Source organism: Dermacentor silvarum, chromosome 5 (genome assembly GCF_013339745.2).
Source record: "Dermacentor silvarum isolate Dsil-2018 chromosome 5, BIME_Dsil_1.4, whole genome shotgun sequence".
NCBI classification, from domain to species: domain Eukaryota; kingdom Metazoa; phylum Arthropoda; class Arachnida; order Ixodida; family Ixodidae; genus Dermacentor; species Dermacentor silvarum.
In genome coordinates this window covers 24764470-24836558 of record NC_051158.1, presented here as the reverse complement: position 1 = coordinate 24836558, position 72089 = coordinate 24764470, and the positions used below count along the sequence as shown (strand labels likewise).

At 48.0% G+C, this 72089-nt stretch overlaps 2 protein-coding genes across 2 annotated transcripts; both read left to right on the top strand.

Moving 5' to 3' along the window:
- Nucleotides 1–12619: 12619 nt before the first annotated feature.
- Nucleotides 12620–18007, top strand: LOC119452331 (uncharacterized). The gene is made up of 4 exons (XM_037714552.2): nucleotides 12620–12743; nucleotides 14988–15212; nucleotides 16133–16234; nucleotides 17789–18007. Exons 1-4 carry the CDS (start codon nucleotides 12741–12743, stop codon nucleotides 17891–17893), a joined length of 435 nt encoding a protein of 144 aa, XP_037570480.1. The 5' UTR covers nucleotides 12620–12740; the 3' UTR covers nucleotides 17894–18007.
- A 24670-nt stretch (nucleotides 18008–42677) lies between these two features.
- LOC125945562 (uncharacterized) lies at nucleotides 42678–67588 on the top strand. Its single transcript, XM_049667545.1, has 6 exons — nucleotides 42678–42832; nucleotides 46548–46675; nucleotides 49232–49358; nucleotides 56004–56186; nucleotides 57835–57963; nucleotides 67278–67588. Exons 1-6 carry the CDS (start codon nucleotides 42695–42697, stop codon nucleotides 67473–67475), a joined length of 903 nt encoding a protein of 300 aa, XP_049523502.1. The 5' UTR covers nucleotides 42678–42694; the 3' UTR covers nucleotides 67476–67588.
- Nucleotides 67589–72089: the final 4501 nt, after the last annotated feature.

Below are 72089 nucleotides of genomic sequence, written 5' to 3'. Positions count from 1 at the left end.
TAAATTAAGTTTTACGGCTCCGTGTCGTGTCTGCAGTCTTAGCAGCCTGAAAACAAACAGCCGATCTCAATAATTACGACGAAACATACCTAATGATTTGACCTCAGCTTGAGATGAGACTTAGCGATGGCTGATTTTGCCGCTTGTTTCTTTCTTGACAGGGCGGAGCGCCAGTAACAAGCACAAATTAGAATCGAAGCGGGTGGTCGGTACTGTACTGGCACTGCCATGTTGTGACGGTTAGGGTGACTGCCAGTCTCGGTACACGACGTGCATGCGCAAACGTCCAAACATGTCACGCATCGCTGTACCGTATCAAGCAGCGAGCAAAAATAAAAATCTCTAGTGCAGCCAATAATGAGCCAGTTACGCCCGGAACTATATACCGCTGCGCAAGGATACTGCCTGTGTACGCCTCATACCTTCGGTAGTGCTGCAACCGGCTTTTGAGATGTAGTAGGAGGTGTTGGCCCAACCCGGGTTATCTCAGCGTTTCTGGCCCCGGCTGGCAAATACCGAAAGGGTGCCAAGCACGGAGAGCCGCATTATCGAGTGCTACGTTTACTAGATAAATGGGGCTAATGCTAATGGCGGACTTATGTTTCTTCGCTCTTGCAGACAGTAGATTGAAAGGCATGTGCTGAGGAGCAAATTTCTTAAGAATTTCGCAGAGGCTTTCAAAAGTTTGTTACATTCAAAAACTATTTATTCGAAAACAGCTTATATGTAGCCATATTCACTTTGAAGGTTGTGTAATGTGGCGTGTGCGAGCCGATCTGTTAAGGTAGCTCCAGTCCCAATAATCCACCGTCGTAAGGGGTACCTGAGAAACGTTGCAGAAAATTAATGATGGCATCAATGACGACGCGTGTGTGCTTACTGGACCCCACGTATCAAGTACAATATAATAAAAATGCCGGCTGTCCCGTAATGGAGAGTAGACGTAAGCTTGAAATCGCTAACGGCAAAGCACATTGGTTGGAGATGATACTAGCCACAACCTTAAAATGGCTTTAGTGCATGTTCGCAAGAGCACACCACACAACCATATGCGGCGCGCCGGACGCTGCCGGCCGGGTCGCTGAGCGTGGCGCCATCTCTCGAAACAGGTGGCGTAAAACTCGCCTCGCGGAACTGGCGGACCGCTGGCGTTGGAAAGAGCACAGCAACCCTGTCACAGCGCCAAAAGATGCCAATCAAGTAATCAAGTGGATGGTGCTCTGTATCTGCATTTTGAACGTCGCTATAGAAATGACTTCAGCGTACTATAGGTTGCAGTTGAGTGAAATTGTGAACAAACATTACGGAGAACTCGGAATCAATATGTTACAGCGAAGCAGTATACCTCTACCAGCCAAGGAAATTTTCGTGCCGTCGTAAGCAAAAAAAATCACAGCATATCCACGGGGTGAATGATGATGAGTGGGCGAAGCTCCAGAGGGAATCATCGGATCTCCCGCTTAAGGGGACGCCAGCACAAACGTGTTAGAAACGTGCAGTACTCTCTAGTAAGGGGGAGCGGCCACAGCGTCTTACGCAGCCATTTACACATGCCGGAACGTGCACCGCGTTTGCCGACGCCATCACATGACTGCTGAGAGAGTATACCCCCCGTATTCATAAACGCTCCTCGACTTGAACTTGACTTGCCACCGCCTTGGGCACCGCGTTCGAAACGCGTTGAAGGTAAGGCGGAGAGGCCACAGCGTCTTACACCAGCTTCTTAAACGGGCCGTGACGCGCTAGCACAAACACGTTAGAAACGCGGCCTTTCGTTAATGTTGGGTATTTATTTCCATCGTGGTGCATGTGTCTATGTGCGCTTCGTGGCGTAGTGGTTAGCGCCGCGCGTTCGGAAGCGAGCGGTCCCTGGTTCGATTCCGCGCTACGGATACAACTTTCGGAATTTTTTAGGGGCGAAGCTCCTTATAGCAGCACCCGTTCGTCCCCGTCGTAGTAGGTAGCCACGTCTAGTTTTATGAATTGCTCAATAGATGGCGTTGTGTGTCCGTATATGTATGTATACCCATATATACATATATATGTATACGTATAGTATAACCGGAAGCCGACTTCCGCTTCCGGTTTCACTTCCGGTTCCGTTTCCACTTCCGGTTCCGGAAGCCAGCTTCCGGAGAACGCTTCCGGCGTTTTATGAAAAACGCCGGAAGCGCACATAGACACACGCACCACGATGGCAATAAATACCCAACATTAACGAAAGGCCGCGTTTCTAACGCCTTTGTGCTAGCGCGTTACGGCCCGTGTAAGAAGCTGGTGTAAGACGCTGTGGCCTCTCCGCCTTACCTTCAACGCGTTTCGAACGCGCTGCCCAAGGCGGTGGCAAGTCAAGTTCAAGTCGAGGAGCGTTTATGAATACGGGGGTATACTCTCTCAGCAGTCATGTGATGGCGTCGGCAAACGCGGTGCACGTTCCGGCATGTGTAAATGGCTGCGTAAGACGCTGTGGCCGCTCCCCCTACTAGGAGACTGACGTTCTAACGCGTTTTCAGGTCCCCTAAGCGGGGATCGGCCCTCCGAGCTCGCATCTCATCATACACCGTGGGTATGCTGTGATGTTTTTAAAAACGAAGCGTTCTCACGGAAGAGGTTCCGGACGTGAGTGGAAACGGAAGCGGAACGGAAGTGGACGAGCGGACGGCTTCGGTAACTCACATAATTACAGCGGTATACATACATACGACACACACGCCATCTATTGAGAATCATAAATAGACTGGCTTATACGACGGGACGACGGTGCGCATATAAGGGCTATCCCTAAAAAATCACAGGCCTGCAAGGCACACGCAGCACAGTCACAGCGTAAGCTCAAGAGTAGCTCCAGTTTCGGCACCACGCACAACATGGTCTTCGCGGCAAAGTCTCTTCGCCTCGTTTTGACGAGAACGATCTGAACTGTCCGCCCGGCGTCGACGGCGAGCTGCGGCTTGCAATGCTCTCTGCACAGCAGTCTGCTGAGCCCGATGATGCCTGGTTGTAGCCGCGCACGTAGCTATACGTTAGCAGACGCCTTAACTAGATGGCGCCACCATACTGGCGAAGGATCGGGATCGCGTTGACTGAGCGCCTCGTCTGAATCGCATCTCGTCGTCTGCGCCTGCGCGCCTGCCTAGGGTGCGTTTATAGGGCATTTTTCCGCTACTTGATAGCGCTCCCGCCACCTGACCTGCGCGGGAGTCAGATACTTCTGTAGAGTATCCCACTCCCGCGCAGCGGGGGCAGGTTCGATCCCGGCGGGAACCGGGTATTTTTTCGCATTTCCGGCGATAGCAGTTACGGTCACCGGACACTGTCGGCGAAGGCGGCGGCGGACACCATCGCGAACCGAAACGGCTATTGGAATGAGCCCATAACAGCTTACGCATGTAAAAACGCCATGTGTCGTGAGGAGGGACATGGAAGCAAAGCGGGTTCGCGCGCGCTCTTCCGGGCTTCCTTCGCATCTACCTTCGAAATCAGGCATACAGCATACAGCTCAGCACTCGTTTTGAAAGAAACACTACAAAACAAGCATCAAAACCACATGATGGATGACAAGGTGCGTGTGAACAATGGGAACACCCTCTGGCGCGTTCCGGTAAAGATTAGGTTTGCAGCTGCTTCGAAAGGGGTTGAGGTCATTCAAAACCTTCTTGAAACCAGTGTGTCTGGTTTTACTCTTTGTAGAGCCACGCGTGGTGAATTCAAGTGACGTCACAATGGGTAATCGTTGTGGGTGTCGTTTACAGCGTTCCTTCTCCCACGTGTGCTTCCCGGTAAAGATTACGGTTGCGTAAGCTGCTCCTAGTGGAAAAGTACCCAACAGCATAGAAATCACGTAGTGACGTCACCATGGTCTAGCAACTCATTCAGTTCATTCCAGGCTACCATGGGTATAGACCACGGAAAGTAAAGACGCCAGAAGAAAAGCGTGAATATAATGTCGTTGTGAAGTAATAAAGGGTGCGGTTAAGTACATTTTACTTGTCTCTGGTTACGCTCTTTGTAGAGCCACGTGTGTGAATTCAAGTGACGTCACAATGGGTAAGCGTTGTGGGTGTCGTTTGCAGCTTTGCTGTCCAACCACCTTCACAGTGTGGATTGGAGCCCCAGTTTTTTGTAACTTGTTCGGGCAGTAACTAGCGTATGTAATGTAGTCCTGTGCAAAGGTATGGGAGCCAGAGACCGCATTTTCTTAACTTTTGACTGGTTGCCTAGATGATCTCTTTTTGTTGTCGCAACGATGCCCGGATGTTCTCATGTGAGTGCCCGGATAACGGCTCTGACTTTGGTTCAAGGTCACTCGTAGGTCGCTGACAACGGAAGCTAAAAGCATTTCATGCTTAATATATGCTTTCATCTACTGCACTTCCATTGCTGTTGATTGTTCACAGCCATTCCATACTACAGCACATTCACCCTGATTGAAGCCTAAATAAAGAAATAAATATACCTTGAATGACAGAACGATGGGGTAGAGATTCACCGTATGTAAATGTAGGTGTGCAAACAGAGACATAAGTAGAAGAAGGACAAGAACAACGGCGTTTTTGTTCTCCTTCTCGTTCTTTTTTTGCCATGTCTGCAAGCCTGCCTTTACGTGTCATGATCACACGTATGTTACATTTCTCCATTCCACGACTTTCAGCATAAGCGCATTCCACCGGAACAACCTAATACCCCTGTTTCACGGTTCCAAGTAACTGATCGTGAAAATAAATTTGGCCAAAGATAGCAGCATGGCTGGATATTTATTATTGATGTCACCAACCTATTATGCTACGAGGGTAATCGATCGAAAGATGCGAATAATCCCAGTTGTGCTCATATTGGTACGTATTCTTTCAAAACTCTAGCTGGATTTACTTTGCACAGATATATTGATTACCACCGGGGAAATGAAGCTTTACTGGCAAGAGGAAGTTAGTTTTTTCCGAATTTCAGCTCTGTAACTCAATGTGACGGCGAGAAATAGATTGTCTTGTCAGGCTAAGGTGGGTGCTGATGGGCAAACGGCAAACTTAGGTGAAGGAAGCTGTTAACTCGGCCCCCTACGCCTGCAAAACGAACTAGGTTAGTGACAGGGGTGTTGGTAGAACTGCAGTCGACATTCTTATGATCCTCTGGCGGTTGACAATCCGGCCAAATATATACACATGGGTCACTCATTTGCGGTGTCTGTCTCTCTGTAGACACAGCGTTCACGACGTTAAGTATTTGTCGTCATGGCCGTACAACGACCGTACAACGATGAGCAGGGTTAGGATGAACACGCGAGCGCCTGGTGGGCATTATGATGATGATGATTATTATTATGACTATGATGATTATGATATGTATTAGCATCACTTTTGAAACGGGGCGGACACGGAGAGTCATCTAGCCTGCTTGATTTAATCAGGTTTTACATCTATCGCTATCTAGCCTTTCGCCTATGTGACCTCGATCGAAACTTTCGTATTTAAAACCTGCCTCGTTATCCTGTACAATAACCTACGCTTGCCATGACTCCGGCTCTATGAATATCTTCCCTGCTTTTTTCCACCAGTACTCTAATCGTCTCTTATCTGTGCTGCTGACCAGTTATGCCCGCCACCTTCTTTGAATCCCAAATCTTCTGGAAGGTGGACACTTCCTACGGTTTTCACTGGATGAACATCTTGAACTTCCGTTTCGATGTGCCAAGTCGCTTCCGGGATTTTTTTAGAGCACAAACATGCCTCTTTCTGTGGCGCATCTTTGTTCCTGTATTTTTTTGTCTTCAGACAGCCAGCTCGGGCCTCGAATAGCAAGACACTCCCCTTTGCGTTATCATGCAGACTTTCACTCCTGATTTCTTTCTTGCCGTGTTTGCACACACCTCCGTGGTCTTTTTCACTTGCATCATTTTTATCCAATTTACCGTATGTGCTTCTCTCACTTTCCTTTTTATCACTTCTCTATTTAAACTCTCAATTACCCTGCACTTGGTTGCCAATTTTCCTGACTGTGTCCGCCATTTTGTGTCCACGCTTTTCGGGCACGGTTACTTGTGCACTTTACTTGCTCATGTATTTTATCCATGCTCCTGGGCCTTTTTTTTTTCAAAACTAATTTTGTTCTGCGCTTCTCTGAGTTCAAAAGAGGCCCAACCTCTGTCACCCTGCACTGCCTCATTACGTGGTTTGACTGTGGGCCCCCAAAACCAATCGGTCCACCGCCATCTGGCTAACCTCCAACTCTGACATCGTTTATGATTTATAGCACATAAATAGGTTTGAAAACATTAGTGATGGCACTAATACTCCTTTCCATTCTTCGCAGCACCTCATATTCATTGTAACCAAAAAGTGTCCTACGTTTCATTATTGCTGTATTCCGCTACCCTTTCATCTTCCGATTATCTTGCAGGACGCTTGAGTAGGTGTTTCCATCGTTAATGCATACACCCAGGTACTTGTATTGCTTAACTATGGGTATGACTTCCTGCTGAATTGATACCACATCATCCCTCGTCTCCTCATTAGATAATAATTCCTGATTTCTCTGTGCTAAACTTAAGGCCTAGATTTGCACTGCATTGACACTTATTTTCGCAAGTCTCTGTAGATCCATTGCATTGTCCGCTAGCAGCGCACTATGTCGTCCGCGTAGATAAGCCCAGGGACCTTCTGTTGCACCTTTTTTCTCATAGCGGATTATGATAGACCAAAACCTGAACTACTGCTCTACAGTCGTCTTTGTATGCCCGTAGAAAACAGCGTGAACAACAGCGGAGAGACAGGAAATCCCTGCTTCAATCCTCCGTGAATGCATCTTGATTGAATTACATTGCAAATGCAACTTGATTGCATTTCCGGCCTTCCCATACGCTTTGTACTCGGTTGTCTCTGTATATATTTCTGAACAGACCCACGAAATCGTCGTCGCTTTTTCAGTCGCCAAACCCCGAATATTATTTCAAAGCACTTCTCTCTCTGACTCTATGCCATGAAATATAGCAATTTTAAACATCACATACACACACACTAAGAGCCCAGTATTTAAAAAAAGGAGTGCTCAAATTTATTTTTATTGAGAGCCGAAACTCTTGCTTGGCACGTATGCTAATTGAAGTTCCCATTTGCCCATTTCCATTCCCTTCCTTGCTTGCTTTCCTCTTCTGTGCAGATTTTACTTGCCTGCCTCTACATGAACCTTCACACGTATCGTGCGACAGCAAGCTTTTGTGGGAAACCGGTGCTCGGCAGAGCAACGTTTTTGTCAACAATGATGTGTTTCATGCAGAAGTGACATTCTTGTTCCATTCAATGAGGGCACATTGACATGACAACGGCATACAATAAAGGTATTCTAAAGCGAAACTTTCTTTGCGAGCCGCCACGCGCTCATTTTCCTGACTGTGGCTGCCACGTGCTGCTGGTGTCTCGCCGAATAGCTCACACTCGGCTACGGCACGGCGGCGCCATCTAGGAGCGACGGCTCACACCCCCTCTCCCGCAGCAGTGGAAGGTAGAGAGGGGGGAAGCCGGCCTGCGCACGCGGGTCGTTGGCGGTTGTTGGAGAGGGCGAGGGGGCCGGAGGCTGACAGTCGCGATGAGACGGGGGAGGGGGGGGGGGGGGCACCGGAGGAGATGGCCTCACGTTGTGCATGCGTTGCGCCGCCTGGCAACCTCGTGGACGGGCTTTACGTGGACGGTCGCATCAGCGCCTCCAAGGGGCGGCCGGGTGCCCCAAACAAATGGCGCAGAAAACCAGCTTTCCTCTCTTGAACTCATATAAGGCTGGTTGAGTTGCAGGGTTCATTGTATTGGAGAGCTTCTCGTTCGGGGCATCCTTGAGCCAGATGAGAAAGTTCGCGTGAACACTGCCTCGTAAGCTTCAACGTGAGTCGGCCTAGTTGGAACAGATTCATTTAAAAATAATTTTATGCGCGCAAACAAACAAGGATGAAGAAAAGGAGCCACACAATAGGAGCGCTCGTCCTTTTGTTGCTCTTTTTCTTTGCCTTGCTTGTTTGCGCGCAAAAAGTTTTTTTTTTAATGTTCCATAAGCTTCGCTGCATGAATATTCCCAGATACCAGGTTGGATTTTCTGCAATTTTTTATTTACAAAATAATTGCGACATGCGGCATTCAATTGATTGGTCGAAGCGAAATCCGCTAGTAGACCAATCAGGCTGTGCTGCACTATTGCCTTGGTACTCATCTGGAAAACTAGCGGCACGTTACTCTTTCAGACAACAAACTTTTTTTCGGAAATCTGTTTTCGACCTTCTCGAGGAAAATATGCACGTCCTTGTATGTGGGTTTTCAATATGGCACGTAATTAGTTGGTAGTGAGCGCTTGTGTGAAAAAAAAAATAGGGGGGGGAGGTGGAGTGTGCTGTCCTGCGGAGTTTCTGTGCCTGTGAATGCACATGTGTATGTGTTCTCTTGCACTCTGAAGCAAGTTGCCAAGATACATTACCAACAAGGCCCGCTACAAGTTCTTCTAAGTGTGCAAATTTCCATTCGGTAGAAGCACCGCTTGAAACCGACAGTTAGCCCACCCTGTTCCTTCTGGTGGTAGTTACTCTGACAGTCTGACACCTGCCCTGTTAGCGATCAAGTGCCCCGCAAGGATGCGATTCTCATATATGTTGCGATACGTTCCTGAAGTCACTATAGTGTGCTTCTTGCATGAGAAGGACCATCCAAACATTAATTTAAGTAATTATCTATGTCGCAAAAACAGGCTCTTCACCGAAAAAAAAAAGTATCACGGCTCAAGTCGCGGCCTTTCCACTTCCGTCATTTTTTTTTTTTTTTGAAAAGTCAAGGTAACCCACACAAAAGCAAAACCTGAAAAAGGCATTAATGAAGGAGCGAACTATTCAAGGACCATGCAGTTTTGTGACTGAATATTGTTCTAGGGTAAATATACATGGGCGAAAGTGTCTTCTTCCGAATGTTTAGTCTGAAACAGAAACGACTAGAACTTGTGTTTCTGGATGTGGTTGCTTTATTTTTAACTAGAGCAAACTAGCCCAACTTTTCACTATTACCATTACTATATAACAAAGATGAGTCGCAGCAAGTCGTTGTCAAGTCAAGACTCAGGTTCCTTGTGACTGCTCCTGAAGGTGGTTGTTGTTGTGGCAGTGGTTGTACCAGTTGCCGCTCCATCAAAGTTATTCAGTCGCTGTTGTGTATTGTTTATGATTAAGGATGCCTAAATGTAAAATGTAAAAGCAGCATATGTACGATGCCAACTGCAATGTTTCACTTTGGACACTGCATCGAAAAAGACCGCGGCAGCAGGAAGTGGGGCTTTTGCTATTCCTGAGAATTGCGTAACTGGAAGCAAAGCATTTCATTGGGACTCGGCAAGCGATACCGGCACAACGACGTCACAGCTTTCCAACCAAGACGATAGTGAGTTATGGAGTGGGATAACTCTTACTCTGAGAACTGTTTAAACCTAAATTCAGACGGACTCTACGCTGGCACCTTCAACGTAGAAATTTACAAATCTCAAGTTATAATTTCCGTACTATTTATGTCCTAAGAGCAACCAATCAGAGAGGCCAGTTCGCGCTGACAAGAATGTCTCGTTGCAACAATGTCGCAGCTTTGTTTTGTGAACGTACCCATGTCACACATCCCCATACATCCATACATATGGTGATGCGAAACTGGATTACTGACGTCCTTGGTTCTTAGTAAACAGAACTGCAGCATTTGTGAATACAGGTGGGCGCGTCTCCGAAATTGCAAGACAGTTCCAATTGCATATTGCATCACAGATATACCAAGGCTTTTTGCACGACTGCATGCAACATCTTCCGATTATGAGAATTCAACAAGAACGACGCGCACGAAGAAGCACGCGGTTGTTTTAATTCATGGTTTTTTTTTTTTCGGGCCAAAACCATGATATGATTACGGGGCACGACGTAGTAAGGGACACCGGGTCAATTTTGACCACCTGTAGCTCTTTAACGTGCACCCGATGCAAGGCACATGGCATACGGTTGTGTTGGATCCCGCAATGCACGTGTAAGAACAACAACACTTCACTGTTATATTTGTATTGAATGCACTTCATAATGACAGATAGGTAATCGAAGTACGTATAAGTAGACTAGATTGGTTCCTCTCGACGCGCTTATATCCTTACATGAAAGCCATGTTGATTATAAAGTGATGATTCACTTCGCGTTGGTATAGCACAGCACACCTGAGCAGCATATATATGAGCACAGCCTCCCCTGAGATATCCACACGCCGGCAGACAATGACAAGCTGGGTGACTGGCATAAGGCATATTGCTGATCACCTTCTGACACATTCGCCCCTATGTCACGTTATACGTTAGGAATAGTGGCCCTTAAGGATACTGTGTCGAACACGAACCAAGTTGAAGCATTTATAGGGTGATTTTCGTGCTGATGAATTATCTTAGGTATAAAATTAGTGTGCAAAAGGTCTATATACGCATGATCAGGACGGGCAATATTTAACTGTCACTCCAGTTTTTTGCGCGTTGCATTTTTACAGAAATCTCTCATGTTGAGCCATCCTTCCCGACTCAGGATTACTTTACAATTTGTGGAATGCTACTACTCTACTAAGCATCGTATCCACACAATTTCTTATTATTTAATTCATTAGGTTTCTGCAGGGATAAAATATTCGCTACACTAGCTCGTTACTTAATTTATTGCGAGGTCGGCTGCTAGATTATGATTATAGTGCAACGCTATAGTATACTAAAAACCCGCTATTATGCACACACTGTCATTTTAAACTGCGCCGAGTGACACCAATCATGGTGACAGCCAACTTGAACGCACTCAGACAGGCCATTTCCACTAGAATGCCATACCAGATCTTGCATACCCGAAATTATTCATCCCTGTCTTTCGTCCCGCGTAAGTTTTCAGACGCTGAATGCCAACGGCGATAGCATCAAATAACACGTAATATATTACACCGAGAGCCTAGTCTCATCTCCAGTGCAAACGCCTTTACAGACAAATGCTTGGCAACTCTAAAATACTTCGTTATACCGGTCACTTCGTTATAAAGATTGCGCACCGTGGCACTCACGAGATAGCTCTGTAAGCAACAAGAGAAAACGTTTATTTAAAAATAATTTCAAGAGAGGGTTGGTGACATAAGTCGTAAATGCTTTTGTGCACACTTTGTCAGCAAGAACGTGTGAGTGCAGCCGACCATGTAGCACTGCGGTTCACGGCATGCATTCCGCGGCGAAACGCAGGAGCTGCGCAAGTTAAAGGTGCTGCCCATCGCCGAATACCACTGTCACCTCCCTTGCCGGGGAAATTCTTGATTCGTTTACAGGCTTTTGAACACTGTAGCCCTTCATTGACATGCGCGTGCTTTCCACCGTAGATGATTTTGAAGACGTCGTCGGACGTCCCTTACGAGCACCTCATCACGTCTTCATCAACTGCGACGTATTCTTCAGCCGTTGCTGGGTTGCAAGCAGCGTACGCGCACGCGTTCAGCGATTCCCGGAGCAGTGCAGCAGGACTGTATAACACTCGCTGTCGTCGGCACGTTCTTCAAGTGCTTTGCTAGCGTTTCCGTAGGAGCTAGCGCAGACCGCGCCTGAGTAACGTCTACGTGGCGTTCGTTCTAAAGCAACAAGTTAGTCGTTGGGATGTCTGAATTTCTTCGTTATAGAGGCAAATCTGTTATAGTGGTGTTCGGTGCAGAGGCGTTTACAGTACATTTGAAATACAGGAGTTCGGTGGGGACGTGAGGGATCCTTCCTTACTTAGGTCATTTCTTTGTGGAGGCGTTCGAGTGAATAGTGAAAGGGCCAGTGTACGAATGCGTGCGATTGTAGGTTTCACCTTCCCCCTCTCCCCTTACACCCCGAGCCCTGCCTTTTCACCCCTCCAAAGTTCTCTCAGAGTTAAGCCCGAAAAAGGCCGCATGCAACCAACCTACAGCTTAATTCAGCTTTCATCATAATCATCATCATCATCATCATCATCATCATCAGCCTATATTTTAAGTCCACTGCAGGACGAAGGCCTCTCCCTGCGATCTCCAATTACCCCTGTCTTGCGCTAGCCGATTCCAACTTGCGCCTGCAAATTTCCTGACTTCATCGCCCCATCTGGTTTTCTGCCGACCTCGACTGCGCTTCCCTTCTCTTGGTATCCATTCTGTAACCCTAAATGGTCCATCTTTTTCAGCTTATTCAGCTTTATTTCAATTATTCAGCTTTATTTAGAAGCAAATGTTCATGCAAAGTTAATGTTCCAGACACTAGCCTTGCGTTGTCTTTTTTTTTTTTTTTCCTTGAACTGTAATTTTTTTCTTTTTTGGTCACGAGACACGTTCCTTTCTCGCGGCATTTCATCTTTAGCGACAAACAGTGTGCAAGGCTCCGAACGTGAGACCCAGAAGTTCAAGGTCTGGTGCGTCACGGTTATCGCGCAACGCCTTCTCTGTACCATGGCACTCTATCGTTTAAAATCTTTTTCTATTTTCTTGTTCTTTAACCTTGTGAATGAAAGTAAGACGCGACGCCATGGCATATCTTGGGAACGCACTCGAATATGACACCGCTGCTCAGATGTAGTATCAGGCTGTTGACAACGGCTCCCTCCTCCCCCAACGCCGCTTCTTTCACGTCAGCTCTCTTCTGTGGGCGAGCCATTTGAGTCTGTGGCGCTTGCTGTGTATATAGGCTTGATTAGAACTGCGTCGCTGTCGGCCCACGCTCCTGGAGTTCCCATGGTAGGTTGTACTCGATGGCATAGCGATGCGATCGCGATTCGATGCACTTTATAGCAAACATTTTTCGCTCTCATTTGCCATCTCTGCCTGATTCTCACGACGCTGTGATAGTGCACATAAATCATCGACTGTGGCCGTACTCGTGGGCCTGTTTCAGTTTTTATAGAGATCCCAGTGCCGTCGCAACGTCTCCCTCACGCCGCTTGGTCTACTGTATCTGGAATTATTACGTTCCTACAGAGGTACGAGTTTGCAGTGTTGTCTATCTCGTATTATCTAACCAACTCCGAGTTTGTGTGCAAAATGCCTAGCGTAAAACAAAGAAGGCTCATGCAAAGGATAAAGAAAAAAATAATATTCCCGCATGACGTCATTGGCACTATAAAATGACCCAAGTAATCCTGAAAACGAAGTCCCCTCTTTGGGAATCAGGCATACATCTTTTTTTTTTTCTTGGGGGGGGGGGGGGGGGGGTTATAACGATTCCTACTTCAACGCGTTTCGCATAAAGACAACTTGTGAAGCGCAACCCTTCGCCAAAACGCGGCGTCATTGCTATCGTCATTACTGTCGTAATGAATGAAACCGTAACTAGGCTGATCTCAGGAGCAGCAACTGAAGTGGGAGGTAAGGCACCAAGGCAACCAGTAGGTGAAGCACTCCCAAGTAACAAAGAACCTAATAAAGAAACGGCAAAACATGAAAGTGTCAAACTCAAGCGATCAGATGGAATTCGCTGAACTGCCGAAACTGATCACCAAGAAGAAAGTAGGGGATATCCGAAATTATAACGTACAAATGATTGAGGAAGCAGTAAAATATGGACGCAGCATGAAATCAGTGAGAAGAAAACTTGGCATAGGACAAGGCAAAATGTATGCACTGAAAGATAAGCAGGGTAATATCATCAGCAATTTCGATGACAGAGTAAAAGCAGCGGAAGAATTGTATACTGACCTGTACAGTGTCCAGAGCAGCCAAGCTACTTGCATTCGAAGTAGTTATGAACAGGATACAGAGGCTCCTTCTATAACTAGCGATGAAGTTAGAAGATGAAGTTAGAAGTTTTAAAGACACAAAAGTGCCAGCAGTATATTCATGTTGTGGGTGCAACCATTGCAGCTACGACAAGCTTTCACTTGGGCCACATTTTACTGAAGACTGTGTCATACTTCAAGAAAATTTTCTCGTTTGTTTTTTTCCACAGAATGTGTCTTCAATTGGCAGATGGGAAAAGGCTGGGATCGTGCGCGAGAGCGATGAAATAATTGACAATCACTGAAGTATCCTTCTGTGATTTGAATGCGAAAGCATTAGGACTTGTGTCTAAGTTATCACCTTAAATTAAAACTACACCTTAATCCATCTCAATTGACTTTGCTCTAACTTGTATCAACCTTACTCCACTTTGCTCTAATTGTACCAACCTTAATCCGCCTAAATCCACTTTAATCCACCCTAATCTAATTTTGGGAGTGGGCCACGGCGTCCGTCCAACGCCGTGGCTGTTCACCGTGGGATTTCGCAGTGCGAGCTGCAACAGGCCCCGCACCGGAACGTGACGTCTTCACTTGGTCACTTGGTTATTGGTACCACCGAATTATAAAAACGGACGTCGGATTTTTCGTTTCGTGAGGCTTATAATGCTATCCCGTTAAAAGAAGTCCTGAGAAAAAGAACAACGCGTAGAGACGGGCTGCACGAGCTTACTCTGACTTACAACTACGCGGAAGCCGAAAGCCTGCAAAATGATAACTATTACTAAGGAGCGTTTCGAACTTGCTAATTATACATTAAGGTCCATTATGTGTCAACGTGATGGGGCTATGCGCGATTCCACATCCTGTTGGGCAACCCGTCAAATGGCCTATAGCCTAAAGACAAGAGTATGTGAGAAACGTGCTTACTACGCTTTGTAAAGGTGTCGGATTAACGTTACTAAACGAGCCTTTGTTTTGTACGTTGGAGCACAGAATCTGTTATCCGGCAGTGTCATTGTCGTGTTCCATGGCGGAGATAACACAGACTACTATCTCCTTAACTGAACGGCCCCTTGTTGTCATAATGTGCACGTCGAACCTGTATTTTTCAAATAACCAGATCACTTGCCCATTTGGTGAGTGGCTTCGAATTGTCCGCTCGCGTTCTGCCCGAAAAAATGCTGATTTTTAAGACGCGTTTACGCCCGAACAGCAAAAATGCGCAGCCTCAAACCTTGCTGACTTCACCCCATAAAACGTGCAGGCCTCCAGGACTTATTGGAAGATCGCCGCTGGCGGGATCGGGGTCTTGTTTATCGTCATCTTGCAATGTTTCATAGCTGACCCCGTGCGGCCGGGTGATTGGCGTAGGCACAGCGTTGACGAAAACCCGCTGTTCGAGGAACTGGCGCACTTCGCCATCTCAAGACAGGTCCGCGACCGGGAGTACTTCGACACCGTGCTCGAACTCGTCGATGTCGAGAGCCAGGTACGTATCCTCTATGACGGCACAGCATGCATTGACGTCACTACCGGGTGTTTCATTTTAACGTTAACAGATGTTTTTTTTTTTTAATCGCGTGTGGTACTTCCAATCGCGTGTGTAATCTACCAATTGAGCTAGAATACTCCAAGAGGTGTACATTAGATACAGTGGAGATCACTACACATAGTTGACTAAGTAACAGTTTCACTAATTAACTTTCCGACTAATTAATTTGGCGCACATATTGCAATGCACGAATTGAAGCCAGTGATTTCATAAGGCAGATGCACCTGCAATGAATTTTGAAACTACACCGCTTTTAAAATAAGCGCAGTCACACTTGCTGTAAGAATGCACTGTTGTTCCACTTACGTTAAAAAAATTACAGCTAACGGTAAAATAAAACACAGCGCATAATCACTGCAAAAAATGTATCATCTTGTGCGCGTGCGATCGCGTTTTCTTCTTGTGTTTACTACGTGAAATGTGCAGTACAACTTTGCATTCAAGCACGCAATCTGTTTTGGATTTCCATTGACCGCTTTTATGATTTAGCAGTGATGTATATCGACACTCTGAGGGGAGTCAGCGAAGCATCGGTTGGTTAAACGAAAGCAGTAGTTTGTAGGCGTCTCAAGCGGCACCTAATTATAACAGTACTTGTACGCTTAGCATGACAATTACATTGACTGAAAAACGTTTATTATTTACTAATGATGAACTCGTAGGAATAATTATGACTTGTTCAACATCAGTTTCGAACGTCAAGGCTCATTCTGGTGTATAAACAGACTTGAAAAAGCATCTATGTTTTATTTGTTCTGTAGTCAAGAACACTGGTTTTATCTGTGGTTGCCTAGATTGAAAACCTTCCTGCTCTGACCAAATATTCAAATTGTTTTCTTTGATATTCTGGAAAGCAGGGGGACGCTACAATCTACCGAATCAAGTTCAAGACCACCGAGTCAACATGCGGGATAACGGAGACTTACAGCAAAAGGCTTTGCCTTCCTCGGTCGAGAGGCGTAAGTTTATTTTTTCTATAGGGTCCGCTGATTTAAACGTGAAATGAATGTTGGTATCATTTATTACTGATGAACCCAATTTAGGAAGCAATATTACTGGACGATAATGTCGGCTGGTCGAAAATTATCATACAAGTCACCTTAAAAAAAAAAAAAACTTTCGCATGGCCGGTATGGCGAGTCAATTTTCTTTCTTTTTTAACAGCGAAGCTGTTTAAGCCAGCCGTATTTGTGGTGCGTTGCAAGAAACTACCAAGAAAGAAAAGAAACTTTTTTGCCGAGGCGGGATTCGAGCCCGCGTACCCCCGGTCCGAAAGCGCGAGCGTCGTAACCACTAGGTTATACAGCCACGTTTTTTTTTTTCGAATATGGTATTTATTACAATGAATGAAATGTTGTATTTACAGGAACTATTTACAATAATATGAGCACCAGGTGGACATAACTAATCAAACGTCAACGAGCAGTCCATATGAAGATAACGTCGCACACAGCAACACCGTCCTTCACAGCAAAAACTTGTAAGGGGAAGTTAAACACCTAATCAAATGTGGATACCAAGCCGGCTGACATTCTTCTTGGTCGTACATGTCCTTTAAGTGTATGATCATCTGAACGAAATGTGATCTCGAAGAAATTATTTTTTCTGCATTCCGGTCTTGCATACGAGATTTCCATAGGCTATGCAGGCCTATCAGTAAAAACATATCATGCATTTATGCGAACCATATGATTTCGTTCGAGCGTCGTCGTCTTCATCAACAGCTGGCGCGTTCGTACGCTCGCTCTCTGCGAGGTGAAAAGGTTTTGCGCGCTATGATAGCGAGACTGAGAGGCGCTAAGCCGGGCTCCCTCAAGGGCTGCAGAAAATAGCGCCAACCCTTTCCTTTCTCAAAACGAACCACTTAGTAGTAGACGCATTCACGGAGCGGGTCTCCTGGAACGCGGTGTCAGCATTGGAACGCGTTGTCGGTGTAGGGAGCCTACATGCAACGCCGTTGTAAAACAGCGTTGCACGTAGGCTCTCTATGTCGGTGTTGCAAGCTGCGCTATGCAACGCGCAGTGCCGGCCGTAAGTCCGAGACGCACGAAAAGAAATTATCGTCATTATGAGTAATAAGATGAAAAGTTCGCGCGCACTTCCGGAAAATGCTGGGCTACGATCACCCAGCTTCGCTGTTTCAAGCGTTGCGCGGCCGAGTGCAAGGTTATTTTTTCTTTTTTTTTTATTATACACCTATTAATTCCGTTGTCATTCTGTTTAGTGACCCCTTTATATGTGCAATAAATCCGAACTGTGCTTTTTTTTTCAGAATTAAGAACAAGAGCACGAAACCATCATTTATTTGAAAGCCCGCGCACCGATTAACCCTGCGCCTTCTCCCGCTGCTTTAGGCAGTTAAGATCACTTGCGTGCTCCTAATCTTTGAACTGCTCAGTACGAGTTTAATCGGTGTGACTAAAGCAATAATGCGCTTCAAAACGGCAAAGTATATGCGTGAGCGTTGTATTTTGATGTACCGATTCCTTCTAATTCGTTTTTTTTTTCTTTAGGTGATCAAGGATACGTGTACTGCAGTCTTCTTCATCTTTCCGTGGTTGAATAATGAACGATCGCTGTACTCTTTCAGCTGCGAAGGAAACAGCGTTTCCGCGTAGATAAATAAAGGTTCCACATCTTGAGAGTACAGCTGTGATCACCCTTCTAGGATCCGCTGTTTCTGTGCGTTCAGTCTGAAGTGTATACAATAAACTGCCGTCAAGCCAATCTTTGATAAATCCGATTGTTTTACTGACACGGCAGTTCAAAAAAACTAAACTGGTTTTGCTATATGTCATTTCGGCTGCACGTATACCATTACGGCTACGGGCCTCCTCAATCTTGCTCGTAAACAAATTACTTTTGCCGGAATGGCGGGTGGCTACCGACGTTTGCGTGGCCGGCCGTATTGGTAGCACCATCTAAGTACCTTATTATCTCTACCAGCGCTCCATGCATTTCGGAGGCCACGCACAAGCTTCGCGGTGGCGGCGCTAGAGGGCGCCGAGCGTTGTTAGGCGAGCGCGAAAGAGGAGTCCCGCTGCGGCTGCAGTAAACGCCTCATACGTAACTCGTTTCGACGAGGGCAGTACGATATGTCGCTATGCTGATTCAGTGCTACTTGTGAGAGCTTACCTAGTGGTTGCCTTGGTGCTTTACCTCCCACTTCATTTGGGAGGTAAAGCGCCAAGGCTGCTTTCGTTCGAAGTAATGATGAGCAGGATACACAGACTCCTTCTATAGCTAGCGATGAAGTTAGAAGGGCCTTGCAAGACATGACCCGGGGAAAAGCGTCTGGAGAAGATGGAACGACAGTCGATTTAATAAAAGATGGAGGAGATATCATGCATGAAAAGGTTGCCGTGCTTTATACGCAATGCCTCATGACTTCAAGTGTGCCAGAGAACTGGAAGAATGCCAACGTTACACACATCCATAAGAAATGAGACAATAGAGTATTGAAGAATTATAGACCCATTAGCTTGCTTTCAGTACTGTATAAGATATTCACCAAGACAATTTCCAGCTGAATCAGGGTAACACTTCAATCAACCAAGAGAACAGGCTGGCTTCAGGAAGGGATATTCTACAATGGATCTCATCCATGTCATTAATCAGGTAATAGAGAAATCTGCGGGGTACAATCAACCTTTCTATATGGCTTTCATAGATTATGAAAAGGCATTTGATTCAGTAGAGATACCAGCAGTCATAGAGGCATCGCGGAATCAATGAGTACAGGAGGCATACGTGAATATCTTAGCGAACATCTACAAGGATTCCACAGCTACCTTGGTTCTCCACAAGAAAAGTAGAAAGTTGCCTATCACGAAAGGGGTCAGGCAAGGAGACACAATCTCTCCAATGCTATGCATTGCATGCTTAGAAGAAGTATTCAAGCTCTTAGACTGGGAAGGCTTAGGAGTGAGGATCAACGGCGAATATCTCAGCAACCTTCGGTTTGCAGATTACATTGTCCTATTCAGCAACAATGGAGACGAATTACAGCAAATTATTGAGGACCTTAATCGAGAAAGTGTAAGAATTGGGTTGAAGATGAATATGCAGAAAACAAAGATAATTCTCAATAGCCTGGCAAGGGAACAATTATTCAGGATAGCCAGTCAGCCTCTAGAGTCTGTAAATGAGTACGTTTATCTAGGTCAATTACTCACATGGGGACCCTGATCATGCGAAAGAAACTTACAGAAGAATAAAATTGGGTTGGAGTGCATACGGCAGGCACTGCCACATCCTGACTGGGAGCTTACCACTGTCGTTGAAAATAGAAAGTACACAATCATTGCATTCTACCGGTGCTAACATATGGGGCAAAAACTTGGAGGTTAATTAACAAAGAATCTAGAGAACAAGTTAAGGGCTGCACAAAGAAAGCGATGGAACGAAAAATGATAGGCCTAACGTTAAGAGACAGGAAGAGAGCGGTGTGGATCAGAGAACAAACGGGGATAGCCGATATCCGGTGATAACCGGGATAACCGATAACCGGTGGACAATTAGAGTTACAGAATGGGTACCAAGAGGTAGTGGAGTTGTCACGCTAAAACCCTATAAAAAAACCTGTCGAAAACTCGCGTGTCATTGACTTGGTATATACCAAATTTCGCATGGAAGGATACGAATGTGTGACTAACACGACTGATAAGGTCATGGTATGTCAGTAACATCGCGCTCGTGTTCGTGTGATCTTTCGTCTTTTCGTCTTCCTTGTTGCGCCGTTCTGAAGCCATGCATCTGTACCAACTCGCCCAATTGTCAGTGCTACTCAATCACATGCTCGTCAGTTAGGTTACGATTAACGATAATAACATCACGTGTGGCATATAGCCTCATTGGATAAGCGGGTATGAGCCCGGGCGAAGAAAGAAAGAAAGAAAGAAAGAAAGAAGAAAGAAAGAAAGAAAGAAGAAAGAAAGAAAGAAAGAAAGAAAGAAAGAAATCACGTGTGGCTCATACCAGCGCCACACATTTCAGCTCCGCTGGTTTACGGGGTGCATGAGCGGTGAAATTTTCAAGCGAAGTTTGTACTGCCTCACAAGTGTCGGCGGTGATGCCGCTGGTGGTGTCGCGCTGAAAAAAATCCCCCTGGCGTCCAGAGTGGAGCAGGTACAAGAAACGCTGCGCCGGCGCCGGATCACGTGACACGCGCGCGGCCAATGAGGCTCGTTTGGTGCGTCGCGGGGGAGGGAAAGCGAAGGAAAGGTAGCTGGCGCGCACTCCGCCGAGCTTCTCTCGCCTCAGATAAGTTTCGGCGCCCGGATGGGAAGGCCCGCGTGGTGCGTTCCGCCGAGGAGCAGGCTGCGCTTGAGCAATGGCGCCGCAAACTCACTCGGGAAATGGCTCGTCGTCGACGTGCCGATTCTAGCGTGAGGGCTAGCTCCTAAAGCCCAGGTGAAACGTCAGCGAAGAGCCACGGACCCCGAGTTGCGGGAGCACGATGTTGAGGCTGAACGTCGGCGGAGAGCCGCCGACCCCGAGTTTCGGGCAAACGAAGCGGAACGCCTGCGACAGCGTCGTCTTGCCCTCCAGGAACCCGACAACGGTGGCGCACGCCTCGTAACTACGTGATAGTATAGTAGGTCAGGTATACGCACACGACAAGCTTCGCTTACCCCCATTTTTCTACAGGGTAATGGCTGGTGATTCTTTTAATTTCCGCCCCAGCCAAGACGGGGCGTCCTCCTTTGGAAGCTGGATAAACTATGGTCCATGTTGAGAAAGGCACGCAATTTGAAGGCCACGGAACTTTTCGCTGAGGAGCATAGGTCGGCAAACTCCCTCGTGAGTCGACTCACTCGGGCTCAGACCGACCCGTGAGTCCGAGTTAACACGGCTGAGTTGAATTTTGGTGAGTTTGAGTACGAGTGAGCCCCGCTGAGCAAAATTTCAGTGAGTCCGAGTCCAAGTGAACCCTAAGCAAAAATATTAGGAAAGTAAGCAATTTATTGTCAGAAGAAGTGCACTGAGGGATTTCAATGTGGATTCTGCCACGTTCGTTGGGTGAGCTGTCACCGATTGCAAGTCAACGACTTGTTTTTTTTTCTCCTTCATGCTCAAACTTTTCAATTTGGTCTTTTCATTTTGGTCTTACTCCAAAATTTCCTATTCGTCCTGCGAGTTCAATTTTAGTGTTAGTGTTTCGTATGCTCATTTACGTTCACTACGGGAGAAGCACCTCTCCCATAAATTCCCAATTCTAAAACTCCTTCGTCACTCGATTTGGTCTTAAGGCTAGAAAGTTGCTTTATCTCATCATTCCATCTAATTATTTGCTTTCCTGGAAGCCTTTTCCTTTCCTTTAAACGTATCTCTATCAGACTACTCGCCATCTGTCCTAAGCTTTAGATAAGCTGCTCAGCTAGAGTCCTTGCTCTATAGAGGAAACTTTAGCTCGGGGACACCTATCTAAATACACGGGAATGCATAAATCGTTTTCCTCGACAACGACATCGATGTAGCATCGCAGTACGGATAACGTCTTTTCAAGCACCCTGGAATAGCGGTGGCTCATTGCTGGCAACGCGTCTGAAATGAGTTGTGTCGGGTTACTGTTCCCTAATGCATTCTCGCTGAGGCGTTTGAGATAAATGACCAACAAAAATTAGGCTTATTTGCATTATGCCGGCAAAATTATGAGAGTGTAAACTAAAGGCAATGCGCCGAGTTTGAAACAATCGCAAATATATTGCCACAGCACTGCTTCGGGCCATTATTAATTACAAAATATTGATCAAATGAGTCATTGCTGCTAGTATACTTGTGAAGAATGTATAGAGTGGGATGTGGAGGATGCCAGAAGCTTATTGGCTCCAACCACGGTGTAGCAAAGCGAAACGTCTGTTTCATAGAGACACACACATTTAACAAGAGCGGACACTCGGCCAAAACCGGCAACAGGAAATACGTCACGTTAGTATTCACATCAGCTGATAGCGGATGCGAGGGTCGGAAAAAAAAACACCGCATATCCACGGGGTGAATGATGATGAGTGGGCGAAGCTCCGGAGGGAATCATCGGTAAACCGTGAATCTTCCGTGTAATTCGCCCAGTCTCGCCGCACTAAATCGAACGATTGACTTCCACCAATGACACGCGCCATATGTGACGTCATTCCTATTTTATAACAGCGCCCTTCATTATAATTGCACCATCTCCCGCTTAAGGGGACGCTAGCACAAACGCGTTAGAAACGTGCAGTACTCTCTAGTAAGGGGGAGAGGCCACAGCGTCTTACGCAGCCGTTTACACATGCACCGCGTTTGCCGACGCCATCAGCGTTTATGAATACGGGGGTAAGGCGGAGAGGCCACAGCGTCTTACACCAGCTTCTTACACGGGCCGTAACGCGCTAGTACAAACGCTTAATATTGGGTATTTATTGTCATCGTGGTGCGTGTGTCCATGTGCGCTTCGTGGCGTAGTGGTTAGCGCCGCGCGTTCGGAAGCGAGGGGTCCCTGGTTCGATTCCGCGCTACAGACACAACTTTCGGAATGTTTTTTTTTTCATAAAAGTAGACGTGGCTACCTACTACGACGACGACGACGACGACTACTACTACTACTACTACATACTACAGAGGAGGGACAGACCCACACCCTAAGGAGCTACGCCCCTAAATATTTACGTACATTCTCCTCGGGAGTTATCTTAATGATGCGTAAGCACTTCGTAGTGACGACGTAGTGTTGAGCGCTCGCATTTAACACTGCTGGTAATCCTAGCACTGCTCAGCGGCTGCGGTCGTCTTGGCGCCATTGCGGTAAATGTGACAGCCCTGCGGCGACACGAACTGCTGCAGAAGGCAAGCAGACTGATGAGGCAAGCAGACTATACTGCAGGTGACGGCACCAGGTGCGCTGACGACGGTCCGATCCGAAGCCACGGCTGCTCCACAGTTCTGGCTTAGTAAAGGTGTGCCTATAGTGCGTGCCTGATTGCACACGTCACGTGGTCACACTGACGCGTGCGTGTGTCTGCTTGCGAGTTCTGACTCCGAAGCCGCTGATCATGCCAGCTTTCCATTATACTGCATCTCCTCACGCTCGTGCCACTGCTCGCGCGTGCGTCGTCGTCGTCTTCTTCCACAGCTGGCGAAAACATTGCTGCTGGCTCCATCTTGAAAGCGATCGTCTTACGCGAAAGACGGACGTACGGACAGTTTTATCGTTGGGCAACCATAGAAAGTTATATTTTGTGAATGACTCTGAGTGAGTTTCGCTTATCTTGCGGACCTAACAATTAAACACCGTTAAAATCACCACGACGGTGGCAACGCAATGCGGCGCGCAGTGTACATCGCACAGGTGCATAAATAGAAGTTGGAGCCCGGGATTAGGCGGCCGTCGTTCGCACTAATGTCGGGCTCCGCTACCGCTATCCCCGCCCCTTTCCATCACCATGCAGAAACGCGCTCGCGTCAGTTTTCGGCGCGTCCTAATCGCAGCACTGGCGACGCAAATTGATGTCCACGGTGGACTGCCGCCACGCTTGTTATCATGCCGTCGTTCACTCGTGATCATCCTGCGATCGGCATTCCAACATCATCATGTTATTCTCGCCTCTGCGTCGTCGCCACAGAGTCACCGTTATGGCATCGGAATCGTTCCACCGCCGACATTTTGTCGTAGTGACGTCACTTGCGTCATCCCATTGTCGTCATGCCTTTGCCGTAACGCCTTCGTCGCCCTTCTATCATCGTCGTTCTAGCTTCGTCATCGCGTTGTCGCTAAGCGGTCGTCGGCACACCGTGCTTTTCATGTGTGTCTTCTTATATATATATATATATATAACGTTATAAGAAGTGCAGGCGCACGTAGCGTAGAAAAGCAAAAACATTTTAATTTCGACGTGTCGGCCGCGGTCCATATATATATATATATATATATATATATATATATATATATATATATATATATATATATATATATATATATATGCAGGGTTCCGAGAATGCATAGAAACTGTTCCTGTTTATTTTGTACACTGTATTTTGCCTGCTGGGCCTTTACCCTGTGTGTGAACAAACAGAACAGCCTGTTCTGGTTGTACTGTTGTCCGGCATCTGGAGAGGCCGAGGCCTTGCAGGAGCGATACAAGGTCCTCATATATGACTGCAGCCTATTCACTCCATTTTATCGCACTCCTGTTCTTCGTGCGATAAAATGGAACTGTCGAATAGCTTCCTCTATAGATGCGATGCTTCGCGGCGCCCCCTCTGGCTCCATGGCGCAGTGGTGCGCAGTCGCTCAATTAAGCCGGGGAAATTCAGAACAATTGTCCACACTGGGTCCAGAGTAATCCGAATGTCGCCCATGGGAGATTCTATACTGCCCTGCCAGTTCTTGAATCGGTGTATACCTAGCGGTCGGTCGTCAAGGGCTCAGCCTTGAAATGAAGCTCACACACATTGGGATCCATTGACAAAACGGTATACTTCATATTAGGCTATCTGCTTCATCTCCTCCTCATATACCAAGCTACAAACCGAGGAAACAGTTGAGTTGTGGGCAGGCATCCGAATGCGGCTGAAGTGCCGCAGTGCGCATTTCAGAGAATTAGAGGACGAAAGGTGCTGTTGCGATGGGCGTGTAATTATAATAGCGTAAAAAATTCGCCGGAGCCACGGTAGGAAATAAACGGCGTACATAAACGCTTGTCCCCACCCCAACCTCCCTTTCCTCAACCAAGTAATCAGAGCTGTTACGGGGCCCTAAGAAAATAACGAAATGTTTAGCGACCCTCAGGGTATTTTCATGCAAACGGAAGCAAATACAGAAATAAGAAAAGAAAACGTGCGTTCTGAGATTATACCTTTGAAATGTACAACAAGACAATTCTATGATGACGTGCATACAAATAAAACAACACCCTGCTTTTTACGGCGCTTGTTATCAATCGACCAATGCATTTTTTTTTTCAGCCCATCTTGGTGCTCACAATACATATTGACACGTGTACTTGTTTATCTCTCTCCGGTGACCGCTTTTCACCGGCTAACAAATATTAAACGTAATTGTTCGGCGCCGGACGCGCCTTCATGCATCGGAAGTTTCGCGAACGTTGCCGATGGTTCTATCCGTCGTTTGTTGTCAGCGAACCTTGCGTAATCTGATTGTGTGCGCGACGCGAATTGTGAAGTACCTTCTGGAAGGCAAGCGGGCCCCACCGATTACGCTGGAACCTTCGATGAGTCATGTATAAAAGCCGACCCATTCAACCCGCTGAATAAAGATTTTCGGCGACCGCCAACTGTGCTTGCCGCTAGCTTCGAGCTTCACTTGTTTTTCTGGTGGTGGCGATGTTGAAGGCAGGCGGGGTTCGCACAATAAAGAGTTGGTTTCGCGATTCGCAGTTTTCGCTACCATGTTATTGACTGTCACTACAATATGACAATATTACTCCCACCCAATAGCATATTGTCACGTAGATCATAAATGTGACGATGCATGAAGAAAAAGTAGTTTATTGATTGGAAAATGTAGAGAGGTCGGCCAGAAAATGGAGTATCTGGCCTGCTACTATACGTAAGGGAAGGGGAGGAAAGAGGGTCACAATGGGGGATGATAATGGGAGAAACGAGATGAAAGAGCCCTTCGCATAAATGTTATCACAAGCATGGGTCCAGGCCCGTGCCGCCTAAGAAACGTGAAAGAGCAGGCATTGTCTTTATCGTCTGCCAACTATGTGGCCATGCGCCTAGCAAGAGGTCCTCAGACAGTGGTCGATTGTCTAAATGCCTCATGGTAGCTGTCAGTGTCAGTCTTTCGCGCGCATACACAGGGCACACCACGAGTACATGGTCTATGCAGGCTAGGAGGCAGGCATGCAGGCAGCAAAGCGAACTCGGCGAACGAGCGCTTACGAGTTTAATGGGCGAACTTGTACACCCAAACAAACGAACAACAACGAACACGGCGGCGGCAATGCCAGCAATCAGCGAAAATGAGCGCCAGCCCCAATACGTCTTTATATACTTGCGTCATCTAACTTCATCCACGAGTAAGCGCTGGCCAGCAAATGCATTCGAGAGCAATCTACAGATTACTGAGAGCATGCGCGTGAACTGACGATATGCCCCGGCGCTCCTAGAAAGGGCGACAGCACTCAAGAGATGTGGGCCATCTTATAGCAACTCTCCACGCGACAAACGAAAAGCGACAACAAAACGGTGCAGTCATAGCAAGCGATCCAAAACCGAAATAAACACACGTAGAAATACGAAGGTTTACCCTATAGCAAGTCAAAAGCGTATACGAAATCATTGTTTTATAGCAAGGACCGAGCATGTGTTGGACGTGGCGCTTTTAGAACGACTTCATTGCAAGCATTGAAGACGAACACGTACCTTCGGGATCACGGGGAGAACGGATATTAATGTCATCTCGACGAACGGCACGCTCCCACGTCACTCTTCTTCGGTCCGTCCTTTGGGAACGAGAACACTCGAGCCTTCGGTGCCTCGTCATAATTGCCGCGACAGTTTGCCACGTAGTATCGCCCCATTACGAGAGTTTGCAGGCCTAAACTAACGTGAGCATTCGGCGAAACATAAACACACTTCACATGATGACGTAGCAGTTCACCGATGCAGAAAAAGAAACACGTCTTCTCCGGTCGCCACCAGGAACAAACACCCGCACGCCACGTCAGGCGCTCGTCAGGCTTAGTAATCGTGCTCTCTCTAACGGCGTGCGCATGCGAGCTGGGCCACCGCCTCCTAGATAGCAGGTCTGTGCTATCTAGGAGGCGAAATTACCACTTTCAAGCCCGGCGTGACAACAGCGGTGACGTCATCAAAATCGCCGCGGCTTACTCGGGCGCATCCCCATTCGATTCTATGGCAATCGGGTAAGGTAGACTGACGTGATGGATCGAAGTGCACAAGCCTTGTGCAATCTAGGAGGCCTTCGCTGAGCACGTCGGCGCGACAAGAGATGTAGGTCAGAACAGTGACGTCACGAGGAGGAGGAGGAGGAGGAGGAGAGAAAGAGAGAAGGCAGGGATGTTAACCAGAAATGCGTCTGGTTGGCTACCCTACTCTGGGGGACGGGAAAGAGGGAATAGAAAGATCCGATAGAGAGAGGAGGGTAGGGGGGGGGGGGGGGGGCGGAGGAAGGACACGGTGAGCTCGCGCACGCACGCGGAGGGCCTGTGCCATTCAAAGGCGCTCACATAGGCAAGTCGCCCTCAAGAAAGACAACAGTGCCTTCACAGCTTTGTGGCCGACGAGCGATGGGGGCGGTCTTCAAGGAGCACCTGCAAGGACAACGGTCGATCGTCAGAGGCCACGACAGGAGCAGTGAGTAGGCCTGAATATTTTCTAGAGGGCGCTGCGTCTGAACGGTCACAAACTTCCCTAACTTTTTTTTTTTTCGGCAAGTCGTGGCAAGAGTTTCGTACAATAATTATTAGAAGTAACTCTGGCGATATATTGTCTATGACAGCTGTAAACCGGGCAGTTCAGCCAGAGGTGCTTGACATTGTCGAATTCCACCCTATTATCAAACTTGCGTTCTGCATGGTCAGCTCTGATTGGCCCGGAGGTCGACTACGGCTCGTCTGATTGCCTCTCAAAATGTCGCCACTACAGAATTCAAAATGCAAAAACAGAATGCAATAAAGCCCCCGTACCGTGCATTGGATGCACGTTAAAGAATCCCACTAGTAAGCAGTCTTACGTGTCTCCGCATAATATTTCTTGTTTTTTTTATATTACCCCCTCGGTTCGGGGCCTATGGCCCCACAGTGGGTTTGTGCCAATAAATAAGGTATATCATCATTATCATATTCGCCCTCGGCGTCCCTGGTCCGCGCCAAGTGTCGGTTCGGCATCGCCCGCCGGTTCTCGACAGATTCTCATCCGCGCTCGTCATGGAGCTTTCTTCGTCCGAGGCGACTCCTTCTTCGCACCACGGAGAGTCCAGCGGGAGGCAGCGGTCCAACTCCACGAAGACAGGTGGGCCCTTCACGACCGAACGCAGCTGTTAAAGTAATACAATTTCCGCGAGAGAGCAAAAAAAAAAAAAAAAAGAGCTGGTGGAAAATCTGGCGCTGATCTCTGCGGGTAGTGCACGTATAGGGCTGTTCACGGAGCCAGCATGGCAGTTATGGGCAGCATATGTATGGACTTGGGTAAACTAATCTCTTCCCGGCTTCTAACGGTTTTGCCACTTTGTAAGATCTTAAAACAAAATACTGCGTATTGAATGCAACGGTTCACAACTGTTATGCGTTTGCGCAGAGATTTATTGCTCTGCTGTATATAAAAGAAACCCTGCTTTGCTTAGAAATTTAGAAAGATAAATACAACACGAGAGCGACTGAAGCCACCGTCACGAAGGTTACACAAACCTATGCACTACCCATCATTGCCGTGCCCGCTGAATTATTGCTGCTCTGGGTTTCCCTGTAGTAAATTTTGTAAGAAGATCTAGGGTCTAAGCGTGGCCTCCGAGCTCGCGTTGGCTTCCATGGCTTCCCCATCATGACCACGGCGTCCAAGATCTTACTGCGATCTCAGAGGCCATGGTTGAAGGTTCACTGAAGAGGAGCGCTTACAATACACCGCGAGGGACGTTTTAGGCTAAGACCACTGGTGAGGAAAATGGTTAGTGCATCTTCTATCTTGCAAGCGGAATCCGGGATATAACTTAGAAGAATTATGATGTAGAACTAGAGCAAAGTCACGTGGCGGTAACTAATGATATTGTTAGGCATAGATTGTTTCGTTTTCTGCCGGTGACGATTCTTCCCCGGATTATCACTGTTGTCCAGATATAGCTCGTCGCCAGGCGCGCCTGCTATTCCAATTTTTTTATTGTTGTCGCCGATTCAATAGCAAGAAGGTCTTGCCTAATCAGATTGTGCACCCGACGAGAATAGTTTTGCAAGCGCCTGTGATTACTCTGGAATATACTGCGATGTATGTATAACTAACCGACGCACTTGATTTGTAAGAGTCGAGGACGTGACTGTTATTGCAGCTATCTCAGTGATTTGAGTGTGCAGTGGTTTTTCCGAGTCCACGTGGCGCCCAATATTGTGTGAACTGTTTTTCTAAGGATCGTTTTCGGGCGCGATAGAGAAGTCAGGATCGACCACACACACAAAGCGTCACAGAATTGAGTGATAGCTGATCTTCACCGTCACTACAACGCGACGATGTGCCGTATCCGCTGTTTTCTTATCGATCACATGTGCATATTTGTTGGTTTTTTATCGCTGTCGTTTTGTTATCGTTGTTGGACATCATAATCTAGGCATGTGTATACGTCCTCTCTTACGTCACCCATATCAGGGCTTCTCCGAGCGTGAAAGAAGCCGACGAATACACGCGAAAGGCCTGGAACGGCCAGTCGGCAATTTGCGTGTATTCGCGGGCTTCTTTAATGCTTGGAAAAACACTTTTATCTAGCACGCATTGAGCAACAGAAAGCTGTATCGGTAGTTTTACATGTTGCTCTACAATTTTCTCATTGACAATTTTCGTCTAATCATAATCATAGAGAAGTCTGATTGATTAAGACTAATTATATATTAGACGGAATTTAATAAATAATCTGAGTATCTCCAAGCGATGGCAAACAACATTACCTTGGTTCTATCCAGCTACGTGGCATTTGCGTATTTTTAAATCTGGGTGCATTATAGTTTGGGACACTCTGTATAAGCACAACGTTCCCGCATATTTTTTATTTTATTATTGTTTGCACTCTCCATTGCAGGTTGGCGTAAACGGGATATATGGAAGGTGATCAAGACGATGCTGAAGGAGATGAAGTGGGCGAAGGAAGGTAAGCGGAATTTGGAGCAACTCGGAGCTTGCTCCAAATGTTAGAGCATTGATCTATTTTTGTTAATTCCTACTTCCGCTTTGGTTTCTTACTTTTCGCACTGTTCGGTTTGTTTATTCAGCTTCCGCGAGGAACGCCAATGAATTGCACTCGTTTGCTTTAGGGCATTCAGCCGGAGTGCGCGTGCCACGCTCAATACATGCAGTGCACTCTGGCGGGCGGCTTGGAATCATGTCCTCTGAGATTCGAGCCATGGCCTTCGAGATTGCGTCGCGCTCGCTTTCGTGGCGGCACGCGGTGTCTAGTCTCAGAGGCCATGTTTGATAGCTTAGCAGACGCGCTCTGATGATGATGATGATGATGATGATGATGATGATGATGATGATGATGATGATTTATTGGCATCCCCTTTGAAACGAGGCGGCGACAAATAGTCACCTAGCCTGCTTGATTTAATCAGGTATACTATACATGTTCTTTATCTAGCATTTTTGTATACCTCTCATTATTATTTTCTTTTTCAAAAATTTACCTTGTACCGCTGCCTATGATTTTAAGAGATCAGGTCGTATCCATCTTTTCCCTGCTTTTTTTTCCACCAGTACTCGTCTCTTGCTGATCTCTACGGCTGCTCTGTTTATGTTTCCTTCCACTTTGAAACCAAGCGCTTCTGGGAGTTGCACGTTACCTACGGTTCTCGCTGGGTGGATCCCGTCGCATTCCATCAGGATGTGCTGAGTGGTTTCTGGATCTTTACTGCTGCATGCACATGTCTCATCTAGTTCCGAATATTTGTTCCGATATGTTTTCGTCCTTAGGCAACCGGCTCGAGCCTCAAATAGCAAGGCACTGCCCTTTGTGTTATCGTATAGATTTTCCCTTCTAATTTCTTTCTTCTCATTCTTGTGAATCTCCATTGTCCTTTTTGTTTCCATTCTTTGCATCCAATTCACGGTCTCTATTTCTTTCACTTTCTTTCTGATGACTCCTGGTTGTCTATTTACAGCTTCGATTATCCTGTACTTGGTTGTCAACTTCCTTGACCTCTTCCTCCATTCTGTGTCCACGCTTTTCATGTAGAGATACTTGTGCACTTTAGCCGCCCATTTATTTTCATCCATGTTCCTGAGCCTTTCTTCAAAACTAATTTTGCTCGGTGCTTCTCTGACTTCAAAAGAGGCCCAACCCATGTCACCCTGTACTGCCTCATTTGCGCTATTACCGTGGGCTCCCAAAGCCAACCGGCCTACTGGTCTTTGGTTAACTTCCAAACCCGCCAATATATCCGATTTTAAGCATATAATGGCATTTGCGAATGTTAGCGCTGGCACCATTACTCCTTTCCAGATTCCACGCACCACCTCATACCTATTGTGGCCCCACGGTGCTCTGTGTTTCATTATTGCTGCATTCCGCTTCCCCTTTATTTTAAGATTATCTTGGTGGTTGCCTGAGTAATTCTTTCCTTCGTTTATGTGTACGCCGAGGTACTTAAATTGCTTCACTATGGGTATTACTTGCTGTTGAATTGACACCACGAAGTTACTCGTGTGTTCATTAAATATCATAATTCCTGATTTCTCTGCGCTAAACGTAAGGCCTAGATTTGTTGCTGCGTTCCCACAGATATTCGCAAGTATCTGTAAATCTTTTTTATTGTCCGCTAGTAGCACAATGTCGTCTGCGTACATCAGTCCAGGGACCTTTCTGTTGCACCATTTGTCCATTACACATGTAGGATAAATCAAAACCTAATTCGCTGTTTTCCAGTCGTCTTTCTATACCCTTGACGTAAAGCGTGAACAACGATGGTGACAGAGGGCATCCTTACTTCAATCCTTGGTGAATTCCCACCATTTCATTTCCTTTTCTACCTTCCCATACCACTTGTACTTGGTTGTCTCTATATATCTCCCTCAGCAGCTCCACGAAATCGTCATCTATGCCTTCGTATTGAAGAATATCCCACAACAATTCCCTGTCTACGTTGTCATAAGCTCCTTTAATATCTAGAAATGCTATCCATCAAGGTCTGTTCTGAGCTACTGAAATCTCTATGCACTGAGTTAGTACAAATATATTGTCTTCTAAGCGTATTCTTTAGTTCCCCCAATACATCGTTTTCCTCCACCCACTTCGACAGTTCCAATTTTATGACTTGCATTGCCATTCTATATATCACCGACGTTACTGTCACTGGCCTGTACGAGCTCGCCTTATCCTTATCTCCTTTGCCTTTGTAGATGAGATTCATCTTGCTTTCACGCCATCGGGAATTTTCTTTGTTCTAATCACTTGCTCTATGGCATTAGTCAGCAGTGCCTTGCTTTTTGGACCGAGGTTTTTGATTAGCTGTATTGGGATTTCATCGGGTCCTGCTGCCGTGTTGTTATAAAGGGACATTTTCTGCTGCCTTTTTCCAATAAAAGCTTTTTTGGACGGTTGTCGAGTGAGATCCTCAACGACACTTTGCAATGTGGTGAACGCGATTTAAATAAGGGATCCGTGACCTCAAAGAGGTGCGAAATAATGCTATAACACGTATCTCTCGCATTTAGGCAGCTGAATCGTCACAAAATATTTTTCTTTCATAATTTCAGCGGAAGAGTAAGTATTATTCTTTTTTTCCATTCCATAGAAGGAACGCAGCGCAGGGGGATAGTGGTCGTCTTGCCAGCCTCCTTGTGTGATTAGGAAGAAACTTTAGATCGGGCGCTTCTTTCATAATACACATGAACAGAGAAACCTCTTTTCCTGGCATCCATTGCGCTGATTCGATTAGCTTTGCTGCTTTAAAAAAAAGAAAGACTAACATATGGTGATGGTAGGGAGTTAATTTTTTTTATTTAGCTGCAGGGGCCCTAAATTTTTTATCAAGAACTCTTCGAAATTGCAAAATCGAAAAAAAAAGAAACTTCAAGCTGCCCGTTTTCAAGTCGCCAACTCAGCAATAGAAAAGGTTTAACATTTTTGTAAACTGCACTTATTCAAACATGTAAAGCGGACAAAATTGATGTATTATACACCGCCCTTCAATATACCACTAATGTATCAGAACCTATAGGACTTTTGGAAACCCTCGTAGGCATTGCAATAATTTTTCGCTAGTTGTAAACTGATACATAAAAAATTAGATTAAATTAAACAATAATAATAACAAAAATAAATAAATAAATAAATATAAAGTATGTCCATTTTAGATAAGCTAACGGGTGCAGTTTCCTGAACTGCGATATCTGCCTTTGGTGTGGAGTTACAGATTTTTCAACTTCCTGTGTCAATTTTTTTAAACCCTTTGGGACGTATCTTTGTCCAAGAAAAACCACCATAATCTGCTTTGCTTGTATGCGCTCGCTACTTTCCTGTCAAGAGTGCTATGTCATGCAAGTAACGCGCAAGCCGTTCGGGACTTGGGAAGTACCGGGCGCGCCGCGTTAACCAAAAAGAAAATCCACGCAGGATAGATGCAAGGTGTATGACGAATATCGTTTTGGAGACAAGCGAAGCCCAAAAAAAGGGGAGCTAATTTATTATTGCGATAACAATTATATGGACACTCCGAGCGCATTTCTGACTTCGTCGTCGCCGTCGCCGTGATGTTCCGTATAAAGTCCAAACAAGATAACAACGTCGCCGCGTGCCGTACGTTGTGTGTGTGTGAGTGAAAGCTTGCGACGGTCAGCCGACGATCGCGGCTCAATCGCGCGACGCACGCGTGGGGGGGGGGGGGGCGTAGGCGAGGGATGAGGGCGTTCTAGTCCAGGCGGCTGCTGCTGGCGCCATATCTCGTAAGCGATCGGCGATGTGGGCGAAGTGCGCGCCCACGCGGGCCTCATCTTCTAAGCGATCTGCTATGGGGACAAAGTGCATGCGCCGAGTGCCGGTGGCTTCGTATGCGCTGTGCTTTCGACGTTTACTTCGCATTGTAGCGAGAGACAGCCCGAAGGTCAATTCGCTCGCTGCTGCAGCCACGCTTCCTCACTCCAGCGTTCTGACGGCGAGTTTCCGCGGTCATCGAGCGAGATGTGTCCATGTTCACCTGTGCGCGCGTGGAACCGTGCTTGTTAATTTAGTTTGCATGCCTATGTTTGCAAGGTTATACGGCCGACAAAGCTACTATCCTTACTTCGTATAGCTGTCTACCAATTTGCTATCGCAATCGATGCTCTGCGTTTCGGGCAAAACTGCGACTTTTTTTCCTGTCTTTCGAAATTGCACATTCTGTTGGTATGGACCCTTTCTGAGTATACTACACTGTACGGTTTCTGTGCCATCTTGCAGAGATGCCAAAGAAGACATCCAAGCCGTGCATATCTTGCTGTTCATCATGACGGCCGCCGTAGCCTCGATCGGCGTCTACGTCTTCGGATTTCGAGGTAGTAGGAGCGCGAACGCGCCCGTCGCACTATAGCCCCCGAATTGTCAGAGCTTCCCGCACAAATCACTGCAGGGAGCTCTGGCACTAGTGGTCTATAGGCGAGCTGCAAGGCGGTTTTGCCAGCGTCTTAACGATGGGCACAATGCAATAACAGGTCATGCATAAAACATGGCGGCTATGACGTATTTTCGGCTCCGCATGCAATCACTTCCGGCGCATGCAGCCCGCGAAAGCGTAGGCTTCGATACCTGTTCTGTTTTCTCAAAGGGTAACCGTCACTGGGGCGCAGATTTGGACACCACCTACTTGCTTAAACGTCACTCTTTCGAGTTTCAAATTGAACTATATATATTTGGTGGTTTCGCAATGCGAACATTTTTCAAGGAAATATTGCTTTATGAACGCATCAATTCGCAACGGTTATTCGCGTGGACGAAAGCTTCTCGCTTTCACGTGTTTAGATGAAAAATACGATTGCTTGAAAATAAGTAAAAAATGAAGCCTAATATTTAATACGATAATAGGGTTGCCAACTCTAGAGCAGATGAAGGAGGAATGGGGGCTCGACCAGCGACGACCGACTCAGCCAGTGTCCGGAGATGCCAATCCGCACTTGCAACAAAGTTGCACATTTTTTTTTTAAAGTCTCACCACACCGTTATTAACAGCAAGCAAGCTGCATTAGTTGCCTGGCTAACACGGCTACCAATACAACTATAGTTACTGTATAAACGGTTAGGGCCTACAGCAGAACTAGAACTGCGACAAAAGCTAAAACGCCTTTATGTTTATGACAATGCGTTAGACGACCACGGAGATGAATGTGCGACCCAGCTAGCTGCGAGGCATTATAAAAATGAAACACGGTTTCTTCGTTGCCGTTCAGTTGGAAAACAGAGCTAACAGTCCGGGCATTTAGCGGTCTCGACTGGGTCAGCTCGTCACTATAGGGGCTTTATTTACTCAAGGTCGGGATTGTCCCGCTAAATTCGGGACGGTTGGTACCTCAAGCAACAGGAACGTCTCCAGCCAAAAAAAAATCACGGAGATTTGACAAACGTATCTGCGACCACCCGTAAGTCCCACGGTAGAACAACGATCGTGGTGCCAGAATTCAATAATTTCAGTAGGAGAAAAGAATCAACCACCAGATAAACGTTTGACTATAGCACAACGTTTAAACCTTAAATTCAGATACTGACAAGGGGACGTATTCTGGGACGCCTCGGCCTTCGGGCGCAGGCTGATTGGCTTATTGAGAAAAGCCGGATGAACTGATTGGCTGGTTGTGAGCACTGTACGTCACGCGAAGGCGATAGTATTGCCGAATGTGGTTGTCCGTGAATGCGTCCCCTGATAAAGTGCAAACTGTCAGCTGGAGTTTAATTGTAAACGCAGGGGCGGCAGAAAAGGGAAAGGTTGCAAAAACAGTGATATAAGTGGCCTGCTTGACTTTGTCTACAATTGCCGCTCAGAAACTACACGACTTACCTTTTAACGCGCTCGCCTATGCAGATCGAGATACCAGTACGGCGTGTGCTTCCAGAAGTTTCTCGGTTCTTTATCAGCGATATTTGCCGATTAATACAGATTTGAAGCAGTTTGTTTCTTGGGTAGTATAGGCACTGTAATTTCGCCCAAAATGCGGCATACAGGAGGAGCGTGAGTGGGGAGCCCACATGCAAGCGCGCTTGCTTGCATGTATACGCTTCCTAAGCGTGAGATGCCCGCAGCGCCCTCACTCTGTGTACATCCGCTCGGTACCACGTAACTCATAGCCTCCGAGAACGCACCGTTGGGTGCACGCCGGTAATTTCAGAGGCCACGCATAACTACATGGACATCGGAGTCGGAAAAAAAATTATAATATGTCAAAAAAACGTAGTTACGCTTTACAATTTAATTTATATGTGAAAAATGACCTGTTGGGGACCTTATTCAGCATATTTGAGCTATACGGGAATAAAACTTTAGGTTCCTGGGCAGTTCAATTTGAACGGTTCACCCATTGCGGTAATCAATTAAACTGCCCGGCAAGCACGACTGTGTTACCATATAGCTGAAATGTGCGGTACATGCTCCCAAGTGTATCGTTTTTACGTATAAATCCAATGGTAAGTGCAATTTTAAGATATTCAAATTTTCGAACACCGATGCCCCTTCGCTAACGCGACGCCGAGCAGACGACCACCGAGTTAGGCAGGCGTCTCGCAAGCCTGGCCCAAATATCTGTAGTTCAAAAGCGGGGATATGGAATTCAATAGAATTCAATAGAGATGTCAATAGAATTGGCAACCAAGCACAGGGTAAGTGCAGTTACAGATAAGTAACCCGGGGTCATCAAACAAGAAAGGAAGAGATACAACTGGTTAATTGAGTCCAACGAATAGAAACAGAAAGGGCCACGGAGATTTACAAATTTAAAGATTTACGTACCAACAACAACAAATCTGGAGAGAAAAGCTGCACGATAACAAGGACACTGCGTCGCTATTTGAAGCCCGAGCTGGCAGCCCGAGGACAATATTATACCGGGGCAAATATTCCCAACAGGATGAGGCATGTGCCTGCTCCAGCGAAAGTCCGCGAATGACCCGGCACACCGTAATATGGAATGGCGCGATATTCTCCCAGCAAGAACTGTAGGAAACGTGCGCCTGGTATTCGCTGGTATTCAAAACGGATGGAAGCATTAAGCGGTCAGCAGTCGAGATAAGCAAGAGACGTTGAGAGTACTGATGGAAAAAAAAGTTGTAGAAGAGATTGATAAAACAGGGGTCGCCACAGGCATAGATAACTACAGCAAAGATATTAAAAAAGGAGAGAAGGTCAAGGGGAGAGGGCTAAATGCTAGACTCCAACAAATGCAGTAAAACCTTCATTTGCTCAGGCAGGTTTGATGACTATTTTTTGTCGCCGTCCCGATTCGAAAGGGATGCCAATAGAAATCATCATCATCGTGAGCCTTAAGACCAGCCAACATACCTCCGGAATACCTCTTAAGCAAATTGTTGCCTTCCTTAGTGCGAGGATACAAATTTGAATATATTCCTCAAATGCAATGCAAATCGAAAACTTCCGCACTTGATTGGCCCCACGCTGTGTCGTTGTCACCGCGTTCGGCGCCGCAGAACACGGCCAGCAGCAGGGCGCGCTGGGCGACTTGAACGCGCTGCAAGCCGGACGCCACCTCTTCCAAGGACTGCCGGAGACGGAGCGAGATGCGCGCGTGATGCCCCGCAAGATGGTGGAGCCCTGCAAACCACGTGAGTGTCGAACGTGCTGCAGGCACTGCTACATCGTGTGGTTGTAGAACACGGCCGTGGGCACTGGTGTGGATACGCTCGTGGGACCCATGGTCGTGCTTACGGTCACCATGGAGATAATGTAACCAACTCTAGAGGAAAAGCTCCCCGTATATGGCGCCCGCGCGTTAAAATCGGTAACCGCAAGGGCGCCGCCATGTTGGTACTCTCTGCGCAGGCGCGCGCAGGTGCAGACGACGAGATGCGATTCAGACGAGCCGCGTGATCAACGCGATTCCGAGCCTGGATGGAGAGATGAATGGATGCTATTAGGTTTTGGTTGCGCCACCAAGCTGTTTCTTTGTTTGCGTAATGTTTTACGTCTTTCTGTTCTCTTTTCTTTCTTTTTTCTTTTTCGGGGGGGGGGGGGGGGGGGGGGGGGGGGGCGTTTAGTTTAGACGTCTGCAAACGCGGCCATTCAGCACCGTGAAGTTTACATCAATTTTTGTAAATACCCATTGGATACCTGAAATACCTGAAAAAAAAACTACGGAGTAATGGTTACACATTTTTCATACGTGTGTGCGACATGCAAACGCTTGTTTTTTTTTACACGATATTTTGAATATATTTAGCGTTACAAAAATAATAACAAGATCGCGCGATCGAATCCCGGCCGCGGTGGCCGCATTTCGATGGAGGCGAAATGCAAAAACGCCCGTGTGCTTGCGTTGTAGCGCACGTTAATGAACCCCAGGTGGTCAAAATTATTCCGGAGCCCTCCACTACGGCTTGCCTCACAATCAGAGCTGGTGTTGGCACGTAAAACCCCAGAAAGATGAAAAATGAGAGGTCTCAACTAGGCGGCGGCTCTGCGGTTGCCACTTCTTTCGCCCAGCTTTTCCACTAATATGATGGACACTTCGTTTGGTTTAAAGGCACGGCCTCCGAGATTGCCTTCATATCAATACCTGCGGACGCTATCTCGGATGCCATATATGAAGAGAGACTCGATGACCACGAGAAGGCACGTGTGAAACGGTGGTGTTGATGAGAAGCGCTTCCCGTGGGCAGCGCGTGCGAAGGGACACACCTGTAGTGCTGCACTGCCGATCTGGGCAGCATTGCACGTGTAGCGTGCGTGGGAAAATGTGGCCCGACTATTACTAACTGAATGAACAAGCGTGGTGTGAGCGCGCACAAACAAACATGAATAGATCACACTGAATGACTGCAGCCAACGACTGTCAAAACGCTGGCAGCGAGCGCATACGCCGCGCAGCGGGCGAAGGTACGTGCGGTCTATCGCTTCAACGGAAACTGAACTGCGAATGCACGGCGCATAAAGGTCAGAGCCGTATGGAGATAAGAGACGGTGCGAGCGAGCGACGAGCGCGGTTGTTGGCAGAGTGGAAGTGCGCCCCCCCCCCCCGCTCCCTCCGGCGCTGGCTTCCCGCTTCCTTGCTTGCGCGTGGGAGATTGAGTGCGTTCGCTCTCTGTAAAGTCATAGACTTTCATATACAAGAATCATGAGCGGGGACTCTGGGGCTGCAATCTTTCAGCCACCATCGAAACGGCGCGTAGCACACGGATTTGCCTGATCTTCATGCTTCTGGCTCCAGTCATTCATCTGGCGTTGTATTTAACGCTTTATGGCTTCAAGATTTCCTAGAAATTACAGTTTTCGAAACACTGCGAGGCAATAGGTCCATGCGCGTATTCATGATCATTACGAATGGTTGCCTCTTATTACCTAATTTTTGTATGTGCCGGTTTCGATGACCAATTAACGAAGTCGTAAAACTGTTTTGAAGCCACGCGTGAGGACGAAGTTAAGGCAGATCCACGTACTTTCTGTAACTCCAATGATGGCAGAATAACTGCCACACTTTCAGCTCCCGTAAGTGCCAGAGTTCCCTCTAGTAATTTCTGTATTCAAATTAAGGACGCTTAAATGGACGCTTAAAGGTACGTTTAAAGGGACGTTTAAAAGGTACGTTTAAAGGGACGTTTAAAGGGACGTTTAAAGGGAAGTTTAAAGGGACGCTTAAAGGGACGCTTAAATGAACGGGACGCTTAAAGGGAAGTAATAGCTGAGGTTCAGGGTCGGTCAAGCTGCCGCCTGCAGATTTTTTTTCCTCTAATCTTTCTTTACAGCTTGTACCAAATTATTCAAACGAAATCGAACTATAGGCAAATTAGTTTTGCGGAAATGCGCAAGGCGAAGAGAGCTTCATGAAAAGAAAATCACGAATTTCTGTAAGGGAAACGACGAATTTTCCTTGAACTGTGAAACAGCCTTTTACCGAAGAACCACAACGAATTTCTTTTATAGCTTCATGTCCGCTTTTGGGTGGATAATATTTTTTTTTCCATTTCATAAACATTCCTACACGTTGGTGATTTCACACGACTGACCTGCCATATCCTTGAGATTTGAGTTGTCGATTATTTGGTCCTCAGTCTGCGATCCTGCTAGATGCATGGTTACAGCTCAAATAGTAGAACGACCGCCCCGGAGAGACTTAGGTCCAGGGTTTGATCCCCCAGAACTGCGACGGTTAACCCCCCCCCCCCCCCCCCCCCCCCCCCCCGAAAAGGAACCCACCCGGGTTTCCTTTGTAACTTCACTACTACTCTATGGGGCCGCTGACAATAAATACCTTCGATAATCCGAAACTATATACTTGTTCAGCACTGTATCTGGCTGACACAATCTGAGAGCAGTGAGCGCTGATATATTTCTGCTGAATTTTAGCTGTACTTCGTCTTCAATTTATTGCTTCCTTCTCAACTCAATAGGAGGCATTGGAAAAAGGCGAATCGACAGCAATCCCAGCACCTTTGAGTAAAGTGTGAGCAGCACTTCAACACATACACAGAATTATCAACACAGTACACTTTTTTTAACGCACCGAATCTCGCATATAAACACAAACATACAGATACGACATTGCCTACCGAACCTGGCACATCGGCAACATACTAAATGAGTCAGGTGTTCTAGTAGCAAAAGCAGGAACATGGACACAAAAAGAAACGCAAATACACACGCGCAATGCTATTATAGGATACCTTAAGTCCGTATGGCAACTCTCGTCGGCTAAGCTAGTACTCAGCAAATTTAGTAGCACGAAAGCACTCTCTGCCGAGCTCGATCTAAGATCTGTTCCATGCATATACGCCACGAAATCATCATCACGCACATTTTCTGGCATTGTCGCGAGATGACGCTATTTGGACCCATATGTACCGGCGCTGTGTTTTGGCCTGCAAATAAAAAAAAAAGATGCATATTTCACCTCGATTTTCTCCTCTAACAAACGACTTATTACAGCGAAGTCAACGAAAAAAAGAATGTTTGACAGACTACTCCATCAGTCCAAGTTTTTTTTTTTGGTATCTCTAGTCTCACTGTAAACATTGGTTGGTCGATTGATTGATTGATTGATTGATTGATTGATTGATTGATTGATTGATCCTAGCGAAGGCGATCTGCGACCCCATGCCCGTGCTGTGCACCGTCGGCAGCGACCCCTTTTATGGGAAATACATCGCCCTGCCTCCCCTGGGATACTGCTCCATCGTCTTCTACGATTCGATCAGTCACATCAGCATAGAGGCGAATGGCTCGACACGGAGCCGTCGTCTCAACGAGTTCCTGCGCCTCGCCATGCAGAACTCCGGCTGGTCGGAGTTCGGTGTCGCCTTCGACTACTGGCGAGTATATATGGCGGTTTCTTTTTTTTTTTAATGCATTAGCATCAAGAGTGTCAAAGTGGGGGGAAAATGTATGTGTGTGAAATGTGTGAGAAGCCGGTCATGTGGTAGACGTAGAGAGAGGATGGGAGAGCTTAGAAGATCTTGTATGTGGGCGTGTGTGCTGTATGCATGTATGTATGTTGTATGTATGTACTGTATGTATGCATGTATGCATGTATGTATGTATTCCTTTTTCTTCCTATTTGGTCCGAAGTTGGCTCAATAAAAGCTTCCAATACTAGCCATGTTCCGTCTTTGGCTCTTTTAGAACGTAATCTGTTGTAGAAGGGTAATTCATTATTAAATTTGAAATATTTTTTCTCTCTCTCTCTCTCTCTCTCTTTAGTGGCCCCTTTCATCACGTAAACGCATGAGTTGTAGTATAGCTCACAACGGGCGAGCCGTGTTCTTGCATTCTCCGAAGCACGCATCACCCGGCTCTCGTCGCTGATTGGCTGACCCGAGCCCGAGCTTTATTCTCCGCGTCCCTGGGATTTGATGAAACGGAACGTATAAGTACCGACGACGCCTATATAGAGCGCCGAAAGAACGATCGCGCATTTATGATGCGAGACGCGGTATAGTATAGCAGCCGTCATATTTTTTATTCGTATTCGAGACACAGATTTTTTTCATTTGGACGGGGAAACAGCGAATAATTAGACGAGGACAAAGTAAGATCGACACACATGCGCCGACTAACAACGTTGTCCTTATTGCAACAAGGCAATATGTAGATGCAGGAAAGCCCCCAACTTCGATAGCTCTAAGCCAATAAAAAGAAATCGCATTCTTAGAAAGTGCACCGTAGACCGCTCCCGAGGGAAGCTCACTTTTGCTAAATCGATGATTCGCCACTTCTACATAAAACTTTTTATTACATGAACTTCTATCATTTACGGTATGCTCCACGCATACGAGGGTGCTTTCCTGGTGCTACATATGGCGTCCTTGCAATAAGGACAACGTTGTTAGTCAGCACAGATGTGTCGATCTTCATTTGACCTCCTCTTACCCGTAGTTTCCCCGTCCAAATGGAACACGAGCTATAGTCCAACGTCGATCCCTTGTGTAGCGAATTTTCGTTCCGTATACAACGTAATGGACTCGCACACTTCTTGGACGTTTAAGAACATGAGGCGTTCTAGTTTATAACGTTCATATTTTTTTTTCTTTTTTTGCTCCCGTTTCGCGCAGGTTCGCCGAGGCCGCCTCTGCAATGCTGAGCGAGCCGAACGGGACGCGAATGCTGGCTCCGTTCGAGGAGAACGGCGTCGCCCACTACGGCATGCTCACCGACTGGTCGGGCTGGAGTTACAACGTGATGCACCACAGGGCAACACTGGATCTGTTCAGGGTCAGTGCGTTGTTTCTCGACACCTGCATACCCGAGCTCTAAACGCTATCGAAGAAAGAAAATGCCGCATGAACATAGTATACTATAGAAGTTCCACGCAAGAACCCTCATGTTTTGCCGTACATCATATGAGGCATGTCCCATACGAGCCCCTCCCCTCCACGTGAACATATTTATATTTACTCTCGGGGTTGGTAATGTGTATACAGAGAAGTGGCTAACATCGTGTAATTGCATCAACTGAGTGGTAATGCCAGTCTTAAAATTGTTGCCATCGATGATGGAGGCGACTTCTGGCGGGAAGGTAGTTCCAGTCCATGCTTGTGGTTGGTACAAAAGAATGACAACGCATATTTGTATTACAGTTAGGCACACCAACCTTGAGCTGGTGGCCGTTTCGTTAAGAAATATAACAGGATGTCGCGAAAAGCGAGTTAAACGTACGTATAGAACGCGGTCTGATTGGTATATTTAATGTAAAAGACGGGATCGAGAACATTTACGTCGAAGTGAAAGGGCAGGCACATTAAGAGATTGTTTCATTAATGTGACACTCGCAGGGTGGCAATAGTTAGACGAAACGATAAGCGCAGAACGGTTTTGGATGGCTTCGGTGCAAAGGTATAACGACCGAACATGGCGGCCCCAGATAGAGGATGCATATTCGAGTTTCGAACGAACTAGTGGTTTAAACAAAATGAGTTTTAGGTTGCAGGTACGATGGAGAAGTTGCACTTTATATGTAAACAAGGCGATGATTGCAGTACTGAGTATCTGATCAACATGGCTTTCCCATGAAAGGTTCTCAGAGATGTAAACGCCAAGCTGCTAACGAGAGAAAATGGGACTTTATTAAGGAAATAATTACAAAGTAGAGGATGATTCAAGTGGTGGGTAATTCTGATCAACTTACATTTGTTAACACTCAGTCGCATTAACCAACTATTACACCACACAAAAACAACGCCAAGGTGAGATTGAAAGATGACATGGCCTGTAGAAGTCAGTAAACCACACAATCATCGGCAAATAGTTTCATAGAGGAGGATGGCAAATTGTTAATGTACACGAGAAAAAGTAGTGGAACAAAAACAGAACACGTATATGTTGGTCCTATCATCATCAGCAGCAGCAGCCTATATTTATGTCCACTGCAGGACGAAGGCCTCTCCCTGCGATCTCCAATTACCCCTGTCTTACGCTAGCTGATTCTAACTTGCGCCTCCGAATTTCCTAACTTAATCACCCCCCCCCCCCCCCCCGAGTTTTCTGCCTTCCTCGACTGCGCTTTCCTTCTCTTGGTATCCATTCTGTAACCCTAATGGTCCACCGGTCATCCATCCTACGCATTACATGACCTGCCCAGCTGCACTTTTTCCGCTTAATGACAACTAGAATATCGGCTATCCTCGTTTGTTCTTTGATCCACACCACTCTGAGCTCTTTTCCTGTCTCTTAACGTTAGGCCTAACATTTTTCGTTCTATCGCTCTTTATCGTTCTATCGTTCTATCGCTCTTTATCGACCCGCCGGGGTGGCTCAGTCAGCTAAGGCGTTGCGCTGCTGAGCACGAGGTCGCGGGATCGAATCCCGGCCCCGGCGGCCGCATTTCGATGGAGGCGAAATGCAAAAACGCCCGTGTGCTTGCGTTGTAGTGCACGTCAAAGAACCCCAGGCGGTCAAAATTAATCCGGAGCCCTCCACTACGGCGTGCCTCATAATCAGAACTGGTTTTGGCACGTAAAACCCCAGAAAGAAGAAGAACTTGTTCTCGAGATTCTTTGTTAAGCTCCAAGTTCCTGCCCCATATGTTAGCACCAGTAGACTGCAATGATTTTACACTTTTCTTTTCAACGACTATATAAAAAGCCATTAGTTAATCACATGGGGGACACTCCATATGATATATACCGCCATAAAAGGTTAATGTGGGATCCTTGTAGGCTCATATAATCATAGGGGACTTGCTAAACCTGGTATATGGAAACATAGAGGTTGTTTTTAATTGGGGATATTGAATATGGAGATCATGGGGGTTTTCTATGGGGTTGCCTCCCTCTCTGAGTGACATAATGAAGCAGGCCCTGAACCGAATCTTACACTTACGCGTACAGCCTTGAAATAATCTATGACGATAATTCACAGACAGGACGGCGAAATTAGGAAGCTTAAAATTCCGCAAGCTGCCTATACTAACAAGTTGTAGGCTCTTCAGGAGTGGTACAAAGGCCCAAATGTATTGTGCCACAGTGTGTAAACACTCCCGAAATGCTTTTTTCAGGGAAAGCGAGTGGTCTGGGCTGTGAAGCCTAGACAAAATGTGTCGCCAGAATTGCTGAAGCTGTGATTGCTCACATTTGCTTTTACTTCAGCTTTTCTCTCGGTCAGATTTCCACTCTTTGTGAAAGGCATACTGGTCACGCTACCTGCGGCCACCAGGCTTACTACGGGCTCTTTAAGAAATTTGTTCTCCTGGTATTCCATACATTCTAACGCCCTGGCGACTGAATATAACTCCCGTACTCGTCATGCAGTTGTCTAGATAAGATACCCAGAGAAAGAGCTTCACGGTAGCGCCATCCTTTCATCTATCGCTGTTGTCAACCTCAACCTTGCGTACTCCAACCATTGCTCGTAAGTGATTGGCTTAGTGCGGACACGTGGCATTTAGAGTGCCTAGCGGTGGTGTCTATACCTTTTTTTTTTTTTTTTTTGGAGGAAGGTTCCAAAGGTTGTTTCGTGTAGCATGATTAAGCAAACGCACGCATTAAAATTGAGTTTCGAAACGAGTATCGATAATAAATGTAGTACGACACAAGCTAGACGCTATTTGTCTTTGCACCACGTCTTGGGTGGCTTTGAACCTTTCGGGGAGCTCTAGCGGCATGCCATGTTAGGAGAGAATCATAGGAGGAGGGAAACGGGAAGCGGAGGTTGACGGTACCTGCATACTTGCCTCGCTATTTTAAACTGCATCTCACAAATACTTTTCCCTACTGTGGAAGCTGCAGAATTCCTTACCCAATAGGAAGGCCGGATGCCCCTGCAGACGTGTTCATCCGCGCCGCGTCGTCTGCTCACCGCCACGGTAACTCGCGGTGTAAGGCGCGCATGCGCAAATGTCCTAACATGTAACGTATCCCTGTAGCGTATCATGTACCAGGTAAAAAAATTACAAAACTACCTAATCTCACCAATAATCGGACAGTTACGCCCGGAACTATATTCCGCTTCGCAAGGATATTGCCTGTGTGCTCCGCGTACGTTCGGCAGTGCGGCAAACGCCTTCCGAGATGGAATATAAATCTGGAGTATCAGGAGGAGCCCGAAGGGAGCCTCGCCACACAGCCGAACGTTTATAGGGCGAAGGTAGCTTGCGGGAGTGGCCCGTAATATTTTTTGACAAAGGCTGCATACGTACACCTTGTGAGGTGTTTACCTTGTACACCCTGCTTTTAAAGTTTTATTTGGTCTTTCTTTGTCACGTTTCATCCCGACCAGACGGGCTTCCGTCGAGCTCTCGATTACACCTTGCGAGGCATTGTCATGCGATTCCTACTAGAGTCATCGGACGAGAAATGGTTATAAACCAGAACAGCGATACATATTTCACGGCACATTCTGTTGTCCGTATTGACTGAGTTGTCCGGTTATAGCCCGCGCTTTCAACGCCACCTCCTGAATTGTTTCGTGCGTCGATCCCGGGCGTGTCCAGGTGCTGCGCCAGTACCAGAGGCAGAGGGACGCCGGACGTCCGTTCCTCTTGGGCGGAATAGTGTACGCCGTGAAGATGCTGCCTTCATACAACAGAGAGCAGCTAGACATCTTCGACCACATAGTCAAGTGAGCACACCCTTTTATTGCGATAGCAATTATATGGACACTCCAAAGCAGATTTCTGCCGTCGGCGTCGCCGTCGCCGTGAGGTTCCGTATGACGTCAATGGAGATGAAATCGTCGCCGCGCTCCGGACGCTGTATGTGCGAGTGAAAGGGCGTGAGGGACGCGCGCTTTCACTGGGAGCGAACGCACGTCGGAGAGCAAAGGCGCGTTCTGCGCCGATGATGATAAGTGGTTCTTGAGGGAAAGGGAAAGGTTGGCGCTATCTGCGCCGTGCTCCCTGAAGGGCTGCAGAATTAAGTGTCTCTTTCCTCCTTTCCATATATAGAGAGCAAACGCAACTTTTTCCGTCGCGCGAAATACTGTGGGGGGACTGGAGGGAGGGAGGGCAGGCGACGTTTAGCTGCGGCACCAAATACGTATTTATATAAAAACGCCGCGCGCGTTCGGTGCGAACGCGGGCAAAACGCCGACGGCGTCGACAACAGTTTTGCGTGTTGCTGGTGCTGCTGCATGTCCAAGTTTATACAGCTGATAAAACTGCTATCCTTACTCCGTATAGCTCTCTACTAATTTGCTATCGCAATTGGTGCTTCGCCTTTCGGGTGAAACTGCGACAAATTTTTTTTTTTCGCCATTGAAGGAGCAATAAAGACAGACACTGAATGCGTTAATTTCGACTGATGAAGTATTCTTTCAAAACTGTATTTTCATTAATTTCGCGACTTCGCTCATTAAGAGACAATAAAGAAAAACCAAACACAATTGCTATGTTGTTCTTTCTACCGAAACCCCAGTGCTGGCATTGGGGTTTCAGCGTGAAGTCACGAATTTCAAAGATTTTTCTTTCTTAAGTTTTTTTTTCGGTATTGAGGCCCGTCTCGGCTCAGTAAAAGGTGCTGGAATTTGCTAAGTTCAGCCTCTGTTTCCTGTAAAGTACGACATCTTTACCAATAAAAAAAATTACTACGCGGGAGCATATACGTGGTCGAAGCTTATGATGTCATGGCTGGCTGGTGCGGAACTTCAAAAAGGCTTTAGTATTTGCGTCTTTTCTCGCCTTTAAGCTAAGCCTTATCTCGAGGTAACAGTGTCTTTTATTTTGTTATTGTAGAAAGATAACGTATTACAATCCAGCTAAAAGTATCTTTTTTTTTCTTTAGCGCGCCTATAACGGGCACAATTAATTAAAACTTGCGTTGAATCAGTAATCTATAGTTTTTCATGTTCTGGAAAAACTCGCAGTTTGCCTTATGCGAGGGGACAACTTAATCACGGGGAAAACCGCGACAGGAGCGGGCAGCACAATTTATTTCCTCGATTGGTACCGACCTCGACGAAAACTGTGAATTAGCTGCGATGAAACATTAATTTGGGCAAGTTGCTTCATTCCAAAACTATAGACGACTGCAGGTTAAAAATATACCCGTCCTACCTTCTTTGTTTAGGGTCCTACCCACGTCCCTGTTTATATTTTCTGAGTGACTCAGGCAGGCCTTGTTCATACACCCGCGCATATACGGGTGTATTAACGAGGCATAAGTCATCATTAAACTATAGACGTAACTGCGTGTAGATACGACGACGAAGAAGGGAGGTAAGGTGCGTTTTTTGCGTGCAAGCTTCCATAGTTTCGGAATGAAACAACTTGTCCGAGTTTAAATGTTTTATAGCCGGAAATTGCAAATGCAATGCTATTTCCACCGCGACATCAAGAGCACCTATTGAATGCGCGATGGAAGCCGGACGAGAAAGTTTCCCATGCGCCACTTCCAGCGGTGCGTGGGATCCTCAAACATTTCTTATTTAACAGCGAAGCTGTTTAAGCCAGCCGTAATGTGTGGTTCGTATCAAGAAACCGCCACGCCGTAGCCATGGCAACCAGGCGACGCCACAGCTGATAAAACACCCCGCGCAACCTCGGACGTCATGCCTCGCTATCGCCGCCGCCACAGCTGGTATGACGTCATGATCCCCCCCCCCCCCGCACCGCCTGCCGCTACGACGTCCCTGCGTTGCCTAGCAACCACCTCACGAGTGGCGTGTGTTTCGCCTCGTCTCCGTGCCGTGCACATGTTGCCTTGACATGGGACGTTAAGGAGAGGGAAGGAGAGCATGCGCGCGTCGCGCGCTATGCTCGGGAGAGAGAAAGAGAAAATAAGAGCGAGATAGAGAGAAAAACAAATTGTAGCAGCACCAACGAGGCAACGAGCAGAGCTGCTGCCGACGCCTCCCGCGCTTCCCCGTTTCCCCGCATTAGCGCCGAACGCGCCGCGCGGTGTCCGTGACTGCAGCAGTCAAAGCGAGAATCTGCGCGTCGGCGGTGAGCCGCTCATCTTGAAGTGCGTTGCGCGGCCAAGCGACAGTCTGCGCGTCGGCGGCGAGCCGATTCGGAATACCGTACCTAGCAGCACTTAGCACTTCCCAGCAAAATCTAGCCAAGCCTTGTAAAACCTCGAAGAAGCTAGATCGATCACCAGCTCTGCTGTTTACTCAGCCTTGCACCACTTGCGCAAGCTGCCCACGTATTTTTTTTTTCTGATTGTCGGAAAAACGCAGGGACTTCAAGGTGGACATGCTCGTGGCAACGACCCACATGGAACAAACGTATCAGTACACCTTGGACTGCAAAATCACGGGACCGACCACGTGGGACAAGAAGTACGACCCCCACGAGCTCCCCATCGTGAGTCGCGATCGTCTTTTACTTTTCTCGACAGCAGGTTGCCGGGATTTCGACACCCGACCAGACATGAACGCCCTCACGAGGCCATCCTCACCCTCGTCCTCACGGAATGCGGACGAGGTTAACATTGGCGTCGGAAATTCTACGAGGTCGAGGGTGACTTCGACGAACTGAAGAAGACGCGATTCAAGTGGCTACGGTTGTCTGTAGAGTGCTTCTCGACAAGCACCTCACGACTGATCGTAAAGGCGCGGTCACAACAACGATTAGCCTATTTTTAAAGCCTTCTCTTTGCCTCCCGTATTTTTCAGACCGTCACTTTAGGGCGCGGCTGGGTGACGCAGCTCTCTGGCCGAATAGCTCGTACTTAAAAAAAAGAAAACGTTAATAACATGCCCGATGGTGGGGTCGAACCTCGGTACCCCCGCAGAGCAGCCCGAAGCTTTGGCCAATATAGCCCCTTCAGGCGCTAATTAAATCTGGCAATGAAAAAAATTATGTTAACGTCATTATCGGTCCTGCATACTTCAATAAAAGAGTTATTAAAGGATTAAAACATAAATTGTATTTTTTCATAGTTTCCGTGGTGTCCACATTTGTGGACAGGGCGCCTTAACGGCGGCAACGCAGTGCATTTGGTGTGCACACATGCTCTGGTCAGTGATCCTACCTGTCATACCTAATGGCAGTGGTCGGAAGTGTCTGCGGTGTGGCATTCTTGACAACGGGCTTAGAGCTGTCACTACTTGGCCTACCGCGCTTTTTTGGAGTATTTCTGTTGCAAGTGACCAGGCAGTTCGCAATGTCTGTTTGGAACGCCATCATGTCCATGGTATTTCTCTGTAGGAGCTTCTCAGCGCTTGCGTTCCTGAGGTACCCTAACCAGTTATTGCTCAGCTCAAAACACAGAAAATGAGGAATCACCCTCACGGGCCACTGTATGCACCAAGTCTTGCTCCGTTACACAGTTACACATGCACTGTACTTCATACCTAGAATGAATATTTTGCATAATCACTTCCGAGTGAATTTAGAAAAAAAAACGGTCAAGGGGTCTTGGGAGGATGAGGAAATTATTGTACGAAAACAAACAGAATAAGTTCGACAGGAAGAAATTAAGGCGGATACTTAGAACTTCCTAAGAATGTGAAGGCGAAAATCTAGTTGGACCTTCTGTTGATCTGCTGTACTTTCTCGGTCTTCCCCACCCGCGACTAGGGCCTGGTGTGTCGTCACCCATAGCGATGTGCAATGAAGCTCTGATCCCACGCGGTGACGTATACAAGGCGCGCGAGCACGCTGTGAGTGTGCTGCCGCCCTTTCCAGAACGTTCTACCGGCGCTGCCGCTGACATTTCCCTCCTCCTCCCCTGCACCGCCACCGCGCTGCTGCTGATATTTTCCTCCTCATTCCCCAGCGCCGCTGTTGCCCTTTCCCTCAACGCCCACCGGCAGCGCCACTGATATTTCTCTCCCCTCGCTCCTCATCCCAGCGCCGCTGTTGCCCTTTCTCTGCACGCTCCAACTGCGCCACCGTTGTGCTTTCTCTCAACTATCCGAACTGTGCTCCGTCGCCCTTTCTCAGAACCCTCCTCCGGCACCTATGTGTCCCCTTTCCCGGCGCACTCCGTTTTATTTCGATAGCAATTATATGGACACTTCAACCGGATTTCTGCCGTCGTCGTCGCCGTCGCCGTGAGGTTCCGTATAGATTTCAAGGGCGATAAAATCGCCGCCGTGCACCGTATGCGCGAGCGAAAGCGCGCGGGGGACGCGCGCTATCACGGAGAGCGAACGCACGGCGGAAAGCAAACGCGACCGTCGCGCGAAAGGCCATGGGGTATGGGAGGGAGGGAGGGAGGGAGGGAGGGAGGGAGGGAGGGAGGGAGGGAGGGAGGCGGCGCGGCGCTGTGCTCCGGCACCAAAGGCGTATCTTGCCACTCAATCTCCCACGCGAAAGCAACAAAGCGGGAAGAGGGGGGAGGGGGCAGCTTCTCCTCTGCCAACAACTTCTCCTTTGCAGTTTGCCCGGCGGTGCCCGTCGCCCGCACCGTCTCTAATCTCCACATGGCTCTGACCTTTGTATGCGCTGTGCATTCGCCGCTCAGTTTCCGTTGAAGCTATAGACCACGCGAACCTGCGCTTGCTGCCAGCGTTTTGACAGTCGTTGGCTGCGGTCATTCAGTGTGATCTATTCATGTTTGCTTGTGCGCGCTGACACCCCGATTGTTAATTCAGTTAGTAAGCCAATGTATCGAAGTTTATGCAGCCGATAAAACTACTATCCCTACTCCGAATTTTGCTGTCGCAATCGATGCTTCGCCTTTCGGGCGAAACTGCGACATGTTTTTCTGTACCTCACAACGCGACCTTCAAACAGAGATCTAAGGCTTTCGCCTAAAAAAGGGACACAATCGAAAGGTACAATCAGCATTTATTCATCGAATCATTTGAGCAACCATGTACATCGACCTTGCCCTTCGTAGCGTCGACACATGGTTGACACTTTCCCCCTTTTTTTTTAACAGCGAAACTGTTTAAGCCAGCCGTAATTTGTGGTGCGTAGCCGTGGTAGCCATAACAACCCAAAGGAAAAGGCTGCGCACGCGGTCTCCTCCTCGCCAGCTTCCTGCCTTCCCAAAAACATTGCCTCTCTTCTCTCCGCGGCGCGCTGAGCCAGGAGGGGAAAAAAAGGCGAAAGCTTGAACTAGGCCGCGCAAAGCTCAAGACACAGCGAAGCTGGCCTATTGATATCGAGCGGCTAGCCTCCAACGCATTCGGCGTCGGCAAGCAGCAGTGTTCTTGGCACTGTGCCAACCTTGGGCCGTATTCTGAAACGTTCGCCTAGGCGAAATTTCTTTTTTCGCTTTCAGGCGTGCGCCGATTGGCTGTTTTAGCAAAATTGGATGAGCTGATTGGGTGGTTGAGCTCGACGTCATTCAATTTGCTCAACCAGCCAATCAGCGCGCATGCTGATTTCGCCTAGGCGAAATTTCGCCTAGGCGAACGTTTCAGAATACGGCCCCTTGGTTAGCCTGCCTGTGTTTGTGGCATGCCAGGAACGCTGTCGCTCTTCGGCGCCGACGCGTCCAGCGCTAGTCACGCGAAATGTCGCCAACGCGTTCGGCGTCGGCAAGCGACAGCGATCTTGGCACTGTACCAAACTTGGTTAGCCTGCCTGCGTTTGTGGCATGCCAGGAGCGCTGTCACTCGTGGGCACCGACGCGTCCAGCACTAGTCACGCGAAATGTCGCGAAAGGGTAGGTAGCTCCGAAAATGATCGCTCGAGAATGCCTTCCTGCATATGTAGTTAAGTTAAACCAAGTTAAGACCTAGCAGCAACCAAGTTCATACGTAGCAGTAGCAGCCAGTAAGCTTCGCTGTGCCTAAGCTTTGCGCGACCGAGTGCAAACTTGCCTGATTTTTTTTCTGTGTTTTTTGTAAAATACATTAGATTAAAAGACCTTTGTCGAGTACAGAGTTTTTCATGGCTGTTTATACTGGTTCGAAAACATCGTTCCGTTCTTAAAATATTTTGTGAAAGACTGCCACTACCGCCAGAGTAATTTGGAAGGTTTTTAATTGTGTCGTAATGAAGAGATGCTAGTTGCCCTCGGCTTCATTCGCCAGCCGTTTGAACGACTGCTCATTTTCGAATGTTCTCTTGAGACTATCAAAGAAATTATAGCTAAGCCGGGCCCAGAATACCCTACAATTCCAGCTATCGCCACAGAGTGAAAAACGTTAGACAGTTTTAGTTTAACGTTAGCGTAATAGCGGGGTTAAGGGAAATAGCGTTACCGTTCCGCAAACGAACTTTGCAGAACGAGAGTTTTAGTATAGCGTGATAGCGTAGTTTACGTGCGGGACGCTATTCCATTACGCTTTGAATTTCGCATATATAGGGCACCTAAGTCTGTGTACGTCTGGAAAGTGCGAGAGGCAGCGCAATGGAAGCCAGGAGCGCGTGTATTTTTACTTCCCATGTCCGCCGAACTACAGCGAAACAGACAAGCAGTACAAGCTGTCTACCATAGCCTCCAAAATGTTCCCATCTCTGAGGCCATATGCCGTCGTCGCGCCTATCTCCCAACTTTACCGACAGGTGGCGCTCGCATCTCGGAGAAAATTTCTCTCGTTAGGCTTAGGCGCGTTCGAAACGAGAAGCGATCTCGAAAATTCCTCAAGATTGGCCATAACACTCTCTCGGCGAAGCGGCATGAGACTAAGCAAAAGCCGTTTACGCAGTCATTTGCTACGATCGAAGTGAATTCTACAAAAACAACGCCGAATTCAGTTCGAAGCGGGCGACCGGGACCGCCGTCATGTTTTACGTAAACTACGTAAACACGCTGACACGGTAACGTTAACTCTGAGAAATAGCGTGCGCACGGTAAACGGTATAGGGGTCGTTACGCGTTCTGCGCATGCGCATTCCGATCCCGCTATTCCGGTACGCCCGCTATTCCGATAACCAGGCTAAACTAAAACTGTCTATTAAGCAAGTGTTACACGTTTCTAAACCGTTGAAAGCGAAAGCCTGATTGCACCGGAGCGCACGACAGAACTCGCCGAAATCGCCGCACTCCTATAGTAGTGGGCCAGTGCCGTCAGCGCCTTCGCGGGGGGAGGGGCAGTATGGGAACGCTAGCATCGGACGCAGCTGTGGAAGAAGACGACGACGAACGCGTGAGCAGTGGCGTGAGCGCGTCTCTATGAACACGTGACGTGTGCAATCAGGCACGCACTAGGCACACCTTTAGTAAACCAGAACCATGAAGCAGCCGGTGGATTCAGGGAAGCGTGCTCGTCTTGCACCACGGATGATCGGGTTTTTTTCCTTTCTGCAGCATTCCCTTCGCCATAATTTATAAGTACGCGGCCTGCCACGAAATAAATCCCTTGTAAGATCACTTGCTTTTCAATCCTTCTGCACTTGTAAGAATCGCGCATGCCTAACGTTCTCTTTTTCCCTGTATTAATTACCCTGTTTCCGTGCACCACCGTGGTCTCCGCGTGTCGTACACATATCGCAAACAATTTTTTTTAATTTTAATAACCCCTATTGTACCAGTAAAAATTTTGAGGACGCTTAAGCTTCGCCTTTAAGAGTAGAATTCGATAGCCTTATCGGGACCTGTTCGCATCGCATCGTTCGCATCCGGCAAGTAGGCTTCACTTACTGCAACATTGAACGTGGGAAACCCAGCTTACAAAGACCAAGCTTACGCCGATCACCTTAAAGTCGGCTTCACTTTTAAGCAGGAATGCATCACTGGAAAGACGTTTTTTCAGGGGCAATATAAGTGGTTTTACATTAAAATGTGAAGGCCCTAGCACATTTTTACATTATTTTATTAATTGTTTGCTATTGCCCCGATGCACGCGCGTGTCCAAAACGAATTAGCAAACGAAGTCCAAATTTGACCTGCCTAGGATGCGAGCGCCATCTGGATATCATTTTCGCAAGTAATAGTAGCCTGCGAGTGGGGAACGCCGGAAGGGCGTCCAACCCTCGACCCGGGCTGTCTCAGTGGCACCGAAATGGTATCATGCCGGGGGAGTCGCATTAGCGAGAGCTAGGATTACTAACTAATAATAATAATAAAATAATAATAATAATAATAATCAGCCTATATTTATGTCCACTGCAGGACGAAGGCCTCTCCCTGCGATCTCCAATTACGCCTGTCTTGCGCTAAATAAATGTGACTAATATTAATGCCGCACTTATGTTCCTTTATTGTTGCAGACAGTAGATTAAGAGGCATGTGCTGAGAAGCAAATCTATCAAGAATCTCTCAGTAGCTTTTAAAAATTTTCTTATGTTCATAAAATATTTATTCGAAAACAGCGGATGCAGCTATATTCACTTTGAAGGGTGTGTAATGTGGCGTGTGCGAACTGATGTACTCAAGTTTGGCTCCATTGACAATCGGAACGTGAGAGACGGTTAGCCTCAGAAATGCAAATATAGAAAAATTTAGAGGACGCTTAAGCTTCGCCTTTGAGAGTAGAACGCGACAGCGTTATCGGGACCCGTTCGTATCGCATCGTTCGCAAACGGAAAGTAGGCTTCATTCACAGCAACACTGAACGTGGGAAAGCCAGCTTACAAAAACCAAGCTTACACTGAACACCTTAAGGTCGGCTTCACTTTTAAACTGAAATACACTGCGGGAAACACGTTTTTCCAGGGGCCATATAAGTGGTCTTCTATTAAAATGTGAGGGCCCTAGCACCTTTCTTTATTATTTTATTAATTGCTTGCTATTGCCCCGACACGCGCAGGTCTGGTAGAAATGCTGGAAAAGGGGTTTGTGTTTGAGTTTCCTCGTATCAGAATGTTGTTTTCTCGTACTTTCAAATTACTATTCGACGCCGATTGGTAAACCATCCGACGGCGAATCCGACGCCGAATGGTAAAGTCGTACTTTACCATTTTTCCTGGACGGATTTCACTGTGAGAAATTCCATTTTGTTCACCCAAAACCGTGCACCACGTGGAGGGCCTGCGCGGTCGGTGTGTTTGGATGATTTTCTCGGCCACCCGCGATCACACGCCGGTTGCCGACGTCGGATTTTCTGCGACACGGGGCCCTAAACGCTGTCGCGTTAAAGTCAATCCTGCAAAACACGTACGCAGGCCGACGTGATCAAGCAGCTGTCCGACCGGCGTTACCTCGACCTGGACATTCCGGTGGCCGTGTCCTTCACCCTCAAGGGGTTCTGGTACAAGCCGGAAAAGAACGAAGACGACTCCGACTTCGCTCCGGGGAAGCCGTGCGGCTACATTGTCGGTGGTGAGACCTTCGGCAGCTACACTGAGGTATTATACGTACATTCATCACAACGTGTATAGTCTCTAGAGACTGTTTACACACTCCGTGACCATCTTAAAAAGGTCCTTGAAACGTTTTTTTTTTGGAAAATATGTGAAAACAGCGTTGCCGATCTGCTAACGAGGCCTCCTGCGAACAAGCGAGCCTGATATTATCGCGGTGCATGCAACAGGGAATTTGCAAGCGGGAGCAGTCGCTTGCTCTCGCTTCCGCAATGTCGTCACGCATTGCCATCGAAAGCAGCTTGGACCCGCCAACGCTATTGGCTGATTTCGTGATCGCGAGAACATTCTCGGTAATACATAATTGATAACTTTGAGCTAGATAAACGAAAAATATATACGTGTGCCATGTCAAAAAGACGGAAAATTGATTTCATATGTGAAATGCGCGTAGCGGCTTTGCGTGGCCTCCGACATGGCAGCGGCGTGCTGCGTAACGTAGTCTGCGGCGGCCGCCACGGGGTGTCGCGACGAGCCCTTTTTCGGTAGGGTGCCTCGATGCCAGCGCCGAACGGCGGCGCTGGCATCGAGGCACCCTATTTTGCGCTATTTTTCGCCGCCGCGACACTCGGGCAACTTTAGAACGTGTGTTTGGTTTCTTGGCTTCCCCGCTTTGTAGCTTCCAGCGCGCTAGCGGATTCGTAAAGCGAGAGAAAGCCGGGTATCGATGCGGTAACTCCACTTATAGTAGACGCGGCAGAGGGTGCTAAGTATCTCTGGTTCCGGACAGGCCGCCACTAGGAACAGCTAGAGGAGATATGTTGGTAGAATTCGCGTAAAGGAATAGGCTCCGAATAATGAATACCTTCTTTAGGAAGCGCAGCAACAGGAAGTGGACCTGGAAAAGTTCTATTGGAAAAGCAAGGAATTAAATAGATTTCATACTCTCTGCCGATCCCAGCATAGTGCAGGATGTAGAAGTGTTAGGAAGGGTAAAGTGCAGTGACCATAGGTTAGTGAGGTCTAGGATTTCTCTCAATTTGAAGAGAGAAAGAATAAAATTAGTCAAGAGGAAACAGGCCAACCTAGATGTAAGGGTAAAAGCAGACCAATTCAGGTTGGTGCTCGCCAACAAATATGCAGCCTTAGAACAGGAAGATGAAGACAACAGAGAAGTTATCAGGCGGGCAGGCGTGGCGGGGTGGGGCAGGCAGGCAGGCAGGCAGGCTCAAAACGCCTCAAGTAGGCAAAAAAAAAATACTAATCACATTAAAACTACAGTGACTGGCGCCCCTGGTCACATAGCATGCGACAGCTGGGAGGCAGGAATAAAAATAACATAATGCGGTAAACATCGAAATGGAATGAACAGACGCAAGTGGAATAACGAGTTAATTACCAGCTCCCCTGGGTTACGTCCCTGCTGTAGACTGATTCGTACATGTTGCGTGCATCGCGCAACGACATCGCGTGATGATGTTCCGCTGTGTTGTCCATGACACAATGTGCAGGTGCCCTTGACGATGGTGTAATGGCACAGATGTACACGGTGATGACGATCACTAAGCCCTTGTTGGTGCCCATGACTAAAGACGACGCCCACGATGACGATGACTTCCTCATTATATGTTCTCGTCATTGACGTTGTCGTCGAGAGATCGGTTCTACCGAAAGTTCTACTCCCTCTTACCAGGTCTGCGAGAACACCACCTACCGGAAGCAGATGACGAGTATCGAGGAAGGCCACTTCTTCAATTACACGTTCTACAGGGAATACGACCGCACCTTCGTCTTCGACACCCTTAGCAGCATCACGCAAAAGGTAAGGGAGAACATGTTTCCCGTTTGCGCACACCGGATACGTCTCAGTATTGCGGAGGAATCGAGGCTGCCGTCGCGTACTCCGTTCGTCCAGTGCAATATTTCAGGATGCGTTCGCGGCGACACCCGGCCTTAGTGGCCTGAATGTATCTACTCGCTTTCGCTTTACCGAGTTCACTAGCGTTCTGCAGACAGTGCAAGCTGTTCGCTTGGTGATGGTAAGCGATCATAAGGACAAGGCAGATCGGATAGCACACGCGGGTACCGTTCTCGTAAGCGACGCAGCGTATCCTTTCCTTTTCTCTTTTCTTTTGTCTTTGTTTGCTTGTTGTTCCTTTCTCTTTTTTTACCATTTCTTTTCTATTCTTCTCTTTTTTTTTGTCAGTTCGCGTGTGTTCGCGTTTGGCGCACTAGGCCCACTCACGAGCCGCCATCGTCTTGTTTATGGCGACTGAGGCGCATTCTCGACACTCCTGTCGCCTTGCTTGCCCGAGTCCAAAGAACATGCGTGGCCCAGCCCGATCGGCCCGCGTGCCGTTCGTTAAAGTGCAGACACCGAATTCTCGGATGATATTTTTTTTTTCACTTTTAAGTAATACACAGAACCTAGAGGACCACAGTATACAATGGCCGGCATGTGCACGACCGTATCTCCAGTAAATTAGTACAAATAGATCCTTGAATGCCTCATCAGACGGTGTTCTTGAAAACGCAGCTTGCAGTACAGAAAGTCAGGTGAGCTCTCCTCGCATATAGAGGCTCGCTCGTGCCTCTGCTCGCGCGTTTGTCGTGATCTTCTTTCACAGCCGGCTCCGATGCCTCTCATCATTCCAAAAATAGGCAAAGTTAATTAAGATGGAGTTAATTCAGGCACTCAAACCCACGACCTTTGGTGTTAAGGCGAAGTTAATTAAGGCACAGTTAATTACGAGGGCGCGTGAGAAAGTCCTTGCCCCTACTTATCAGCCAAATTACGGCTGCATTGCAAATGCGAAGTCAGCGTATCCATTCCCAGCGGTGGACCTTTCTTGGACCGCCCGGCCTTATCTGCCGCTAGCTTCGCGCAACGGCGCTGCTGTCGAGTGTTGAAGATGGCGGTTGTACTTCACAGGTCCACGGCGTATACCAGCAACGAAGTGTGGCTCGTTTTCTGCGGAGCAAGCTGGACGAACGCCCATCAAAATCCACGGTGAAATGCAGCCGACGTATGGGGAAAGGTGTCTCGCTTTTGATAAGTGTGAGGTGGCGATGTCGTGAGTTCGCAAAAGGCCGTGAAGACGTGCAAGACGTCCGACAGTGGTTCCACAGTCAGCCGGACGAATTCTACCACAGGGGCGCATCTCAAATGTAGCGCTGTGATGGGCTAAACGTATAAACCGGTGTGGGGACTATGTGGGAAAATAGTGCCCTTCCCCTACCGGGAGAGAACACGGGGGGCACGCGAAGCTTGTCGTACCCTAGAAATGGGGTGTTGCGTTCACTGGAGGGGAGGGGGGAGGGGGGGGGGGGCGTTCGCTGCCCTTCGTTGACGCTGGATTTCGGTAAGACGGGCTTTTAATGTGGGATCCGCTTCCTCCTGCCGTAACCGAGCTTGGGCTCGAACTACGTTGAACGCCGCATCCGCCAAGGCGAGCGCGAGCCTGCTCCCGGCGACGTTGACGGCGTTTCGCGTCCAAAGCGGCCCGTTCAGCAGCCGACCTCACAACGTATACAGGACTTCCCATCCGTTTGCCGAGCGTGCACTGCAAAGGAGACCCGACACAATGCGCGCGAGGCCCTTTCCATCCCTTTCCCTTCCCCCGACACGCGCCTCACGTGTTTCACCTGCGCTCTATTAGCCTTTCCCGCCGTTTTCCTTCACTGGCGCGTGACGGGTTTTTTGCGGTCGCACTTACAACGACACCGACACCGACATCGCCTGAACAACTAATGAGAAAACAACGCATGAGACTTTCGCCTTCACCCTCGCCATGGAGTATGCTAAAGTGACTGCGAGTTTTTACTGGTTGTGCGTCCAAATTAAGTAAGTCGACATATGAGGCTAATGCATTATTGTAGCTATAAAAAGTGCGAGAATAGAGTTTTAGTATTGCGGAAAATGTTTGCGTTAGCGTTAGCGAGTTACGCACGCTAGATCTTTGCGGAACGCTGTTCGATAGAGTTTTAGCATAGCGTAAGACAACGATGCGCCGCTAAGCGCAAAACTTCGCCGCGCCATCTAGCTGTGAGTAGTCAAAGCAGCAAACTGAGCAGCTCGACAACCAAACTAGCCGTGTGGATCCACGCCAAGCCTTGAAAAGAGCCTGCATGGTCAAGCCAAAGGGCCGAGGGTGCCGCCATGTTTGCAACGCTAAAAACTTAGCGAGCGCTTAGCGTCTCCGCTATATTCGAAAAATAGCGGACGCACGCTACGCGCAAAACTGAAATAGCGTTCTGAGCATGCGCAGTCTGACAACGCTATTTTTATTGCGATAGCTATTATATGGACACACCAAAGCTTATTTCTGCCGTCGCCGTCGCCGTGAGGTTCCGTAGGACGTCAACGGCGATGAAATCGTTGCCCCGCGCTCCGGACGCTCTATGTGCGAGTGAAAGGGCGCGAGGGACGCGCGCTTTCACAGGGAGCGAACGCACGTCGAAGTGCAAACGCGCGTTCTGCGCCGTGCTCCCTGAAGGGCTGCAGAATTAAGCGTCTCTTTCCTCCTTTCCATATATAGAGAGCAAACGCGACTTTTTCCGTCGCGCGAAAGGCTGTGGGGGGACGGGAGGGAGAGAGGGAGGGGAGGCGACGTTTAGCTGCGGCACTAAATGCATATTTATATAAAAAAACACCGCATATCCACGGGGTGAATGATGATGAGTGGGCGAAGCTCCGGAGGGAATCATCGGTAAACCGTGAATCTTCCGTGTAATTCGCCCAGTCTCGCCGCACTAAATCGAACGATTGACTTCCACCAATGACATGCGCCATATGTGACGTCATTCCTATTTTATAACAGCGCCCTTCATTATAATTGCACCATCTCCCGCTTAAGGGGACGCTAGCACGAACGCGTTAGAAACGTGCAGTACTCTCTAGTAAGGGGGAGAGGCCACAGCGTCTTACGCAGCCGTTTACACATGCCGGAACGTGCACCGCGTTTGCCGACGCCATCACATGACTGCTGAGAGAGTAATACCCCCGTATTCATAAACGCTCCTCGACTTGAACTTGACTTGCCACCGCCTTCAACGCATTTCGAACGCGCTGCCCAAGGCGGTGGCAAGTCAAGTTCAAGTCGAAGAGCGTTTATGAATACGGGGGTAAGGCGGAGAGGCCACAGCGTCTTACACCAGCTTCCTACACGGGCCGTAACGCGCTAGGACAAACGCGTTAGAAACGCGCAGTCTTTCGTTAATGTTGGGTATTTATTGTCATCGTGGTGCCAGTGTCCATGTGCGCTTCGTGGCGTAGTGGTTAGCGCCGCGCGTTCGGAAGCGAGGGGTCCCTGGTTCGATTCCGCGCTACGGACACAACTTTCGGAATTTTTTTTCTCATAAAAGTAGAGGTGGCTACCTACTACGACGACGACTACTACTACTACAGAGGAGGGACAGACCCACACCCTGAGGAGCTTCGCCCCTAAAACGCCGCGCGCGTTCAGTGCGAACGCGGGCAAAACGCCGACGGCGTCGACAACAGTTCTGCGCGTTGCTGGTGCTACTGCATGTCCAAGTTTAATCAGCTGATGAAACTACTATCCTTACTCCGTATAGCTCTCTAGTAATCTGCTATCGCAGTTGATGCTTCGCCTTTCGGGTGAAACTGCGCCAATTTTTTTTTTCTTTTTGCGTGGTGCCATTTCCGCAATACTAAAACTGTCTAATCTCATACAAACTCGGCACGGTGTTCCAATACATCAAAGGTATATGCTCGTGGAGCCTTCGGCTGTAGGCTCCGGGGACATATGGTACCACAGAAAACCACCATTGCTGCTCGAAGTATCGTTCAGGCTTTTTCTAAAAACTTGCTGTAGATTTTCTCTATCGAAAATGATAAAACAACTAGTGATGCAATACTTTATACGGTATTCGTTGTTTTTAAGGTAGTGTTTAATAATACGAAATAATAAATGCCCGAATGACGTATTATCTGCCACCTGGATATTACCATAAAACACCGCCCATGCGCTCCGTATAGATGGTTAACCAGCACAGCTGAAACGTGGTGCTGGTGAAAACATTTATTATTGCGATAGCAATTATATGGACACTCAAAAGCAGATTTCTGCCGTCGGCGTCGCCGTCGCCGTGAGGTTCCGTATGACGTCAATGGAGATGAAATCGTCGCCGCGGGCCGAACGCTGTATGTGCGAGTGAAAGGGCGCGAGGGACGCGCGCTTTCACGGGGAGTGAACGCACGGCGGAGAACAAACGCGCGTTCTGCGCTGTTCTGCGCGTTAAGGGCTGCAGAACTAGGCGTCTCTTTCCTCCTCTACAATCACCATATATGTAGAGCAAACGTGCCTTCTTCCGACGCGCGACAGGCCGTGGGGGAGGGGGAGGGAAGGGAGGCGACGTTTAGCTGTGGCACCCAGTGCTTATTTATATCAGAGGCTCCGGCAACAGTCACCAACGCCGCACGCATTTTGAGCGAACGCGGGCAAAACGCCGACGGCGTCGACAACAGTTCTGCCTGTTGCCGGTGCTGCTGCATGTCCAAATTTATACAGCTGATAAAGCTGCTATCATTACTCCGTATAGCTCTCTTCAAATTTGCTATCGCAATTGATGCTTCGCCTTTCAGGTGAAACTGCGACAACTTTTTTTAGGAAAATACAAGAGTTGACCCACGAAGGGGGGACACCTAAGTGCACTCCCTATAGTCCGGGATTCCATTGGAGACGACCGCCGCTCGGGCACGCGCCACCAGGGCACGCTGGGCGCACAAGGTGCGGCCCCGGTGTTTAGCAGTGGGTTAATCCCGACGCTGCATTGAAGCGTTTCTCAATTGTTGATTACATACTTGGTTACATATTTGTGTTTCTAGTGGAACACAAGCGCCAATGGCGGGCTGGTGCTGCTAACCACGACGCCGAGCTAACTCGAGATATCGAACGCATGCGACAACGGCGAGCCGAGGAGGCGGCGTTGCGGGCAGAGCAGTGCCAATGTGGCAGTGGCGGGAACGCGTTCGCCGGGGCCAACGCCCGCTTTCGGCGGGAGTTTTTCGAGCGGCACTTTGGCTATAGTGCCTGGAATGTACTTCCGTATATTCCAGGCACTATATTTTGGCCTCGGCTACGACGAAACGTCCACGTTGAAATCGCGAAGTGGAACGCCAGCGCCAATGGCGGGTGGATGCTGCTAACCACGACGCCGAGCTAACTCGAGATATCGAACGCATGCGACAACGGCGAGCCGAGGAGGCGGCGTTGCGGGCAGAGCCAACACCACCTAGACTAGGAGAGTCTAGGTGGTGTTGGCAGAGCAGGTACGATAGGGCAGCCTACATGCAAGCGCTATTTTAGGGTAGTGACAACACCAAAATTTTGACCGCTATTTACCGCCAAATTTGGTGAGTAGCCATTTCGATTCCCAATCTCGCTAGAAGTCGCGGCGCATTCCTGTTTCTTTTTTTTTTTTTGCGACGCTCTGATGTACCCATGTTGGCACGCGATCTATTACATTCCTTAAATTTAGTTTTGCATCAATGCGCACACGGAACCTGCACACATCTTTGATATACTAGTTGCATTTTCCTTTTATTTTTACACATCAAACTTTTTTTTTTTGTAGCATATAAAGCAATAAGTGATGAGGCGCAGTGGCGTGTTCGTGGTAGTATTATCTCACACCAAGAATGTGAACTACATTAAACATTTTCGTTGCCTTCCACTTGTACACACTATATATTTTCGGTGTTTTTCGAAGTGTGCTGTAATAAAAACTGTGCTTACAAGCCTGTTTACCTAAAACGTAGGCGTGCCATGTACTGCTCTCAGACACGCTATGTGTCTCTGGCTGCTGAGGACAAAGGTTATAAAAGGAAGTTAATTAGTTTGCGGGAGACGTGGTCTGTCCGCTGGTCTTTCGCCATTTTGATTCCCACATCCTATAATTGGCGGAACATTTTACCCGCCAATTTAGCTGGCGACGGCAAGTACCCTTACAACGGTTGTCACCACCCTAAAACAGCGCTTGCATGTAGGCTCCCTAAGGTACGACGCAGAGAACGACGTCAGTAACAGCGCTGCCAATGGCGCACACGCTTGTGTGCGACGTATATAGAGAACGACGTAACTGGAGACGCCAATGGAGAAATTTATCGAAACATGTGGCGAACGGTTTTTTGAAGCGAAAGCTTCATTACGCTACCTCGGGCAGCCGTCGGCGACTCAACAGTTTTCATATTGAGATCTAGAGGTCAAACCACAAGAGAGCATTAAGGCGCGTTTATAGTCCATCGACACGCGGGCGAGCGTCGTCTGACGCGCCGGGCGCGTCGGAGCGCATTGGCCGTGCGTCCGGTTACGTAGATGCCGGGCGCGTCGGAGCGCATTGGCAGCGCGTCCGGTTACGCTGGCGACACCAGTACGTCGAACCATCGATCGAACTATAGCCGCTATTGTTCTCGCTAACGTGGCATAACGTATGCGCGCGTTCACGCTACGTCGGACTATATATAGGCCTTTACGGAGCCCTGAAAGGAGACATTAGAGAGTATTAGCTTGTCCGGTAATCGGGTAAACGCGGGCGGTCCGGGCGTTGGGGCGTGTTGGCGGAAACCGTAAACGTGATCGGCCTGTATGGTGCTGCCACCTGGTGGTGCAGAAATCAAACAGACAAAAAACAGCTAATTTAATATTGCAGTAACCAAGTGTATTCTACTTCGCTGCTGGTGTAAATGTTCGACAGTGGCGTAATCGTGTTGCTGCCGAAAATTTACACCAGCAGCGAAGCAGAATACACTTGGTTACTGCAATATTAGCTGGGTTTTTTTTGTCTGTTTGATGTCTGCACCACCAGGTGGCAGCACCATACAGGCCGCTCACGTTTACGATTCCATCAAAACGCCCCAACGCCCGGAACACCCGCGTTTACCCGATTACGGGACAAGCTAAAGCTTTCTATTGCCGCCATTGCCCGAGTAGAGTTGCGCCCGGCTGTGAGTTGCAACCAAGTCTCACTATTTTACTGATCACCGCAGTGTCTTCGTAGGCCTAAAAATTATGAATAAGCACTGTATTCATTGCAAACATATCTCTAAATCATTGCGAAACCACACCTCGGCCACAGCTCGACAATGGGCCTAGCCAGGGCAGTGAAGCTTTAGCTATCAACCAGGGTTAACCAAAGCTAAACCACAGCAATTTTTGTTTCGCCTAGCCATGTACAGCTTTCGCGGTAATATTTCCGTCACACAGTTCCAGATTTCCAATTTCCCTCCAACAGGCGTGGATACGTACCCTTTGAGTGACGTAAATCGCGAATACCCACGTCACGGAGTTCACATGAACCAATAAAGCGTTGGAAACGAACTCATCTGTCGTCTGCTCAATTTCACACGAGTGCCTACGTTCTTTTACCCAGTAGCATTTGTTTCTTCCCGTCCGGGTTTCCACAAGAAAACGAACAGCTGCTGTGAAAATGCGTCAGCGCCTTTAACATCACGATATTTTGCACTCAATATGACGTTTTCGTGATGGCTATCGCGACGAGTCCGGAGAAGAAAGCCGTTTCATTTCTAGATTTTAAAATTGAAATAAATTACATTTTTATCCGACTGCTGTGCAGTCATACTTCGCGAAAGCGTTCCTGGTAAGAACACAAAGCTAATCTATATAGACAACCATTTTAGCCTCTACATTTGGTGTCTACACTCCTTTAAAGGTCACGTGATCTGCTCCGTGTGCGAGGGCAGCTACCCCCTAGGTGCGAGGGTGAGCAAGCGAGGGCGGTCATCCCAGATAGACTGGTGGCTTGATTCGCCGCAGTTTTCCAGCGCACCTAATGTTGTAGGTCATGTGATCGAGCCCGAATGGCCGAGAGCAGACGCTGCCCGCGCACCATTTGCGGGTCACGTCGTGTGACGTCATCAACTACGGGTGGCAGGCCGAAAAGCCAGCCGCGAACGCTGGTGGCTTCCTGCTTAGAGCCCCTTTCCGCGAGCCCAGCGTTGGATACGCCGTGTGCTCTATGACGTTAGCGCGGGCTAGATGGTACATTTCGAAGGTATACCAGCGTGAAAGACGGGGTAAATAGGCAAAAAAAAAAAAAACATGCGATCTGACGAGTTTCATCGGCTCACTCACAATATTAAGTCAGTGATCGTCCTGCAATCCGCCTTTCTTGCTCTCCAAAGTTCGCACGCGTTGTGCCCCCTAGCGGCGGTGCAAGAAACGTTGCGGCAGACGTCGGCGGTTCGCGGAGCAGACGACGCGCGATGGCACGTGAAGCTGCCAGCATCGGCTACATGTAGTGTAAAACGGCAACCAGAAACATGGATTGTCAACAAATGAAAACAGTGCAGCTAGCCTTACAAGACTGGCATCGTACGGCTCGGTGCCTTCCATTTTGCTTTTCGCGACGACCGCGAGGTAGCACCGCGGTACAGTGCAAAGGGCGGATTTCCAGTGTCGCCAGCGCGAATGTGTGCAGACTAAAAGAAAAAAGCATTTAGTTTCTAGATCGATTCGCCTGAGCTAACTGAACCAGTCCACTAGGTGCTGCGCCTCGCTATTCGAGCGTGGTATCACTATAGTGCGACATGGCGCTGTCTATCAAGTCATTTCACACAGTGCAGGCTTCGGGCAGATTGAGTTCGCAGCATTCACCGCAATAGCAGGACAGTTCGTATGCCTCTTGTGCATAAAGAGCTGGACCTAAGCTACGCGAGCCCAAAACTGACTCGCCAAATTGGCACTGGACTGCACTGAAGTGTAGGGCGAACCAATTGGATCTTCTATACTGTACTACGTTTCTTAACACAGACAGTAATGATGAACACTAAATCAGTTTAGTAACACAAAGCATTTCTAGAACTCGATTTTCCTTAACTTCGCGGCAATACGTGATTACTAGAAGGAAAAACTAAAAACCAAACAACGCCAGTGCCGAAGCGTCAGCGTGACGTCACGAATTTCAAACTTTTTTTCGTTCTTAATGCGCCCGTTACGGCGCAGGAAAAATTGTCGGATCTTGCTAAGTTCTCTTTTTGACCCCTTTGGGAGTACGATGCAGGTAATCTTTAAGGATTTAAAAAAATGAACTAGGCACGAACAGACGACAACTGTAAAAAATGCACATATGACGTCACGGCGGGCGCGCGAGCAGGTGGTGCTGGCTCACCGCGCACACCGCGGTCTGAGCTTCGCGCTCTTCGACATCGACTACGAGGACGTGTTCGACCAGTGTCCGGGCAACCTGTACGGGGCCTTCGACCGGGTGGCCGCCGTGCGATGGCTCACGGACCGGTTCAAGGAGATCCAGGAAGCCGCGGTCATCGGGGGCCCGGAGTCCACGGCATCGTGATCGACTGTGGCGCGCCCGCGCGGCCGCATCACGCGCAAACGGACGCTGCCATCCTAAATTTTCCCGAATTTGACGGAAAGAGAAATTCGTTTATCATCGACGTCTCTTGTCCATATGCACTGCCTTTCCAGCCGCCGCGGTGACGCTGCGGCTATGGCGTTGATCGAGCCTGAGGACGCAAGTTCGATACACGTCCCCGACAACCGCAGATCGATGGCGGCGAAACGCAGAAACGCTCGTATGCAGGTTTATTGGATTTAGGTGCATATCGGGGGAATAAAAGTCGGTCGTCAAAAGTAATCCAGAATAGGCCCCGCCTAGGTCGTGCCTCTAATAAGACCGCGGTTTTGGCACACAAAGCCCTGAATTTATTATTTTAGGTTGAAAATTCATCCGGTGCTCTCCACAACGTCTATAGCCACAGTGTTGCTTTGACACGTTAAACCTCAAAAATCAATCAACCGATCAATCAATCAATCAATCAACCATTTAAATAAAGCATTACCACCCCCCCCCCTTTTTTTTCTTTTCTTCAAAATACGCTACGCCATTCAACTCCTGTGAACCTGTGATAGACAAGGTTGATTGATTGCCCAACCGACCACTCGATAAGGGGTGTAAATTAGCAGCTAACTGAATCTCCTCCTGCAACTTCAAAACCACCACATCGCTATTTGTAGCATTTACACGCGTGAGTGCGGCCGACTTCTTTACTGTGGTCGAATGTTTAACCTTGGAAATCTAAACATCGCTCGACAGTAAAGCACAGAACTTGATTACCGTTATTTCTGGTCATGGAGAATGTTCGTATCGAAAAAAAAAGAAATGTTATTTGTTACAAATCAATTAGTATAGTAATTAGTAATTAGTTTACCAAGCTATCCACCAATGAAACTTTGCTTCAGCTTGGCAGAAACGCTACTGCGGGTCTTGCGTCAAGTTTCTCGCACTGAAATCGGTATCTTGAGGTGCCAAACTCTATATATTGAGAAATGATAAGTTGGGCGTTTGTGGTGTTAAATGAATGTGTACAGCTCACACACGGCTATAGTAGTCCTTTTTTCGCACTCACGAAATACAGCAAGCACCAGCGCGAACGAGCTGAATCACTCGCCTAAAGCCGCGTATATAGAGGCAACAGCAGTCGCATAGCTCGAGCCAAGAATGAGGTGCCAGGTACACGTTGGCTGCGACAAGCTGCAAGCGACTGTCGCACATCCATCTCGCTATAGATGAACGCGCGAGATCGCAATATACAACAGAGCATAAACGAGATATCGCAGCACACCGTGCTTCTTGGTTTGCTTACATTTCCTAAGTTTGCCCCGATGTAATCCGAAACTATGTAAGATTACAACGTAGCTTCTTGTCACCACTATCGCTTCTTAGCAGTGAACGACGCGTTCGTGGTGCAGGCGCAGAAAAATATGGCAAGATCTTTCTACTATCCCTATGCGGGACACAAAGTTCGCTCTATGCGTGGACACGCCGTGTATGTTAGAACGACGGGCGCACTAAAGAGAAACAATAAATCAGTTAAACAAGGCGACGCATTCGTTGAAAACACTACTTTTAATTTAGCGGTACAGTATAGATTGAAAATCCAGTGGCGGCAAGTTAGTGTAACCTTCACGGATTACCAAGCATTTCCCTGTATTCGGCCCGTTAATTATGTCTCGGTAAACATTTACTGCCACTTGCAAAGTTCACTCTTTCGCTCAGTTGGAATACAATTTATAGCCGAGGCGTAGCGTTATCCGGCCACAGTCTGAATAACGACGACAAGGCTTACGGTGGACGTGACGGGGAAAACCCTGTTAGCCCGGTAGTCTGCTAGCTTTGTTCACCAATACATAGGTCGACATCTTTTGGTAAGAATATAGGTCGATAGCAAATTTTGAGTCACATTTTCAGAAAAAAAAAGGTAGACCTATATTCGAATAAATACGGCATGTGATAATGATATACGCAGTAACCGCCCTGATTCCTACTATGTGATAAGATTACAGAAGTATAGTACATGTCCAGAACAAAATACATAGACAGCATTTGGGGCTGCCTAAAGGTTGCGGCCTGGGTAGAGAGGCACCCCGCCCCCGTAATTGATGCTTATGCAATTCAATTTATATTTAACAATCAAAAATTAACCATAGGCCCTAAAAGACTCCTTCAAAATCTACACGCGACGTCACGACAAAGAGGAGCAGGAACTTCAACGCGACATTCCACCAGTCCTATGTATATATATATATATATATATATATATATATATATATATATATATATTTGCTTTTACATTTACTGTAAGAACAGGCTTAGCGAACTACCCCCACTTTCCCGTATCAGGCATGCGTGTTTCTAACATCTTTCGTGCGCCAATCTCGAAGGCAAGGCTTAATCATATCATGGTTTTGGCACGTAAAACCTTGAATTAATTATGTTTTTCTTTCATCCGAAATTTGTGCCACGCCGCTCGATCAAAACGCACAGTCATGGTATAGTGCCGTCTAGAGCTGTACCCGTGGATACATGCAGTGAAAAAAAAATTTCACTGACGATTACGATACATTGGGAGTGTCGTAATCGTCAGTAAACTTTTTTTATTGCGATAGCAATTATATGGACACTTCAACCGGATTTCTGCCGTCGGCGTCGCCGTCGCCGTCGCCGTGAGGTTCCGTATAGATAAAATCTTCGCCGCGCGCCGTATGCCCCAGCGGAAGCGTGTGGGGACGCGCGCTATCACGGCGAGCGAACGCACTCAATCTCCCACGCGCAAGCAAGGAAGCGGAAAGCCAGCGCCGGAGGGAGCAGGGGGGGGGGGGGGGGGGGGGGGGCACTTCTCTGCCAACAACCGCGCTCGTCGCTCGTCCGCACAGTCTCTTATCTCTCCCACGCGCACGCAAGGAAGCGGGAAGCCAGCGCCGGAGGGAGCGGGAGGGGGGGGGGGCGCACTTCTACGCTGCCAACAACCGCGCTCGTCGTTCGTTCTACCGCACCGTCTCTTATCTCCACACGGCTCTGACCTTTATTTCGCCGCGCAGTTTCCGTTGAAGCGATAGACCGCACGTACCTTCGCCCGCTGCCAGCGTTTTGACAGTCGTTGGCTGCAGTCATTCAGTGTGATCTATTCATGTTTGTTTGTGCGCGCTCACACCACGCTTGTTCATTCAGTTAGTAATAGTCGGGCCACATTTTCCAACGCACGCTACACATGCAATGCTGCCCAGATCGGCAGTGCAGCACTACAGGTGTGTCCCTTCGCACGCGCTGCCCACGGTAAGCGCTTCTCATCAACACCACCGTTTCACACGCGCCTTCTCGTGGTCATCGAGTCTCTCTTCATGTTGGTCTACTTACGCCGCAGCACACCTGCTTACTTAATCAGCTCATGTTTACTACAATTCATATTGCTACCAAGGCCGCTCACCTTACTTCGTATGACATTGCTGTGTTGCTATCGCATTCATTGATTCGCCCTTAGGGCGAAACTGTGACATTTTTTTTTCACAAATTTCACATTAATGTGAAATTTGAGCGCCGCTCCATACGTGTTTTCATTTCAGGATATATTGGCTGGCGCGGACAATCTGTCTCGTGCGGCACGTAGCAAACGGAGCGAAGTGTGCCCCCGACTGACTCGCTACTCGGGAAATCGTGAGAGGCAGCGGGCGGCTGACGCGTGGCCGCGATTCAAAGCGGCCGCCGCAGGCAGACCTCCGCTCATGCAGCGCTTTGTTCTTTACAACGATGAGGCTAAACCGAGACGTCCTGATGGACAGGTTTTTGGAGACAGTGCGCCATTTCCTATTCTGTACAAGACGGACCCTGATTACAAGGACGCAGAGGTGGCACCCAGTACCTCATTCTCCTTGACTTTGGAACGTGGCGACGCCGTAACAGATGAGAGCACACCAACATGATTATGATCAGTGGCAATGACGTCGCCATCTCCATAAGACGTGACTTGCGTTAAGAACGAAGGACGAAGAACGTTAACACAGCGCCGACCTGTCAGCAGACGAATGGAAAAAAGCACGCTACGTCTCGCACCTGCACAGCTCTGCCGCAGCTGCGGTGGCTGCGTTTTAACGCCGGCGGTGCTACGCGCGCGTTTTACCGCTGGTGTGTGTGAGCTTTCTGCGGCGACGATCGCTCCGAGATAGCGCCAAAGTAGCGCGCGTCGTCCGTTCACCGATGACGCCATCGATAAGGCATGCGGCGAGCGCGTCAAAACAAAGCGCTGCATGAGTGGAGGGTCTGTCTGCGGCGGCTGCTGTCTGAATCGCGCCCACGCGTTGCCCGCGCGCTGCCTCTCGTGATCTCCGGAATGCTAGAGTTATGCCGATGGGATGACGATATTAAAATGATAACAGCGTGGCGACGATATCCTGTCGACGATGTCATGGCGACGAAGGGATGACGAAAATGGAATCGCGGCAACGGCATGACGACAATGGGCTGACGACAGTGCAATCGCTACAAATTGACGATAGAACAACCATGACGACATGACGGTGACTTCGAGATGACGCGATGTCGATAATGGCGTAATGATACGCCGTGACAGCAACAGAGTAAATAGGGAAATGTAAGGCATCATGGTTGCTGTGT

Excerpts from the sequence above, each read along its gene's own strand:
- LOC125945562 (XM_049667545.1), top strand. The coding sequence starts at position 42,695 with ATGCTGAGCGAGCCGAACGGGACGCGAATGCTGGCTCCGTTCGAGGAG. Across the intron at positions 56,187-57,834 it reads CCTTCGGCAGCTACACTGAG|GTCTGCGAGAACACCACCTA; the intron begins GTATTATACGTA and ends CCCTCTTACCAG. Across the intron at positions 57,964-67,277 it reads TTAGCAGCATCACGCAAAAG|GTGGTGCTGGCTCACCGCGC; the intron begins GTAAGGGAGAAC and ends GCGCGCGAGCAG.
- LOC119452331 (XM_037714552.2), top strand. Across the intron at positions 15,213-16,132 it reads TCGTCGATGTCGAGAGCCAG|GGGGACGCTACAATCTACCG; the intron begins GTACGTATCCTC and ends TCTGGAAAGCAG. Across the intron at positions 16,235-17,788 it reads GCCTTCCTCGGTCGAGAGGC|GTGATCAAGGATACGTGTAC; the intron begins GTAAGTTTATTT and ends TTTTTTCTTTAG.